This window comes from Nicotiana tomentosiformis, chromosome 6, assembly GCF_000390325.3.
Source record: "Nicotiana tomentosiformis chromosome 6, ASM39032v3, whole genome shotgun sequence".
NCBI lineage: Eukaryota > Viridiplantae > Streptophyta > Magnoliopsida > Solanales > Solanaceae > Nicotiana > Nicotiana tomentosiformis.
The window spans coordinates 143,089,455-143,161,543 of record NC_090817.1 but is presented as its reverse complement, the minus strand read 5'-3'; the positions used below and the strand labels follow the sequence as shown (position 1 = coordinate 143,161,543).

At 39.3% G+C, this 72,089-nt stretch overlaps 2 protein-coding genes and 1 pseudogene across 7 annotated transcripts; 2 read left to right on the top strand and 1 right to left on the bottom strand.

Moving 5' to 3' along the window:
- The first annotated feature begins 14,853 nt into the window (after positions 1 to 14,853).
- Positions 14,854 to 47,917, top strand: LOC104120543 (serine/threonine-protein kinase TOUSLED). 6 transcript variants are annotated; one of them, XM_070177963.1, is made up of 18 exons: positions 19,180 to 19,269; positions 19,303 to 19,351; positions 19,999 to 20,244; positions 26,389 to 26,478; positions 26,680 to 26,877; positions 34,725 to 34,781; positions 34,980 to 35,087; positions 35,400 to 35,444; positions 40,598 to 40,710; positions 43,552 to 43,618; positions 44,234 to 44,300; positions 44,873 to 44,970; positions 45,065 to 45,244; positions 45,400 to 45,610; positions 45,757 to 46,021; positions 46,159 to 46,213; positions 46,433 to 46,594; positions 47,226 to 47,917. In XM_070177963.1, the coding sequence occupies exons 3-18, from the start codon at positions 20,014 to 20,016 to the stop codon at positions 47,319 to 47,321; spliced, it is 2,043 nt and encodes a 680-aa protein (XP_070034064.1). In that variant the 5' UTR covers positions 19,180 to 19,269; positions 19,303 to 19,351; positions 19,999 to 20,013; the 3' UTR covers positions 47,322 to 47,917. The 6 variants fall into 6 exon arrangements, with proteins under 6 accessions (XP_070034065.1, XP_070034064.1, XP_070034066.1 ...); XM_070177965.1 differs by having other exon boundaries at positions 19,183 to 19,269; positions 20,003 to 20,244; XM_070177964.1 differs by lacking the exons at positions 19,180 to 19,269; positions 19,303 to 19,351 and adding an exon at positions 14,854 to 14,886.
- LOC138895023 (U4 spliceosomal RNA) lies at positions 20,878 to 21,004 on the bottom strand (annotated as a pseudogene).
- Positions 47,918 to 54,496: 6,579 nt separating the features above from the next.
- On the top strand, positions 54,497 to 56,655 carry LOC138894876 (uncharacterized). The gene is made up of 4 exons (XM_070179610.1): positions 54,497 to 54,608; positions 55,442 to 56,016; positions 56,089 to 56,259; positions 56,338 to 56,655. Exons 1-4 carry the CDS (start codon positions 54,497 to 54,499, stop codon positions 56,653 to 56,655), a joined length of 1,176 nt encoding a protein of 391 aa, XP_070035711.1.
- The last annotated feature ends 15,434 nt before the right edge of the window (positions 56,656 to 72,089 follow it).

Sequence of the window (72,089 nt, the reverse complement as noted above, 5' to 3'; positions counted from 1 at the left end):
ATAAAAATCTGCTCTTTCTCTGTTCAAAGTTTATTATTTATATTTTTCTTATTTAATTAGTTTAGAATAAAATATTTTTAGATTTAATTCTTGTTTAGATAATTGGGATAGTCTAATTTAGTTAATAGTTAATCATAAGTCCTCGTGGGTTCGACATCCGACTTTTAGTCACTTTATTACTTGACGACCGCGTATACTTGCGTGAGTGTGTTTGGTCGCAACAAGCATCATTCATATATTATTTCGGTTCTTCTTATGTGTTTACCTTTATTGGGAGATTCTATAGTGGTAGCCCGCGTCTATCGTTTTGTTTTATTCATTATTGAGAGCTATAAGACTAGGAATGACTTTCTGTAACCTATTACGGTAGGTTTTGATGTGATTTCTGGGTGGTTGGTTATAATTTGTGAATTATATACGATACCAGTGTAGGAGTTCAACATGTGTTGTGACCTTGCTAGCAGAAATTGAATTAGTGGAAGGTTTCGGTTGGTATGATGTGTAATCTACTTGTGATTCAGAGTTCAGAATGGGATCCTCGCGTTTCCATGAGGTTTGTTATGTTTGGGCCGGGCTGCGTGTCGCGGTGAAGTTATATTAGGATGATATCCTTGTGAGTTATTCGTATACTTTGATTCTCCCTTGTGGAATTAATTCATAGTATGCTACTGATAGGGAGTTGTGCCGGTCGGGCTTGTTTGATAGTTCTTTCATGTGTTCCCTCGTATATTCAGTCATATTCATGTTGTGCTTATTGGGGTTTAGCTTGCGAGGTGTGTGCCCAAGTGGTGTTGGGTGTGACTTGTTTATTTGAGTGAATAATCATGGCATCTTCGTGCTTCTTGCATCCTTGTCGGTGTTATGGAGGTTTGGAACAGGGTTATAGCTGATATGAGGTTTATTGTCGGTGCTGGGTTTGAGTATGGACGACTATTATGATTAGAAATGTTGTTATGGACATATGTGTAGTGTATTAGGTCATTTGTTTGTATCTGGTGAGTGTATACATAGGTTATTGCAGTTGGTTGAGGCTGATACCGTGCGTTGATGTAGGAATCAGGTATTATGGAAATAACCGGATGGTGAGAAATTTGGTTCTAAGGCCTATTTGTATTGGTGGAAGGAAAAACCTTCAGTTGAGGTAGTGTTATCGGGCTTACGTGGATTTGGGGTGATGTGGGGTCACCCGCAGGTGTATGTATGGTTTTTTCACTCAGTGATTGATGACTTCGGAATAATTCTTGGCACGGTCGAGGACGAATGTTCGTTTAAGAGGGGGAGAAGGTAATGATCCGACCGGTCGTTTTGAGAATTAGTGTCCCGTTCGACGGCTTAATGTCTCGAGCAACTTTGTATTATGTATTATGACTAGCGTGTGTGGTGGAGTTCGGATTTTGGATGATTCACGATCAATTTGGAATAAGGATTCTTATTTTGGAAGCTTAAACGGTAAGAGTTCACTGGACTTTGACTTTTGTATAGACGACTCTGAAATGGCATTTTGATGATTTCAATAGCTTCTTATGGTAATTTTGGACTTAGGCGTGCGTCCGGATTTGGATTTGGAGGGCCGTAGAATAATTTGAAGCATTTTGGTAAAAATTGAAAAGTTGAAGTTTTGGAAGGTTAAGAGGTTTGACCGAGAGTTGATTTTGTTGATATGGGGCTCGGATTGCGATTCATAGAGTTCGATTAACTCCATTACGTCATTTGAGACTTGGATGTAAAATTTGACGTCATTCCGGGTTGATTTGATATGTTGCGATTCGTATTTGTGTTATTGTTTGATGTGATTTGAGGCTCAATCTCACCATACAATTAATAGAAACGGCACTGCATCACCCTTTGTAGTTTTACTCTCATATCATGGCACGGCATCACCCTTCGTGCATTAACACTCATAATATGGCACGACATCACCCTTCATGTATTAACACTCACAATATGGCACGGCATCACCCTTCGTGCATTAATTCTCAATCACAGCGTTTCCTTTGGAATTCATCTCCAAACCACTCGTATCTATTCAAAAATGACTCAATAATATCAAATATTTCTAAAGGAATCAATTATATTGCATAAATTAAATTTCCTAAATTTTTCTCCAAAAAGTCAAAAAATCGCCCTCAGGCCCGCTTGGTCAAAACCCGAGGTTCGGACCAAAATCCTTTTACCCATTTATCCCCGAGCCCGAGTATGTAATTAGTTTTGGAATCCGACCTCAAATTGTGGTCTAAATCCCAAAATTTCCGAAATCCCTATTTTCTACCCTAACCCCTAATTCTACCATGAAACTCTAGATTTCTAGGTTGAATTCTAGTGAAATGAAGTAAAATATTGAAAGAAACGAGTTAAGGAACACTTACCTATAAGTTGGGGAAGAAAATGTCTTTGAAAAATCGACCTAGGCCTCCTATCCTTTTGAAAACGAGAAGAAAAAAATGGCTGGAGTCCGAATTAATTGCTCACTGCCCAGCGACCTTCACACCTGCGGTACTTTGGTCGCACCTGCGCATCCGCATGTTCGGACGGGGTGTGCGCTTCTGCGAAAAAGGGCTGGGCCAACTGGGGTCGCACCTGTGGACAGGGTTCCGCTTCTGCGGTCCCGCTCCTGCGGAGAAAAGTCTGTATCTGCGGAAAAACGAAGTTCAGGCCTGGGTCACATCTGCGGGGCTTTCGCTCGCACCTGCGAGCTTGCAACTGCGACCAAAGGCTCACAGGTGTGGGCACACCAGATTTGGTGCACCAGCAGCCTTGTTGAGGTTTGAACTCAACTCGCGCATCGCCCGAATGGCACCCGAGCCCTCGGGGCTCCAAACCAAACATGCACGCAAGTCTAAAAACATCATATGAACCTGCTCGCGTGATCAAATCGTCAAAATAACACCTAGAACTCTAAATTTAGCACCAAATCAAATGAAATTCTCAAGAACACTTTAAAATTTCTATTTTCTTAACTGGACATCCGAATGACGTCAAATCAACTTCGTTTCTCACCAAATTTCACAGACATGTCTTAAATATCATAATAAACCTGTACCAGGCTCCGGAATCAAAATATGGACCCGGTACTAACAATGCCAAACATCAATCAATTCTTAAAAATAATTAATTTTAAGAATTTTAATTTTCATCAAAAATTCATAACTTGAGCTAGGGACCTCCGAATTCGATTCCGGGCATACGCCCAGGTCCCATAATTCGATACGGACCTACTGGGACTATCAAAGCACGGATCCAGGACCGTTTACCAAAAATGTTGACCGAAGTCAACTAAAATTAACTTTTAAGGCAAAAATTCTTATTTTCATCAGTTTTCAACATAAACGCTTTTCGAAAAACTGCCCGGACTGCGCACGCAAATCGAGGAGGGTAAACACGAGATTTTTAAGGTTTAAGAGCGCAGATTCGAGTTCGAAAACGTAAGATGACCTTTTGGGTCATCACATTCTCCACCTCTAAAACAACCGTTCGTCCTCGAACGGACATAGAAAAATACCTAGGCTGGTGAAAAGGTGGGGGATATCTACTCCGCATATTGGACTCCGACTCCCAAGTAGCTACCTCAATAGGCTGACCTCTCCACTACACTTGAACTGAAGGGTAACTCTTTGACCTCAACTGATGAACCTGCCGGTCTAGAATGGCCACTGGCTCCTCCTCGTAAGTCAAATCCTTGTCCAACTGGAAAGAGTTGAAATCTAACACATGGGAAGGGTCACCATGATATTTTCGAAGCATAGACACATGGAATACCGGATGAGCGGTGGATAACCCTGGAGGCAACGTAAGTCTATAAGCTACCTCCCCTACTCTCTCGAGGATCTCAAATGGCCCGATATACCTAGGGCTCAACTTGCACTTCTTCCCAAATCTCATAACACCCTTCATGGGCGATAGCCAAAGCAATATTCTTTCTCCAACCATGAATGCAATATCACGAACTTTACGGTCAGCATAACTCTTTTGCCTGGACTGAGCTGCACGAAGTCGATCCTGTATAATCTTGACCTTGTCCAAGGCCTCCTAAACTAAATCTGTACCTAATAATCGAGCCTCCCCCGGCTCGAACCACCCAACTGGCGACCTGCACCGTCTACCATATAATGCTTCATAGGGAGCCATCTGAATGGTCGACTGGTAGCTGTTATTGTAGGCAAACTCCGCTAACGGCAAAAACTGATCCCAAGAACCTCCAAAGTCAATAACACAGGCGCAGAGCATATCCTACAAGATCTGAATAGTACGCTCGGATTGCCCGTCCGTCTGAGGATGAAATGCTATGCTCAACTTAACCCGCGTGTGCTGACTTGGTCAACCTGTCAACAATGACCCAAACTGCATCAAACTTCCGCAAGGTCCGCGACAACCCAACTACAAAGTCCATAGTGATGCATTCCTATTTCCATTCTGGTATAGTCATCTGCTGATATAGGCCGCCTGGCCTCTGGTGCTCATATTTAACTTGCTGGCAATTTAGACACCCAGCTACATACTCAGCTATGTCCCTTTTCATTCGTCTCCACCAGTAATGTTGCCTCAAATCACGATACACCTTCGTAGCACCTGGATGAATAGAATACCGAGAACTATGTGCCTCCTCTAGGATATTTTTCCTCAGTCCATCCACATTAGGAACACATAAACGATCTTGGAGTCGCAGAACACCATCTGCTCCAATAGTTGTGACGACCCAAAATTTCCCACTGACGAGAACGTGATGGCGCCTAACATTTCACTTACTAGGCAAGCCAACGTTAGAGAATTATTTACAAATTCCTTATTTCCGTTCAGTAATTAGCAATAATTAACTACGATGAAATATAACAAGTGCGGAATATCATAAATCTGTATTAACTACTACCACCCGGATTTGGAGTCACAATTCACGAGCATTCTAGAACTTACTAAAAGTAATAGTCTGAAAGAAATACAACTGTCTGAATGAAAGAAAATAGTAGGACATAAAAATATAAACGGGGACTCCAAGGTCTGTGAATGCCGACACATCTACCTTGAGTCTCCAGACAGCGGACCAATAGTAAATCTCGATCAACCTGAGTCGGTATCAAAATCTGCACAGAAAGTGCAGAGTGCAACATCAGTACAACAGACCCCATGTACTGGTAAGTGTGGAGCCTAACCTCGATGAAGTAGTGACGAGGCTAAGGCAAGGCACCTACAATCAACCTGTACATTTTAACAGTGTATACACAAATAACAGGAATGAAGAACTAAACAGGAAATGTCGGGAGGGGAGACATACTAAGGGGAATACAAGATAAAGAACTACAACAGAATGATCACCGGAGTAGTCAATATACCATGAATCAACAGGAATAGTGAATACAGTAAAGAAGAATGCACGACATCACTCTTCGTGCTTTCTATCTGATATGATGCAACATTTATGCATTTGATGCACAGTGTATTCCAGCCTTATCTTGACTCATTCATCATTGTCTTTATTGACGACATTCTGGTATACTCCCAGAGTCGGGAGTATCATGAAGAGCACCTGAGGACTATGCTTCACACCTTGAGAGAGAAGAAATTATATGCAAAGTTCTCAAAATGTGAGTTCTGGATGGATTCAGTGGCATTTTTGGGTCACGTAGTGTCGAGTGAAGGGATCAAGGTGGATACAAAGAAGGTGGAAGCAGTGCAGAGTTGGCCCAGACCGTCCTCAGCTACAGAGATCCGGAGTTTTCTTGGTTTGGCGGGTTATTACCATCAATTTGTTGATGGATTCTCATCTATTGCAGCACCTATGACCAAGTTGACCCATAAGGGTGCTCCGTTCAGGTAGACAGAGGAATGTGAGTAGAGCTTTCAAAAGCTCAAGACATCTTTGACTACAGCCCCAGTATTGGTATTGCCTACAGGTTCGAGGTCTTATACTGCTTATTGTGATGCGTCGCGAGTTGGCCTCGGGGCGGTGTTGATGCAGGACCGTAGGGTGATTGCCTATGCGTCCAGACAACTGAAGGTGATGAAAAGAACTATCTTGTCCACGACCTTGAGTTAGCGGCTATTGTTCATGCCTTGAAGATTTGGAGGCACTATTTGTACGGTGTCCTTTGTGAGATCTACATTGATCATCGGAGTTTACAATATTTGTTCAAGCAGAAGGATCTTAACTTGTGTCAGCGGAGGTGGTTAGAGTTGCTTAAAGATTATGATATCATTATTCTGTATCATCCCGGGAAGGCCAATGTGGTGGCCGATGCCTTAAGTCGCAGGGCAGAAAGTTTGGGAAGCTTAGCATAGTTGATGCATAGAGGCCATTGGCACTGGATGTTCAGTCCTTAGCCAACCAGTTTGTTAGATTGGATATTTCTGAGCCGAGTCGAGTTTTGGCTTGTGTGGTCTCCCAGTCTTCTCTTTATAATCGTATCAGGGAGCGTCAGTATGATGACCCCCAATCTGCTCGTCCTTAAGGACACAGTTCAGCACGGTGATGCTAAGGAAGTCACTATTGGGGATGATGATACATTGAGGATGCATGACAGGCTATGTGTGCCCAATGTAGACGGATTGTGTGAGTTTATTCTTCAGGAGGCTCACAACTTGCGATATTCCATTCATCCGGGTGCCACGAAGATGTATCAGGACTTGAGACAGCATTATTAGTGGCGAAAAATAAAGAAGGATACCGTGGAATATGTAGCCTGGTGTCTAAATTGTTAGCATGTGAAGTATGAGCATCAGCAGCCGGGTGGATTGCTTCAGAAGTTAGAGATTCTAAAGTGGAAATGGGAGCGGATCACTATGGATTTCGTTGTTGGACTCCCACGGACCCAACGAAAGTTTGATGCAGTTTGGGTGATTGTGGATAGGCTGACCAAGTCAGCTCATTTCATTCATGTGATGACTACCTATTCTTCCGAGCAGCTTGCTCGAGTTTATATCTGCGAGATTGTCAGACTTCATAGCATGCGGGTATCTATCATCTGTGACCGGGGTACGCAGTTTACATTACAGTTCTGGAGGGTCGTACAACATGATCTGGGTACTCGAGTGGAGTTGAGCACAACATTTTACCCTCTGACGGACGGGCAGTCCGAGCGCACTATTCAGGTTTTAGAGTATATGCTCTGTGCGTATGTGATGGAGTTTAGAGGTTCTTGGGATCAGTTCTTGCCCCTTGCATAGTTTTCCTACAACAACAATTATCAATCCAGCATTCACATGGCACCGTATGAGGCTCTGTATGGTAGGCGGTGTCGGTCCCTAGTGGATTGGTTCGAGCCAGGCGATGCTAGATTATTGGGCACAAACTTGGTTCAGGATGCTTTGGAGAAGGTTAAGGTGATTCAGGATAGACTTCGCACAGCCCAGTCTAGGCAGAAGAGTTATACGGATCGGAAGGTTCGCGATGTTGCATTCATGGTTGGAGAGTGGGTCTTACTCCAGGTTTCGCCTATGAAAGGCGTTATGAGGTTCGGGAAGAAAGGCAAGCTGAGCCCAAGGTTCATTGGTCCATTTGAGGTGTTGCGGCGAGTTAGGGAGGTTGCTTATGAGCTTGCCTTGATTCCTAGTCTAGCAGGAGTTCATCCGGTATTCCATGTTTCTATGCTCTGGAAGTATCACGGTAATCCGTCTCACGTGTTGGATTTCAGCTCAGTCCAGTTAGACAAGGATCTATCTTATGTTGAGGAGCCAGTGGCTATCTTGGACAGGCAGGTTCGAAAGCTGAGGTCAAAGAACATTGCTTCGGTAAAGGTTCAGTGGAGGGGTCAACCGGTCGAGGAGGCGACTTGGGATATCGAGCAAGATATGCGCAGCCGTTATCCTTATCTTTTCACCACTTCATGTATGTCTCTATGCTCGCTCGAGGACGAACGGTTATTTTACGAGGAGGAGGATGTAATGACCTGGCCATTTGTTTTGAGAGTTATAGCCCCGATCCCCTATTTACTGCTCCCCCTATCTATTTTCTGCTATTGTGACTTGCCGGGAGGTTTTGTTTTGGTTTTTGGAGTGTTTTGGGACACAGTCCCTAAATGGAGGCTTAAGTCTTAGGATTTGGACTATAGTCGGAACTATGTGAAGACGACTCTGGAATGGAGTTCCGTTGATTCTGTTAGCTCCGTTGGGTGATTTTGGGTTTAGGAGCGTGTCCAGATTGTATTTTGGAGGCTTGTAGCTTAATTAGGCTTGAAATGACGAAAGTCGAATTTTTTGAGATTTGGACCGGTAGTGGACTTTTTGATATAGGGGTCGGAATCTGATTCCGAAAGTTAGAGTAGGTCCGTAATGTTGAATATGACTTGTGTGCAAAATTTGAGGTCAATCGGGCGTGGTTTGATAGGTTTCGGCATCGGTTGTAGAAATTTGAAGTTTCAAGTTCTTTAAGTTTGAATTGGAGGGCGATTCATGATTTTAGCGTTGTTTGATGTGATTTGAGGGCTCGACTAAGTTCGTATGGTATTTTAGTACTTGTTGGTATGTTTGGTTAAGGTCCCGGGGGCCTCGGGTGTGTTTCGGATGCTTAACGGATTGAAATTTGGACTTAGGCAATTGCTCATATTTGGTGGTTTCTGGTATTTTCGCATCTGCGGAGGGGAGCCGCAGGTGCGGACTCGCACGTGTGGGAGATAGAGCGCATGTGCGATTTTGGTCAAGTTGGTCAGAGGGTGCAGGTGCGAGAAGGGAGACGCACCTGCGCAGCTGCAGATGCGGAGGAAGGAACGCTTGAACGAGAATGGGTGGTCTGGGCAGGGTTGCAGATGCGGAAGGATATCCGTAGAAGCGGGCCCGCAGGTGTGGGCCCTGGTGTGCAAAAGCTACTTTTGTGGACTTAAGTTAAGTCCGCACCTGCGATGGATTTTTCTGCTTGGACTTAAGTTTTAGGCTTGGCACTTACTGGGTACCGTTGTGGTATACTCATACCCTTTACTGCATATGTTTTCGTGTGCAGATTCAGGTACTGCTTATCAGCCGCATTATCAGTGAGTCGAGACAACTTGGGAGACTTCAAGGTATATCTGCCGCGTCCGCAGACCTCGGAGTCCCTTTCTACTTTTCCCCATGTCAAACACTTCCTGTATTCCATTTTGTTAGACTCTAGAGTATAGAGATACTATTTTCTTTCTGTAGTTTGTGATTCATGATGTTCCGGGTTTTGGGCATAATACCATCTTTCAGTCATAAGCTCTAGTTTTTCATCCTCGTGTTTATTTTTTCTGCCAAAACATAATCAGATTTCAAAAAGGAATTTCACACACCGTCGCCACAAAAATACCACCTATTCTGCCACCACCTATCCGACTCCTTTTTGTCATTAGATATTCCCTATTCACAAAAATCTTACAAATTTTTAGCTCTTTCCGTATCACGAAACTCTTACCATTTTGTGAGCTATCGAAGAATTTCACTAACCTTAAATCCAACATTATAAAATAGAAAACTCCATTATTTGAAATAAATTCAATTAAAGAAAGGGAAAAAAAGGACAACAAAGAAAAGCAAAAAAAAAAAGAATAAAAACTATAATATTACGAGGCATAATGCATGCAAATCACCACCTAATAAAAATTTAAGTGTAGCTTTTTAAGGGGATATATATTCCGTCTAAAAATAGTTTAAGAGGGTATTAGGACCCTCTTGAAAAATATATATGTAGTTAAAAATATGGTGATAGTTTGAGGGGAGTGTTATGTCTTTTCCCAAATTCTTTTCAACTTTATATTACTTTCCCTTCCTCTCTCCCCTCTCCCGCTTGTAAACTCTTTGTCTTCCCTCAAAATCTTCCCCCCTCCTCCGTAAGCCCCAATTGTAGTAAAGTAGCTTTTTAGATATAACACATGCAAATGCACAAAATTCACCCTAATATAATAAATCTAACAACACATAGGAAACAAAATTGACGTTCCCAAAAATACCCACTCTTCTGATTTCAAAAATCTCCCATTCACCTCCTCTACAACTCTTATATTCCTTCTCGCACTTTAATTCTTTCCATTTCTACAAAACATGAATTTAACCCTAAATCTCCACAGTACCCATTTACTTACTTTCTTGTTGTCAAAAGGGTTGAATTCATTTGAGGGACACTATCGTTTCTTGGTTTTACAACTCTTTTTGACTAAAAGGGAACTCCTAAATTCGCTTTGAATTATAAAAAAGAAACCCAAGTTCATGTGTTTTATGTTTTAGGTCTTGAAAGGCACTTGTGGATGATGTGATATTTTGTTCTTTAAGGTAGCATTTTAAAAATTGTTAGATGATATGATCATTTATTTTGTATCCAATTCTTCAAACCAATCAGACCAGTCTCTGCCCACAAAGATTGCTAAACTTGAGGAAAGAATGGTGGGCAAAGCCTCATCTACATCTATATCCCAGGCTATTTCCTCGTCTGCCCCAGCCAAGTTTGGGCTTGGGCCTGGGTCTGCTAACAATGTTGCGGAGCGTGCTGTCTCTAGTGATTCTGATGATGATGATGATGTAAGTGTTTGTGAAATTTAGCTTTTTCTTTCTTTTAATTAGCGTAGGTATGGAAAAATGTAATTCTTATTGTTGTTTAAGTTTTGGGCATTTACAGTGTAAAAAATATGTGATATCACTTAAAAGGTAATTGTAGGTAATTTTATTCAACAAGCACTTATTAGTATCCTAGAATAGATGGTAAGTAACCTGCTATAACATATCAAATTAGTCTGATAGTACTAAAATTTATTACATTGTCATTATATATAACTTAAATCCTTACAAAACGGGGTTTGCTAAATGCACCAAAATCTTGTAAATGGCATCCTTGTTTGTAATACTGGTGCATTGAAAAGCTTAGAATTATCTATATATATGTCAACTTAATTACTTTCTCTGCTAGTTTATTGGTCTGCGTTCCATGTAGACATGTACCTTTGCAAACATGGATACTTGTGAAACACTAAAGTAGTAAAGAATAATTGTAGAGAATGAGAGATCTATTAGCTTTTGCATAATGAGTATGAGTAGAAGTAATTTGATTTCTTGAACGAGCGCAATAGTATATGGTTGGTGCATTTTGGATTTTTATGAAAAGAAAAAAGGACAACAAGGAAAAACAAAAAAAAAAAGAAAAGAATAAAAACTATAATATTACGTGGCACAGTGCATGCAAATCGCCACCTAATACAAATTTAGGTGTAACTTTTTAAGGGGGTATATATTTTGTCTTAAAATAGTTTAAGGGGGTATTAGGACCCTCTTGAAAAATAAATGTGTAGTTGAAAATATGATGATAGTTTGAGGGGAGTGTTATGCCTTATCCCAAATTATTTTCAACTTTATATTCCTTTCCCTTCCTCTCTCCCCTCTCCCGCTTGTAAACTCTTTGTCTTCCCTCAAAATCTTCCCCTCCCCCGTAAGCCCCCATTATAGTAAAGTGGCTTTTTAGATATAACACATACAAACGCACAAAACTCACCCTAACATAACAAATCTAACAGCACATAGGAAACAAAATTGACCTTCCCAAAAAGACCTCACTCTTCTGATTTCAAAAATCTCCCCCTCACCTCCTTTACAACTCCTTATTCCTTCCCGCCCTTTAATTTTTTCCATTTCCACAAAATACGAATTTAACCCTAGATCTCCATAGTACCATTTACTTTCTTTCTTGTTGTCAAAAGGGTTAAATTCATTTGAGTGACACTGCCGTTTCTTGATTTTACAACTCTTTTTGAGTAAAAGGGATCTCCTATTTGTAACGACCCAGACGGTCGTTTCGAGAGTTATAGCCATGTTTTCTCTATTTCTACTTCTTTTTGTGTTATTCAGCTATATTATGTTATATCGGGTTAGTTGGTTCGGGTCCGGAAGAAACTCGGAGTGAAATGAGACACTTAGTCTCATAATTAAAAAATTAAGTTAGAAAAGTGGACCGGATATGGACCTATGTGTAAACGACCTCAGATTCGAAATCTAATAATTCCAATAGCTCCGTATGGTGATTTTGGGCATAGGAGCGTATCCAAAATATTATTTAGAGGTCCGTAGAGGAATTAGGCTTGAAATGCCGAAAGTTTAATTTTTGAGAAGTTTGACCGGGGGTTGACTTTTTGATATCGGGGTCGGAATCCGATTCTGAAAATTAGAATACCTCTGTTATGTCATTTATGACTTGTGTGCAAAATTTGAGGTCAATCGGATGTGATTTGATAGGTTCCGGAGTCGTTTGTAGAAATTAAGAATTTTAAAGTTCATTAGGCTTGAATTGGGGTGTAATTCATGGTTTTAGCATTGTTTGAGGTGATTTGAGGGTTCGACTAAGTCCGTATGATATTTTAGGACTTGTTGGTATATTTGATTGAGATCACGAGGGGCTCGGGTGAGTTTCGGATTGTTAACGGGTTGGATTATGGACTTTGGAACTCTGCTGGAATTTTTCTGATGAACCATCTGGTTTCCTTCATCGCGTTCGCGAGTGGAGCCTCGCGTTCGCGAAGAGGAACTGAAAGATGCTACGCGTTCACGAAGAAGAGAGAAAGCAGCCAAGGACCCCAGGCAATTGGTCTACGCGTTCGGGTAGGGGGTGTCACATTCGCGTAGTGAGGGGGAACGAAGCATTGCATTCGCGATGGGTTGAACGCGTTCGCGTAGAAGGCATTGAGGCAGAGGCATTTTGTGCTTCGCGAACGCGAGGGTGAAGTCGCGTTCGCGAAGGAGGAATTTGGACGGGAGCTATTTTGTGCTTCGCGAACGCGAGGGTGAAGTCGCGTTCGCGAAGGAGGAATTTGGACGGGAGCTATTTTGTGCTTCGCGAACGCGAGGCACTGACCGCGAACGCGAAGAAGAAAAGCCTGGGCAGTGAGTTTAAGTTCTCAGTTTTTGACGATTTGGAGCTCAGATTGAGGCGAGTTTTGGGTGATTTTCAGAGAAAACAATGGGGTAAGTGTTCTTAACTCAATATTGGTTAAACTACCCGAATCCATGGTTATTTTTATCATTTAATTGGTGAATTGAGTTGGGAAAATTTGAAAACCCTCTTGGTTTAAATTGAAGATTTGAGGATAGAGTTGGGGTCGGATTTTGGTAAAATTGGTATGGTTAGACTCGTGGTTGAATGGGCTTTCGGATTTTGTAACTTTTGTTGAGTTCCGAGATATGGACCCCACGGGTGATTTTTGAGCTAATTTTCGGATTTTTATGGAAAATCATTATTTTCTTGTGGAATTAATTCCAATGAATTTTATTAACTGAAACGAATTATTTATGACCAGATTCGAGGCGTTTGGAGATCAATTCACGAGGAAAGGACATTGCAGAATAAGAATTTCACGGCTTGGAGTAATTAACGATTGTAAATCTAATCCTGAGGGTATGAAACCCCGGATTTCTTATCATTTTATTACTTTGAGGTGACGCACATGCTAGGTGACGGGCGTGTGGGCGTGCACCGTTGGGTATTGATGACCCGGTCCATCCCGTAGCAACTGTAAAGTTGTATATTTTGTTGAAACTATATGATACTTATATGTTTTAGAAAGAGTTTCTGTAAATTGGGCCGAATGCCATGTTTGGGCCTTGTGCCAGTGCTGTTTGGACCCTTAGGGGCCTTTTCTTACTATCCTCTTATTGTTTTCGATTGAAAATCTATACTCGGTCATGTTTATACTTGTTTAACACATAACTCAGTTTTATGACTCTATTTTGATGCATATAAATATTTAGGGCAGAATGCCTTATTTTACTGAAATACCCGAGTGGCTTGAGAGATTTATGACTGAGTGAGGCCGAGGGCCTGATTTGTGAGGATATTTATGGAATCGGGCTGCACGCTGCAGCATGTTTGATATCGGCCGAGGGCCTGATTGTGAGGATGAGTATGGATCGGGGTTGCCCGCCTGCAATATACTTTATTATTATAGCACGTGAGTTGTCCGTGCAGATTATAGCACTTGGGCTGAAGGAGCCCCTCTGGAGTCTATACACACCCCCAGTGAGTGCAGGTACCTACTGAATGCGAGTGCCGAGTGCTGAGTGACTGGGAGGTATGAGTGATTGTGAGGTATGCCCGAGTGGCAAGAGTAATTGTGAGGTATGCCCGAGTGGCACGTATGACTGTGAGGTTTGCCCGATGGGCTGTATATGAGTGATGTTTTGCCCGAGGGGCTGTTTATGATTTCATCATTTTTGCTCACCTTTGCATTTTTTTCTCTGTCTGAAAACTATTGAAAAATATCTTTAAATGATTTTTACTGGAACTGGGTTAAACGAGATGTTTTGATTCAAACCCTGATTTTTTTTTTAAAAAGCATGTGATATTTTACTGAAATTTCCCGATATGAATGTTATATGCTTTATTGCTCGTCACTACTGCTCAGTCTTTATTTATTGTTGTTACTTACTGAGTTGGCGTACTCACGTTACTCCATTTACCTTGTGTGCAGATTCTGGGGTAGCCGGACACGGTAGCAGTTATTGATTGTTCTGGTTGCAGATTTTCTTGGAGATAGCAAGGTAGCTGTTTGGCGATCGCAGTCCCTGCACTTCTCCCTCTTATCTTTTTCTAGTTGTATTTAGTTATTTTTCAGGCAGAGTTAGCCTTGATATTGTTAGACAGTTTGTAGTAGATACTCATGACTAGTGACACCCCAATGTCGGGCTTTTCCTTCCGCATTTTTATTTTGATTGGAACTCCTTTACGAAGGTTTTTATGTTAAATAATATTGTAATTATCTTTGAAATGAAAATATCAGTTTGTTTTGAAAATAAGTCGGCTTGCCTAGTTCCACGATAGGCGCCATCACGACAAGGGTTAATTTGGGTCGTAACAGAATTATAAAAAAGATACCCAAGTTCATTTCTTTTATGTTTTCGGTCTTGAAAGGCACTTGTGAATGATCTGATATTTTGTTCTTTAAAGTAGCATTTTGAAAAATGTCAGATGATATGGTCAATCATTTTGCATTCAATTCGTCAACCCAATTAGACTAGTCTCTACCCACAATGATTTCTAAACTTGAGGCAAGAATGGTGGGCAGAGCCTCATCTACATCTACATGGTTTTCGTAAATCATCAACTGTCGCCAACTCCACTCCGCAAAGGCATAATACTATCTTTCAGTCATAAACTCTAGTTTTTCATCCTCGTGTTTATTTTTCCTCCTAAAACATAATCAGATTTCAAAAAGGAATTTCACCCACCGTCACCACCAAAAGACCACCCATTCCGCCACCACCTCTCTCACTCTTTTTTGTCATTAGATATTCCCTATTCACAAAAATCTTACAAAATTTTCAGCTCTTTCTTTATCACGAAAAGCTTACCATTTTGTCAGCTATCGAAGAATTTCACTAACCCCAAATCCAATATTATAAAATAGAAAACTCCATTATTTGAAAGAAATTCAATTAAAGAAAAGAAAAAAAAAAAGAAAAGGAATTAAAGGAAAAAGGACAACAAGGAAAAGCAAAAAAAGGAAAAGAATAAAAACTATAATATTACGTGGCACAGTGCATGCAAATCACCACCTAATACAAATTTAGATGTACCTTTTTAAAGGGGTATATATTACGTCGTAAAATAGTTTAAGAGGGTATTAGGACCCTCTTGAAAAATAAATATGTAGTTGAAAATATGGTGATAGTTTGAGGGGAGTGTTATGCCTTTTCCCAAATTCTTTTCAACTTTATATTCCTTTCCTTTCCTCTCTCCCCTCTCCCGCTTGTAAACTCTTTATCTTCCCTCAAAATCTTCCCCCTCTCCCCCGTAAGCCCCAATTCTAGTAAAGTAGCTTTTTAGATATAACACATACAAACGCACAAAACTCACCCTAACATAACAAATCTAACAGCGCATAGGAAACAAAATTGACCTTCCCAAAAAGACCCACTCTTATGATTTCAAAAATCTCTCCCTCACCTCCTCTACAACTCCTTATTCCTTCCCGTCTTTAATTTTTTCCATTTCCACAAAATACGAATTTAACCTTAAATCTCCATAGTACCATTTATTTGCTTTCTTGTTGTCAAAAGGGTTGAATTCATTTGAGGGACACTGTCGTTTCTTGGTTTTACAACTCTTTTTGACCAAAAAGGATATCCTAAATTCACTTTGAATTATAAAAAAGAAATCCAAGTTCGTCTTTTTTATGTTTTTGGGTCTTGAAAGGCACTTGTGAATGATCTGGTATTTTGTTCTTTAAGGTATCATTTTGAAAAATATTAGATGATATGATCATTCATTTTGCATCCAATTCTTCAAACCAATCAGACCAGTCTCTGCCCACAAAGATTGCTAAACTTGAGGTAAGAATGGTGGGCAAAGCCTCATCTACATCTACATCCCAGGCTATTTCCTTGTCTGCCCCAGCCAAGTTTGGGCTTGGGCCTGGGCCTGCTAACAATGTTGCGGAGCGTGCTGTCTCTAGTGATTCTGATGATGATGATGATGTAAGTGTTTGTGAAATTCAACTTTTTCTTTCTTTTAATTAGCATAGGTATGGAAAAATACAATTCTTATTGTTGTTTAAGTTTTGGGCACTAACAATGTAAAAAATGTGTGATGTCACTTAAAAGGTAATTATATATAATTTTTTTCAATAAGCACTTATTAGTATCATATAATAGATTGTAAGTAACCTGCTATAACATGTTAAATTAGTCTGATAATGCTAAAATTTAATACATTGTCAGTATATATAACTTAAATCCTTACAAAATGGGGTTTGCTAAATGCAACAAAATCTTGTAAATGGCATCCTTGCCTGTAATGCTGGTACATTGAAAAGCTTAGAATTATCTACATATGTGTCAACTTAATTACTCTCTCTACTAGTTTATTGGTTCGCGTTTCATGTAGACACGTACCTCTGCAAATATGGATACTTGTGCAACACTAAAGTAGTAGAGAATAATTTTAGAGAACGAGGGATCTATTAGCTTTTGCAGAATGAGCATGAGTAGAAGTAATTTGACTTCTTGAACGAGCGCAATAGTATATGGTTGGTGTATCTTGGACTTTTATGAATAACTTGCTATTTATAAATTGTATGTGCTTGTATATTCAGATAGTAGATTGAAATTTTGAATGACTAATATGGGAAATTCGAAAAAGAGAATTGGCAACTTTGTTTGGAAGAAGAGTTGAATAAAGGAAGAAGAATGAAATAAAAGATCAATCATGTTTTTGAAGAAAAAGCTTAGAAAAATTAATCACCAATATTTATTTTCAGCATATTATGCCCTTTAAATAGGCCTTGCAATGAGTAAAATTGATAAGGTTAAGAAAAACTAATCCTAATCTAACTAGAATAAGAATAAGGCTAAGAAAACCTATCCTAATTAAAATAGGAAAAAGAATTCTAGTAGGAATGGGATACCAACTACCAATCCTAGTTTGACTAGAACTACAAATATAATCCTACCAAAATAAAAATTAAATTATTAGGAAACAAGAAATAAGAAATCCCAATCTTTAAGGAAAAGAAATCCTAATCTTGAATGGATTCTTGGACTTATTCAATTTCTTGAAATTCGTGGCCATCTTGATTTTGCGTCATTCTCCCCTAGTTAAAAAAAACTCGTCTTCGAGTCTAACAACGTCCATAAATGGCGCAAGATTTGCTATCATAAAGAATGAGGACCCAATGCTCGCCCGGTTTCAAGTTACACTTTGCTAGCTTATCATAGAGTTTCTTTGTATTGTAAGAAAACTTAGCATGTGGTCTAACAACTTTCTACCAAGTCTTCTCCAAATAATCTTCCTACGTTGACTCTCAAATTTCAACTTACGATATGAAGTTGTTGATGTTAGAACTTCATGGAACTTAACCAATTCCATGTCTAGCTTTAAATTAAGTATGGAGTCCAACCAGTGTTATCAAAGGCAAAAAGCGCAAAAAGCTCTAAGGTCCTTTGGGGCTTTAAGCGCAAAACGCAAATAAATCACGGGCTTTAATGAAAAAAGCGTAACTGGAGAAAAAGTAAAAATATGCATATGTAGTCTAAGAACAATAATTATAAGCATAAATAACAAATATATGGACAAAGAAATTAAAAAATAGATTACGATAAACTAAAATATCAATTATTTAGTGTCGCATTTTGAGGACTACACTCATTGGCAAGTAAAAGTATGCCTTAGAGCCTTGATGCGATACTAAAGCGCCTACAAAGCGAGGTGAAACGCTCAACATATTTTCAGCCTCGCTTCAGGGCTTAAGCGCGCTTTAAGCGCACCTTTGACAACATTGAGTCCAACACTCTTTTTGAGAATACTTCAATTGCAACGCTTCTACACCGATAGTCACTTTGACGATAGCCATATATATTAACGGCGTGATGATATCTTGTTTCTCCAATATATAGACTCAAATTCTCCATTATCCACTCCCTTTTAGGTAATCTTTCCTCTTGTTGATGTATATTTTTATGGACTTTAGGATTAACGCAATATGCTGACTTGTTTGAGATGATTGAGTCAACAATCAATTCAATATTGTGTTGAGCCAGTATTTTGAAAAGCGAGCGCTTCGTCGCTTTAAGCGAGGCGAAGCGAGAAGCGTCGCTTTTTCCTAACTGAGGTGACACGACCAGCAGAAGCGATCACTTTAGCCAAAAAAACGCGAAGCGACACAGAAGCGAGAAGTAGAGAAGCGCTCACTTCTTTTGAGAGGGGTCATTTAAAAAAAAAATTGGGCCTTTATTTTTATTATACAAAACAGACCCAAAGTGAAAAGACCATTCTTTCTCCTTCCCAACGTTAGCAGCATCAACATCCAGCTAGGGTTTTAGCCTTCAGCCTCTAGGTAATTTTTCTTTTCTTCTTCTTCTCCTCCTTCTCTCTTTCTCTTTTTCGGTTTTTCTATTCCAGCCGTCTGTACAGCTAGGGCATGCACTGGTTCCCCCTCCTTTATTCTTCTTATTTATTAATTTTAATATGTATTTTAGTTTATAAAATTAATTATTATTATATATATGTTATATTTTCAGTTTATTTAATTTTTTAATTTTTAATGTATATTTTAGTTTATAAAATTAATTATTATAGATATGTTATATTTTCAGTTTATTTGATTAATTTTATATGTATTTTAGTTTATAAAAAGTTGTTTAAAATGTATTTAAAGTTGAAGTTGAAATAGTGAAATAGTGAAATAGTTTTAATGAACAAATGAGTTATTCTAAAACATTATAGAACAAATTGCTCATAACTCGCACCAAGTTTACTCTCTCTCCGTTACCGTCAACCAACAGCGCGTCGATCTTCCTACTGTTTCTTCATCGCTATGCCGTCAGTTCCGCTTCCTACTTGACTGAATCTGCCGCCATGGAAGGGGATATCTACACATCTAACTGCAGAATTGTTACATAAACACTGATGGGAATGCAGAAGAGATATTCTCAAATATTCAAGGTCCAATTTTCTCTTCCAAAATTCTAAAATAACATAATCTGATCCCTTTTACGTCGTTGATTAAGTTTTTCATGAAGCAGTTCAACTTAGATTTTGCTTTTTTTTCTTCTGCCTCAGATTCTGTATCATTTGTAGTTTAATATGTTTTTGAGTTGCAAACAACTTTTGAGCTAAAGTTGGCATCTTTTTCTCTGTGGATTTTACCCTAAAAGTTCCATTTGTTTCTCAGATGGCAAATTCGTAATTTTGTTGGATTGTTTTAGTTACGCTTATGGCATCTTAAATTGGTCCGTAAGTATTGATACGTGATGTTCTGTTTTCAAAAAGACCCACTCTTCTGATTTCAAAAATCTCCCCCTCAACTCCTCTACAACTCATTATTCTTTCCCGCCCTTTAATTTTTTCCATTTCCACAAAATAGGAATTTAACCCTAAATCTCCACAGTACCCATTTATTTACTTTCTTGTTGTCAAAAGGATTGAATTCATTTGAGGGACACTGCCGTTTCTTGGTTTTACAACTCCTTTTGACTAAAAGGGATCTCCTAAATTCTCTTTGAATTATAAACAAGATACCCAAGTTCATCTCTTTTATGTTTTGGGTCTTGAAAAGTACTTGTGAATAATCTGATTATTTGTTCTTTAAGGTAGCATTTTGAAAAATGTCAGATGATATGGTCATTCATTTTGCATCCAATTCTTCAAACCAATCAGACCAGTCTCTGCCCACAAAGATTGCTAAACTTGAGGCAAGAATGGTGGGCAAAGCCTCATCTACAACTACATCCCGAGCTACTTCCTGGTCTGCCCCAGCCAAGTTTGGGCTTGGGCCTGGGCCTGCTGACAATGTTGCTGAGCTTGCTGTCTCTAGTGATTCTGATGATGATGATGATGTAAGTGTTTGTGAAATTCATCTTTTTCTTTCTTTTAATTAGCGTAGGTATGGAAAAATGCAATTCTTATTGTTGTTTAAGTTTTGGGCATTGACAATGTAAAAAATGTGTGATGTCACTTAAAAGGTAATTATAGGTAATTTTTTTCAATAAGCACTTATTAGTATCATATAATAGATTGTAAGTAACCTGCTATAACATGTTAAATTAGTCTGATAGTGCTAAAATTTAATACATTGTCAGTATATATAACTTAAATCCTTACAAAATGGGGTTTGCTAAATGCAGCAAAATCTTGTAAATGGCATCCTTGTCTGTCATGCTGGTGCATTGAAAAGCTTAGAATTATCTACCTATGTGTCAACTTAATTACTTTCTCTACTAGTTTATTGGTCCGCGTTCCATGTAGACATGTACCTCTGCAAACATGGATACTTGTGCAACACTAAAGTAGTAGAGAATAATTGTAGAGAACGAGAGATCTATTAGCTTTTGCAGAATGAGCATGAGTAGAAGTAATTTGACTTCTTGAACGAGTGCAATAGTATATGGTTGGTGCATCTTGAACTTTTATGAATAGCTTGCTATTTATAACTTGTATGTGCTTGTATATTCAGATGGTAGGTTGAAATTTTGAATGACTAATTTGGGAAATTAGAAAAAGAGAATTGGCAACTTTGTTTGGAATAGTTTTCCACCAGCGATAGACGTGCCTCGGTGAGAACCTCACTAGCTTCAGCATTGCCCCAAGCGCGAGCTAGAATTGACAACTTTGTTAGCTAGTTGTCAAATTGGAAATGGTGACTGTGGGTGTACTATAAATGCTAGTTATGACTAGGTGTATCACTTATCTTACCCAACCTACACTGAGAAGATAATAGAACGTCAATGCTCCTATAATTTTGGCATTGCACTGTCAAGGTATTTCACATTTTCTTTCAGGGGTATGTTGGTCTCCTTATATATATATATATATATATATATATATATATATATATATATATGAATATGAATCCAAATCTGCCGAATCACTCATGTTATGATCTTCTACATCATGGGTCTTTCTGTTCCGTCATCTATGTTCTTCATGTAGAATTCAGACCGAATGACTATGAAGTTACGTGGAAACTTCCATATATTATGGGTAACATATGAGACAACTGATGTACTTTCAATGCTTTGCACCTCTCAAGTACAATAAAAAGAGAGAAAAACAAAAGCACCCCGTTAAAGTTTTTCACAAAACTAGCGAAAACGTTCTTCAAACTCACATTAGAAGAATGTAAGATGGAAAGAAACCTCACCCACACATTTCTCAATCCTGCAAGATTGGAAGAAGAGTTGAATAAAGGAAGAAGAATGAAATAAAAGATCAATCATGTTTTTGAAGAAAAAACTTAGAAAAACTAATCACTAATGTTTATTTTCAGCATATTATGCCCTTTAAATAGGCCTTGCAATGAGTAAAATTGATAAGGTTAAGAAAAACTAATCCTAATCTAACTAGAATAAGAATAAGGCTAAGAAAACCTATCCTAACTAAAATAAGAAAAAGAATTCTAGTAGGAATGGGATACCAACTACCAATCCTAGTTTGACTAGAACTACAAATATAATCCTACCAAAACAAAAATTAAATTACTAGGAAACAAGGAATAAGAAATCCCTATCTTTAAGGAAAAGAAATCCTAATCTTGAAATCCCTATCGTGGCCTTCTTGATTTTGCGTCATTCTCCCTTGGTTGAGAAAGACTCGTCCTCGAGTCTAACAACTTCCATAAATGGCGCAAGATTTGCTATCATAAAGAATGAGGACCCAATGCTCGCCCGGTTTCAAGTTACACTTTGCTAGCTTATCACAGAGCTTCTTCGTGTTGTAAGAAAACTTAGCATGTGGTTGAACAAATCCCACTTTCTAAGTTTCAACTTTCTACCAAGTCTTCTCCATGTAATCTTTCTACGTTGTCTCTCAAATTTCAACTTACGATATGAAGTTATTGATGTTAGAACTTCATGGAACTTAACTAATTCTATGTCTAGCTTTAAATTAAGTATGGAGTCCAACCAGTGTTATCAAAAGCAAAGAGCGCAAAAAAGTTCTAAGGTCCTTTGGGGCTTTAAGCGCAAAACGCAAATAAAGCATGGGCTTTAATGAAAAAAGGCGTAACTGGAGAAAAAGTAAAAATATGCATATGTAGTCTAAGAACAATAATTATAAGCATGAATAACAAATATATGGACAAAGAAATTGAAAAAAAGATTACGATAAAGTGAAATATCAATTGTTTAGTGTCGCCTTTTCAGGATTACACTCATTGGCAAGTAAAAGCATGCCTTAGAGCCTTGATGCGGCACTGAAACACCCACAAAGCGAGGCGAAGCGCTCAACATGTTTTGAGCCTCGCTTCAGGGCTTAAGCGCGCCTTTGACAACACTGAGTCCAACACTCTTTTTGAGAATGCTTCAATTGCAACGCTTCTACACCGACAATCACTTTGACGATAGCCATATATATAAACGACGTGATGATATCTTGTTTCTCCAATATATAGACTCAAACTCTCCATTATCCACTCCCTTTTAGGTAATCTTTCCTCTTGTTCATGCATATTTTTATGGACTTTAGGATTAACACAATATGCTGACTTGTTTGGGATGATTGAGTCAACAATCAAGTCAATATTGTGTTGAGGCATTGAGCATATCTGAAAGGCGAAAAGTCAACGACACACATGGCTGGATAATCTAATGGATCGTCATAAAACTTTGGTGGTAATTCCTCAAGTTTTGGATCCAATGCATGTATCTCATCTCTTTGATATTGGTCTTCATCAGTTTTGTCCTCTTCATTCCCTTGATTATCTAAATATTTATCATATTGGGCATGGTGCATTGGTACTCTTATGCCTTGGTCGGCTTCAACCTCTTCAATTTGCTCAATATATCTTGCTCTATGCGGTTGAATTGGTGGATACCGAAATGGTAGACGTGGCGGTAGCATTGGTATGTTGTGTGGTGATTGAAGCTCCAAACCTTCAACCAATTCAGTCAGATGCATTATTGATTATGTCAAGCTATTTAACTGCAATTTAGTTTCTTCATTGTCTCGCTCAAGGACTGTAGTTCTTAATTTCTGAATTTTTAATTGAAGATCCATTGAAGAGGATCACAAATTTGCTATTTTCTTGTTTGGTGACACGATGAATGAGATAGCAAGTCAAGAATTCGAATCTGGAACCTGTGCTCTGATACCAAATTGATGTATTTTCAAGGTTTTGCACCTCTCAAGTAAAAAGAAGAGAGAAAAACAAAAGCACCCCGCTAAAGTTTTTCACAAAGCTAGCGAAAGCGTGCTTCAAACTCACGTTAGAAGAATGTAAGATGGAAAGAAACCTCACCCACACGTTTCTCAATCCTGCAAGATTGGAAGAAGCGTTGAATAAATGAAGAAGAATGAAATAAAAGATCAATCACGTTTTTGAAGCAAAAGCTTGGAAAAACTAATCACCAATATTTATTTTCAGCATAATAAGTCCTTTAAATAGGCCTTACAATGAGTAAAATTGATAAGGTTAAGAAAAACTAATCCTAATTAAACTAGAATAAGAATAAGACTAAGAAAACTTATCCTGCCTAAAATAGGAAAAAGAATTCTAGTAGGAATGGAATACCAACTAACAATCCTAGTTTGACTAGAACAACAAATATAATCCTACTAAAACAAAAATTAAATTACTAGGAAACAAGAAATAAGAAATCCCAATCTTTAAGGAAAAGAAATCCTAATCTTGAATGGATTCTTGGACTTTTTCAATTTCTTGAAGTTCTTGGTCTTCTTGATTTTGCATCAACAACTCTTTTTTTTTCCTGGGGAATCTTTAGAGTTCCTACCGCTAACTTTCAACTCTGTCTTTGGTTATGATGAATCTACATAGATCATGATCACCAAAAATACTAGTTATCTCCACTTCTTGGAGTTTTGAGTTTTCATATCATGGTTGGAGACACACTTGAAAGCTCATGGCACGTGGGGTTGGATTTGCTGTGTATATTGCCTAAGTTCAGGTGCAATGATTTTATAAAGCAGTATCAGCTTCAAGGATATTATTCATAAACGCGTTATCAATAAAAAATTTGTGTTAAAAGATTCTAGAATAGCGCTTCTCAATTGCAGGAAGAGGTAAAATGTGTACAATTCTAGGGAAAACTAACTGAGAGAAAAGAAAAAGAATGCTTGTTATGAGGATGACAGTAAAAGGTGGGGCAGGAAGCATGATACCAGAAATGATGCATGATCATAATAAAGTGAACCATGGCTAGTACACGAGACATTTTTCTTCAAGGCTTGCTGGCAATTTTTCGTGGATGTCTAGATGCCTTTATCCCTGTGTTAGGTTATATGACCCCTCAATGTAGAGAGAAATAGCTAATTATTATACCAAAAAATGGAAGCTAAATGTACAATTCTTAATGATCCATATATGGAAGGTTACATTTGGTTTTTAGCCGTTCAAAAAGAACGTGCAATTGTTTTGAATCTCCGGCCTAGAGAAGGTAGGCAAGGTGGATTTGGGGGGGCAGCAATCTGCATTGACCACTTTGCTTTTCTTCTGTTGCAAATAAAACCCGATCACATGCTTGGTGCCTTTGGAATAGTTGAAATGGGATTAAAGAATATCCTTCTGGATGGGGTGGTGTCACCATACACTCATCCTTCAGCTTCTATAACTTATATCAGCAGTATTAGGCTGTCATTGCCTTTAACTCTTTCATTCGTACTATTAAGTATTGAAGCTGCTTAAGTAAGAGGTTACCGAAGAAAAAAAAATAAAAATAAAGCCAGAATGAATAATTTTGTTGCTGATTAATTCCAATTTCCAATAGGAAATTAGAATTACTGTTGCACATGAAATTAACAGTACTACACCTTCTTTAAACCCTTTGAAGAACGCGGCTAGATCAATAGCATCATTAGGTCGCATAGAGCCCTGCTTTAGTGGCACAACAAGCGAGTAGGAGGATAGTCCATATGAGTTATGTGATATGTATGATAGAAATAAAGTGACTATAATTCTCTACAAACAGTGAAAGGTTAGCAGAAGATGTTGTACTGTTAATTTCATGTGAAATAGAATTCTCTTTGTACTTTAGAATTAGAATTACTGTTGTGTGTGAAATTAATAGCACTACATGTTCTGCTAACTTTCCCCACTTGTGGGATTTCACTAGGTTTGTTGTTGTTGTATTCTGCTAACTTTCACTTTTTTGTAGAGTATCCTTTTTACTTTATGTCTGCGTCAGGGCTATATGCATATCGCATAATTGGTATGGACTATCATACTCTGCTTATTGTGCCTCTAAATTAGGGCTCTATATGACCTAGTGTTGATACTGATCTAACCTCGTTTTCACATGGTTCTTTCTATGCATTTGAAATATGTGGCCGCATACCTATATTTTCCAATGTAATTGTGTACTAAGTACCATTCTCTTTGTATTTTGTCTATCAGTTACGTATGCACGCCTTGTTTCCATCTCCTCTCTTTTTATTCAAGCTAAATTTCTGCAGGAAAATTCTACAACTCATTCTAGAGAAGTTTAATAGTTTCTGGCATTCTATTGCCAGTAGTTATGTTCAAGAAAAAACTTATCCAGTTGTATTAATGGGAACTGTCTTCCGTAAAAAGCTTTCATACCTTGTAGGTTTCAAACTTCAACCAATTCACATCTACTAAAGTTTCTTCCTTCCAAATTCCGATCCAATAGTTCTGAACAGAAAGTCTTTTTGAGTTATCAGAACCTAGTAGTTTGTGACCTCAGCATCTCGAAAGAAACACAACTCGGAATTGATTATAAGGTGCATTGGATGATTTCCCCTCTGTACTTTTAAATGAGAAATCTGGATCCAAATATCTTCAATCTTGGAACAAATCTAATATCTACTTTAATAAGCCAGATTTTGCTCTGGTATAATAACAAGCATTCCTGGCTATGATCAAGAAGAATTAATTACTCTGTATGAACTGCACAAACTACTGATTGCAAATTTGCATTAGTTTCCAGTGCTGCAAATCGTTCTCCATCTTCTGCTCTTAAAGCAAGATTTTCTTTCTCATTGCTGACATTTCTTCTTCCCTCAACCAGAATGGAAGGGAATTTCTCATACAAGCAAACACTCAGAAGCGGCGCAAACTCGAGGATGACAACAGCTCAACTTCATTTGAACATGTGGAGGTATATCTTATATTTATATGCTATGTTTTATATATAACGTCTTACTCTTCTTGGCAGTTTCTTTAGGTGTGAAGCATTCTAATAACTGAGATACTCTCTTTTACAACTGTTGATTTGCTAGCCATGTTATCTTAGGGTGTTTTTCAGCTTACCCTTCTGGAAGAATGTATATGCTAATGCTGATGGAAATACTTTTTGTAGACAGCAGCTGATACTGTGAAAAAGATAGTAGACAATACAGACACAAGCAAAGTGGGTTCAGATGTGAATAGACGGAAACAAAGCCGTGTCAAGGGACAAACTAATTCTGGTAGAGGACGTGGTTCCCGAGTTAGTGATCAGACCAAGTCACAAGCAGTTTCTGGGTCAAATGGTCAGCTCGAGAACTCTTACCAGAAGGTGAGTTTTTCCTGGCATGATTTTAGGTTTGTTTTAGGATAATATGAGTATTAGTAGTGATTGAGCTTGAAAAGATAAGTGTAAAATATACTGGCAAATGTTTGTCCAACACCATAGACAGTGCATATGGAGAGTTAACAAACAAGACTAGGAAAAAAAAAAAAAAGACTAGAGAAGGTCCTGCTTTATCAATGTCAATTCTGAAATATTTAAGCTTAATATTAATACATATTAGAGTTGCGGCTGACATTCATTTCTTTGTTGTACCTTTACAATGGTTGAAATCTGGACTTATGCTGCTAGTTCTACATTCTATATGCTGAAACAAATTTAGTTTTCATTGTTGTAATGTGTTTCCTTTTTTCTTATGTCTTCCTTTATACCTTAGCTACTCTTGTTTCAGCAGATTACTGGGACCATTTGATAATAGCTATTCAATGTTTAATGGATTATCACTTAAGATGACTACAATTGAACAAATTTGTAACTGGATGAGATATTTTTGGGTGGTATCTTCAATTTACTCTTGTGATTTAGTAAGTTTTGTGAGAAGGCACAGGAGAAAATATATTATTGATATTAGATGTTCAATACAATACAAGAGGTCCTTATTTATAGCTATACTATACAAGGACATACTACTCCTATTCCAATGTGGGACAAGACTACACTATATACATAGCTGTAAACTAACACTCCCCCTCAAGCCGGTGCATACAAATCATATGTACCGAGCTTGTTACATATATAACCAATACGAGGACCAGTGAGAGACTTGGTGAAAATATCTGCAAGTTGATCATTCGATCTCACAAACTTTGTAGCAATCTCTCCTGAAAGTATCTTTTCTCTGACGAAGTGACAATCAATCTCAATGTGTTTAGTTCTCTCATGGAACACCAGATTTGATGCAATATGAAGGGCAACTTGATTATCGCACACAAGTTCCATCCGACTGATTTCACCAAATTTCAACTCCTTGAGCAATTGTTTGGTCCAGACTAGCTCACATGTTGCCATAGCCATTGCTCGATATTCTGCTTCTGCACTAGACTGAGCAACTACATTATGTTTCTTGCTCTTCCTGGACATCAAATTGCCTCATACTAAAACACAATATCCAGACGTAGAACGTCTATCAGAAGGTGATGCTGCCCAATCAACATCTGAGTATCCAACGATCTGCTCATGACCTCGATCCTCAAACAGTAACCCTTTGCCTGGAGCCGATTTTATATACCGAATAATGCGGACAACTGTATCTCAATGACTATCACAGGGAGAATTCATAAACTGACTTACAACACTCACAGGATAAGAAATGTCGGGTCTAGTCACTGTGAGATAATTTAATTTTCCAACCAGACGCCTATAACTTGCAGGATCGCTAAGCGACTCCCCCTGTCCTGGCAGAAGTTTAGAATTCGGATCCATCGGAGTGTCAACAGGTCTGCAACCTATCATCCTTGTCTCCTCAAGAATGTCTAAAGCATATTTTCTTTGAGAAATAACAATACCTGATCTAGACTGGGCAACCTCAATACCTAGAAAGTACTTCAATTTGCCTAGATCCTTAATTTGGAAGTGCTGGAAAAGATGTTGCTTCAGATTGGTAATACCATCCTGATCATTGCCAGTAATAACAATATCATCAACATAGACTACCAGATAAATACAGAGACTTGAAGCAGAGTGCCGATAAAACACAGAGTGATCAGCTTCACTACGAGTCATGCCAAACTCCTGGATAACCGTGCTGAACTTACCAAACCAAGCTCGAGGAGACTGCTTTAGACCATAAAGTGATCGACGCAAGCGACATACAAGGCCACGAGACTCCCCCTAAGCAACAAAACCAGGTGGTTGCTCCATATAAACCTCATCCTCAAGATCACCGTGAAGAAAGGCAATCTTAATATCCAGCTGATAGAGGGGCCAATGATGAACCGCAACCATGGATAGAAAAAGGCGGACTGAAGCCACTTTAGCCACGGGAGAGAAGGTATCACTGTAATCGAGCCCAAATATCTGAGTATATCCTTTGGCAACAAGACGGGCCTTAAGTCGATCAATCTGGCCATCGGGACCAACTTTGACTGCATAAACCCAATGACAACCAACAGTAGATTTACCTGAGGGAAGAGGAACAAGCTCCCAAGTACTACTTGTATGTAAAGCAGACATCTCGTCACTCATAGCTTGTCGCCATCTTGGATGAGACAACGCTTCACCTGTAGACTTAGGGATGTAAACCGAGAACAAAGAAGATATAAAAGCATAATGGGGAGATGACAGACGATGATAACTCAAACCGACATAATGCGGATTAGGGTTAAGTGTGGTCCGTATACCTTTCCGAAGTGCAATCGGTGTACTAGGAGCAGGGTCAGGTGCAGGACGAGAACCAGTTGGGCCTGATGTAGGGCGCGAACGACGATGATAAGTCAAGAGTGGTGTTCCTGTGGCCGGGGAACTAGGAGGAACAACACTAAACTCCTCAACGGTTGGTATGAATGAAACGTCTGTGGTCGAAGGTGGAGGAGGAGCTATAGTAAACTCCTCAAAGGTCGGTATAGGTAAGACCTCAGATATATCATGGTGGTCAGCAGATGTACAGAAAGGTTTAGACTAAAAAAATGTGACGTCAGCTGACATAAGGTACCTACGAAGATCTGGAGAATAACAACGATATCCCTTCTGAACACGAGAATAACCAAGGAAGACACACTTGAGAGCACGAGGATCTAACTTATCTTTCCCAGGGGCTAAGTTATGAACAAAACACGTGCTCCCAAAAATACGGGGTGGAAGAGAGTATAAGGGTGACTGGGGAAACAATACTGAATGCGGAATCTGATCCTTGATGGGAGATGAAGGCATCCGATTAATCAAATAACAAGTTGTGAGAACTGCATTGCCCCAAAAACGCAACAGAACACGAGATTCAATTAGAAGTGTGCGAGCAGTCTCAATAAAGTGCCTATTCTTTCTCTCAGCAACCCCATTTTGCTGAGGGGTATAAAGGACAAGATGTCTGGTGAATAATTCCTTGAGAAATTATAAACTGCTAAAACTGAGAAGATAAATATTCTAAGGCATTATCATTGCGAAAAATGCGAATAGAAATACCAAATTGGTTATTGATTTCAACACAGAAACTCTGGAATATAGAAAATAACTCAGAACGATATTTCATTAAGAAAAGCCAAGTACATCTTGAATAATCATCAATGAAACTAACAAAATAACGAAATCCCAAGGTTGAACTGACTCTACTAGGACCCCATATATCAGAATGAACTAAGGAGAAGACAGACTTTGCATGACTCTCAACACTACGCGAAAAGGAGGCTCGGGTATGTTTCCCAAGTTGACACGACTCACAATCTAATGTAGACAAACTAGATAAACTAGGCACCATCTTCTGAAGTTTGGATAAACTCGGATGTCCTAAACGTCTGTGGATTATATCCGGAGGATCTGTAACTAGACATGTTGTGGAATGACTGAGTGAGTTAAGGTAGTAAAGGCCTTCTGATTCACGTCCTGTACCAATTGTCTGTCCCGTACTGCGGTCCTGCATAATAAAAGAATCGTCAATAAAATATATACCACAATGGAGGGCACTAGTCAAACGACTAACAAATGCAAGACTAAAATGACAGCCAGGGACATAAAGAACAGAATCTAGGGTGATAGAAGACAAGGGATTAGCTTGTCCAACTCCTTTTGCCTTAGTTTGACATCCATTGGCTAAAGTAACAGTGGGAAGAGACTGTGAATATATAATATTTGACAAAAGTGATATATTACCGGAGATGTGATCAGAAGCGCCTGAGTCCATGACCCATGGGCCAAGAGTGCTAGATTGGGAAACACAAGCAAAAGAATTACCAGTAACAGAAGTATCAGTCTGAGCAACTGAGGCTACTTGTGGAGATGTCTGCTTACTTGCTCGATACTGAAGGAGCTCATTATATTCTTCTTTAGATAAAGAAATCCCTGGTTACCTGTAGTCTCGGTCTTAGCAATGTAAGCATTTTTGGGTGGACGACCATGTAAGGAATAGCACATTTCACGAGTGTGTCCAAGTTTGCGACAATAAGAACACTTGGGTCTAGATCTTCCAAAACGACCTCCTCCTCGTCTATGCTCCATAGTTTGAGATGCCCGAACATCCACTGTCTGGGATGCAAGAACAGAGGAATCAAGTATCTGTGATGAGATCATTGGGTGACTTGGTGCTGCAGCAAGGCGGAGTAATCGAGAGAATAATTCATCAATTGTCGGGACAGTCGGACTAGCCAAAATCTGGTCGCGTACTGAATCAAGATCATTAGGAAGTCCAGCGAGGGTAAGAACGAGAAACATCTTCTGTCGCTACTCTTGTTGTTTTTCAACACTAGCAGAAACTAGCACCAACTTCTCAAATTCCTCCATGACTGCCTATACTTGACCCAAGTAAGTAGACATATCTAATTCCTATGCCTATACTTGACCCAAGTAAGTAGACATATCTAATTCCTACTTCTTTAAGTTTGTCATCCGCGATATCACATCATAGAAGCGAGATATGTCATTAGTGTATAAGGTGCGTGTCTTTGCCCAAACCAAATAACATGTCTGGAATGGACGAAACAAGGGCATCAACTTGGAATCAATAGATCGCTACAAGATGCTACATAACTGAGCATCGATTTTTGCCCAAAGTGCTATTGCCTTTTCATCTCCTTCGCTAGACTGTTTGATTAGATGATCTTGAACACCTTGGCCTCTATACCACAGCTCGACAGATGAAGCCCAAGCTAAGTAGTTTGAACCTCCCATTAAAGGTTCCGAGGTAATAATAGCACTAGAGCTTCCAGAACTCATGTTTCTAGACCCAAAAGCATCAAATCCCAAAGACATTGTTGCAAATTATTACCAAATAAGAGAAAGAATCAGCTATAATCCACTGAAACAGAATAAGGAAACACAGAAACAGAATAATGAAATACTGTAGCTGCCGGAATCTTATTGTACCTGTCGGAATAGTACTGTAGCTGCCGGAAAAAAACTCAAAGTGGTCGGAATGAAATGAAAACAGTAGGGGTAGGATCGGAATTACCAGGCGACCCAACTGTTCTGAAGGAAGTTTTTCAAAAAATGGCCGGAAGTGGTCGTACGCGCAGGCGCGTGAGCTCACCTGTGTGAGCTTCTGGTGGCGCGTGGAGGCATATGAGGAGGCTGCTGCCGGAGATTTTCACTGGGGTTTGGTCGCCGGACAGTGACGACTCTTGCGTTAGTGTTGTATTTTGCACAACACTGACGGAGACGAAGCAGACGCAAAACAACCTTAAAAAAGAGTCACCGGAAAAAGACTTCCGCTGACTGATTTCTCTTCCCGGAATCGCTGGAATTTATGCACAGCGATAAATCTCTCACAATTGCTCTGATACCATGTGAGAAGGCACGGGAGAAACTATGTTATTAATATTAGATGTTCAATATAATACAAGAGGTCCTTATTTATAGCTATACTATACAAGGACATACTACTCCTATTCCAATGTGGGACAAGACTACACTATATACATAGCTGTAAACTAACAAGTTTAAAGATGAGTTGGTTTATCCTGCTTATTAGTTAGCATTTCTCCGTCATAGTATTACCGGCTAAAATCATGATTTTAAACATTGAGTAGACCAGGTTCGCATCGGCCTAACAAGCACATTGCCCATCCTTCTTTTTTTTCTTGTGGGGAGACGAGTTGGGAAACCTATTGTACTGGGTTAAGCGTAAATATCCTTTTACCCCTTTCCCTTACCACTGATCATTCCCCAACATGAGCACTAACTCTTCACCATGCCTGCTCACGTATCGCCGCTCGCACCCCTACACCGCCCTGCCATCACGCCTAATTTTTGTACTATTCTTTTTTAGCTGTAATTATACAAAATTTGGTATGATAATTAAATGAGTGTAATTTCTTCTTTTTGCTCTTATAGCCTCTTAGGTGTGCTTATCATAATCGGGAAATGTTGTATTTCATCTTTATACCTTCCATGACTCAAAAAGCCCAGTTCCCCTATTGACAATGATGACTAAAGCAGCAGAACTTCTTCAATCATGGAGAAGAGGGTTCTGGAAAATGAGGGGACTACTCTTTGACATGGTTATGGATATGCAAAGTCTTTATCTGATTTGTGAGTTCGATGAAATGAAAAAAACAATCTAGGACAGTGCTTTAGAGGATGTGATAATATTTGTGGAAGAACACTCCTTGCTCGTAAGAGATAGAAACACTAATATGATGTAAGGAGAGGTGTCAAGTGGGCAGACTAAGTCAAATTCGGTTGCTTGATCAGGGTAGAACCAGTGTAAGTATGCACGGGTCTAACAGCCCCTTGTAGAGGTTGGGTTTCTTATTCGAGAAAGGATAGGCAGGTCACTATTGCTTATGGAAAACTTCAAGTCAGACCCAATCCACCCAATGTTTGCTTGGCCACTATTGGGTTGGGTCAACAATGGGTTTAGGTAGGTGATAAACTAACCTGCCCAAAAGATCTTCTGGACTAGCCTCAATATATCAATATGAACAACAACAACAACAACAAACTCAGTGGAGTCCCACTATTGGGGCAAATATATCAATATGAACAAACTAATTAGAAAAGAGATTTATATCTATTGCACTTTTTGCAATCATATCTGCGAAAGGGTTGACACTCTGCCGTTATTGCATCCCAAAATTTTTTTTAGAAACATTAGACATGGGCTATTTTGGGCAGGTTAGAAAGTGATCTGTGAACAGAATATGACTAGGGACTAGGGTCACTATGGGTTGGGCTAAAGGTGACCCAAAGTGAAAAGCATCACTCACCAAACTCATAAGTGCTTGGGCAGGTTGCTGGTTACTAATTTCTGTGTTGATCTTGTCACTTCTATGTTATACGAGATGTGAGACTTTGTATGACATAATAGTTAAAGGTTTTGGTCTTTGGGGAAATACTGGGTCAGAACATTTGGTAGAAAATGAGGAGAAAACAAGAGAGATACTGCAATTGAAAGAGGAAATAAATAAGAAAGAAGGAAGGAGAACAAGCTAGCACCAGAACTTTAGAGATCGGAAACACACACCAACTATGAGTTTACCTATTCTTTTTTGTTCTTCTTCTCCTTTTTGGCATTTATCGAGCATTAAATTCTGGTTGAATTGACTAGCTAAGATCTTCTGAAAAAGATATTCTGCGTGATTAGTTATCCTTGTATACCTTTTCCTGCTGTGTAGTTATATAGGACACTAGCAATGACTTGTGAGTTTCTGGACAGTGTTTTGTCATTTAGTAGATTCCTTTGATTGTGCTTCTTCAACTTGTAGCTATCTTAATCACAGTGAAGCAATTGAGCTTGCTTATGTAGGTTTACCTAGTTGTCATGTGTTGCTTAATTGTTAAGAATGCTTCGTTGCCGTGGAGGGTCACTCCAGGTATATTTGTTTTGTTTTGTATTCTTCTCTGTTGATGTCCATGAGCTTCTTTATAGGGTCTGTTAAAGATATATTACGAGATTGTTCTGTGTTTATGCATTTCTGAGAAGCAGTGGGAAGTAGCCATCTACCAAATGTGTGAGCACTTAATACGCAATATAAATCCTCTGCAACCCCAACCCCTTATGATATTTAATAGTAAACATCAGTTTGTTTTGGAAAGTATCAAATGCAAATAGATTGTAACTTTACTCTATGTGAAGTTGATTACAAAAGGTAACAGATGCCAATTTTGAAACTTTACAATGGAAAGGATGATAGATTGCAGAGTAGGCAGTTCATCAGTGGATTAACACATTATCGTTTTGCTTGGTGTAGTTGCAGGATGGTTTGCCAAAAGAGCAAATTGGGCACGATCGACAGACTGTATTCGAAGTATGGGTTTAGTTACAGTTTTCAGATTTCTTCCGTTCCTTTTTACTGGCAAAAAGTGCATTCTGACCTGCAATTTCTATGCGATGAAATTTATCCCATAAAAAGTGTTGCAGCTCATCAATTTTTTGCAGTCACTGTTTGCTACTGTTTTATAACCTCTAATTTATTAAAATGATGTGGAATGCCCTTGGAAATTAGGAGGAGATCACTTCTTTACGGGCAAAAGTTGTGGCTTTGGAGGAAGAGCTTAAGAAATCCCGTCAAGAGGCATCAGATTATCAACATCAGTGTCAACAGCTGGAAAAGGTACAACTTCTTTCCTAGACATAGCGGTTGTTTGGTTACCCGCATTACTGGAAGTGATCTCGACATTAATAGATCCAGGGTATTATTAGAAACAAATGTTTTAAATTTTATGTACAAACTTTTAAATGGTTAACCAACACTTCGATAACGAATGCAAGTAATTCAGAAATTATTATTCGTTGAATTAGCATCCCTAATATTATAATCTGTATATAACTTGTCCGTATGCAGACGAACCATTAGTTGCTTTCGCTTTCAATAATAATTTCAGTTGCAACTGATTATTCGTCATTGCATGATTCAATTATACAGGAATTGAAGGATCTTAAAGATTATGAGCAGCAGACAAAGCCAAAGGTGTGCTTCATCAGTTGCTTTACTTCTTTTGGTTGGTGAAGTTCTGTTTCTGCCCTAGAAATAATAAGTATTGTTTGTGCAAGGAATTATTTAGTTTGTGCGGTTGCCTCTCTAAACCTCAAGACCAAAGAAATATATGGGACACTATTATTAGGCTATTAGCTGTATCAGTGTGCTTGTCGCCAAATCAAATTTTTGCCGAGTCTGATTGGCACTATGTTTTCTTAAAGTTGTATTCCTTTGGAGATATCATATTAGTCTGAATATGCTGTTAAAGAATGTATCTATTCATATGATTTTCCTTTGGAGGAAACATACTGTCACGACCCAATTTCCCCTCCGTATGATGTCGTGACGGCGCCTAGTCTCTACGACTAGGTAAGCCTAACATTTGCGGAATAATGAAATGAAAACATAAATTTAACAACTAACTGTAGCAGTAACAACATAACTGGGTACCATGCCGCCTGACATGTACAATAACCAACAACAACAACAACAACAACAACAACCCAGTATAATCCCACTAGTGGGGTATGGGGAGGGTAGTGTGTACGCTGACCTTACCCCTACCCTGGGGTAGAGAGGTTGTTTCCGATAGACCCTCGGCTCCCTCCTTCCAAGAACTCCCCACCTTGCTCTTGGGGTGACTCGAACTCACAACCTCTTGGTTGGAAGTGGAGGGTGCTTACCACTAGAGCAACTCACTCTTGTCATGTACAATAATCAATTATTCAAAATACACAGAAATCCCAAAATCCGGAACATCGTGAATCACAAACTACAGAAGGAAAGTCTAGTGTCTCTATACATCAGAGTCTAACAAAGGAAAAATACAGAAGATAATGGACATGGGAAAGAGTAGAAGGGGACTCCGAGGTCTGCGGACGCGGCAGATGTACCTTGAAGTCTCCAAAGCTGTCCCGGCTCACTAATAGTGTGGCTGATAAGGAGCACCTGGATCTGCACACGAAAAACATGTGCAGAGAGTAGCATGAGTACATAGAGATAACAACAGGGGATCTCCCGAGATACCGTCTCGTAGTCCCAAACGTAAATGTGTAGTACAGGGGGATCTCCCGAAATACCGTTCCGTAGTCCCAAAGTAAATATGCAGTACATGGGGATCTCTCGGAATACCGTTCCGTAGTCCCAAAGTAAATATGCAGTACAGGGGATCTCCCGGAATACCGTTCCGTAGTCCCAAAGTAAATATGCAGTACAGAGGAATCTCCCGGAATACCGTTCCGTAGTCCCAAAAGTAAATATGCAGCTCAAACAATAGAATCAACAGCTACAACACGAAGTTCTACAATTTAGACAAAGTACAAGTCAAGGAAAAGCAGGAATTTCACTAAACATGCTGCACGGAGTTCAGATAAGCAATTAAGGCAGGTAGACATGCTATTCTAAGCTAACATGATACTACACATGCTGATGTAACTCAAATAAGAAGGAAACATGTTATTACTTAGCAGAAATCGGGTTTTTACAACAATTAGCCCGTGTACGTACTCGTCACCTCACGTACACGGCGCTCACATATTAAAGCAGTACCAAATCCTAAGGGGATTTCCCCCACACAAGGTTAGGCAAGCCACTTAGCTCGAACCAAGCTCAATCAATCGCTCACAATGCCTTTCCCACGAATATCCGGCTCCAAATGGCCCAAATCTAGCCAAAAGCAATTACATATCATAAATACAACCATAATAGACTCATCTAATTAATGAAATCAATACTTTAACAAAAATTCCGAAATTCTCCCTAAAAAGTCGACCCGGGCCCACGTCTCGGAATCGGGCAAAAATTACAAAATCCGAAAGCCCATTCACTCACGAGTCCAACCATACCAAATTTATCAAAATTCGACCTCAAATGACCACTCAAAAGCCCAAATCAAACTCTTCAAATCCCTAGCCTCCAACTCCCAATTTTCACCTTAAATACACACTAACTAGGTGGGGAAATAAATGGGGAAGCAAGATTATTGATCAAAAATAAGCACAAGGGACTTACCTCAAGAAACACCTCAAAATGCTCCCAAGAAATCGCCAAACCCGAGTTCAAAATGTTGAAAATGAGCAAAAATCGCGAACCTTTGCATTTAAGTGTTCTGTCGAGAAATCTCGCACCTGCGGACTCTCTGTCGCATCTATGACGCCGCGCCTGCGAAAATGCCATCGCAGGTGCGGATTCCACTTAGAATCCCAGGTTCCGCTCTTGCGGCTATGCGACCGCATCTGCGACTATCGCACGTGTGGAAATGCATCGCACCTGCGGTTCTTGCCCAGCTCCTTCTTGGCCGTATCTGCGACTCCTCCTTCGCACATGCGATCCCGCACCTGCGGTCTCCCCTCTGCAGGTGCGAAAACACCAGAAACTAGAAAATCTTCCGCAACTAGCCTAAGTCCAAATTCAATCCGTTAAGCATCTGAAATACACCCGAGGCCCCCGGGACCTCAACCAAACATACCAACAAGTCCTAAAACACCATACAAACTTAGTCGAGCCCTCAAATCACATCAAACAACGCTAAAAACACGAATCACCCTCCGATTCAAACTTAATGAATTTGAAACTTTAAACTTCTACAACCGATATCTAAACCTATCAAATCACGTCCGATTGACCCCAAATTTTGCACACAAGTCGTATTCAACATTACAGACCTACTCCAACTTCTGGAATCGGAATCCGACCCCGGTATCAAAAAGTACACTATCGGTCAAAATCTCCAAAAATTTGACTTTCGCCATTTCAAGCCTAAATGAGCTACAGACCTCCAAAACACAATCCGGACACGCCCCTAAGTACAAAATCACCCAACGGAGCTAACAGAACCGACGAAACTCCATTCCAGAGTCGTCTTCACACAGTTCCGACTACGGTCAAAATCCTAAGACTTAAGCTTCCGTTTTAGGGACTAAGTGTCCCAAAACACTCCGAAACCAAAAACAAAACCTCCCGGCAAGTCACATAAGCAGAAAAAGATACGGGGGAAATAATAAATAGGGAATCAGGGCTATTACTCTCAAAACGACCGGCCGGGTCGTTACACATACAGAAATCGTAAGAGGTGTGTATTCAGCTTGACCATTTCAGTAGAACATATAGTTATTCAAATTAAAAAACAGAGTTTTCTACCTTGTGTAGAATAGAGGAATATCAAATACCCTGTACTACTGAAGTTCTTTACATATGTATGGTATGTATTACATGCAATTTGTGCACAGCCATTGCCATTCAGCTTGTCTATCAAAATATTGTTGTGGAATCTGGCTTTATTGAATCTAAAATGCTTCCTTTTGCTATGGTCCATCTGTGGACATATTTATCATCTCATGCAAGTTGTTCACGAACATCACTATTTAGCTTCCTCTCAAATATTGCTGTCTAATCCTGATTTGTTAAACTTTAAAATGTTCCTCTTATCTGTGTTCCATTTGTGTCTGCAATGATCTCATGTCGACAAGAAGGTTAAAATACCTATATGAAAGGGGTTGTGGTGGGTTTTTTTGGGGGGGGGGGGGGGAATAGGGGGTGGAGAACTAAAGATGTCAACATGCCTTATGGTTGTGGGCTATGGAGGAACATTATGACAGGATGGACAGAATTTAGTGGCAATATATCATTCAAGGTAGGAGAGGGGAGGAGAGTTAGTTTTTGGAGACATAGGTGGTGTGGAGATAACATGTTGAAGGATGATTTACCGAACATGTACCGAGTATCATGCCAAAAGGAGTTGATAGTCCAACAAATTCGGAGGATAGAAGGTGAAGAGATTTTTGGGATTTGAGATTTGGGAAGAGTTTCCATGATTAGGAGGTGATTGAGATCCAAAGATCGATAGACTTGCTCCATAAACAATGTACGTCACCAGATGGCCATGATGCATGGAGGTGGGGGTTGGGGAATACAGAGTATTATTAAGTCTTTCTATGAAAAGCTTTTAATTAGGGAGCAAATTGTTTTTCCATATAGCTCGATTTGGATCCCGAAGGTGCCGGGGAAAGTATGCTTCAAGATTGATCGACTTGCTCCATAAATAATGTACGTCACCAGATGGCCATGATGCATGGAGGTGGGGGTTGGGGAATACAGAGTATTATTAAGCCTTTCTATGAAAAGCTTTTAATTAGGGAGGAGATTGTTTTTCCATATAGCTCGATTTGGATCCCGAAGGTGTCGGGGAAAGTATGCTTTACTTGGTTAGCAGCTAGAGGGGTGATCTTGATGGCCGAGAACCTTAGGAAGCGGAAGGTCATTTGTGTCAATTGCTGCTTCTTGTGCAAGGAGGCGGGTGAAGATGCGGATCATCTCCTTGTACATTGTCGTGTTGGCTCAAAGTTATGGGGGGAAATACTTACTTGGTTTGGTATTTCATGGGTGATGCCAAGTACTCTTAAAGAATTAATGATCAATTAGAATTGTGGGAGGAGGAGGAAAAGGCACATGGCATGGACTGCTGTTCCATTAGCACTCATGTGGTTTATAATAAAAATGGACCTCGGGCCTAACTCAACCTCAAAAGTTAGCTCAAAGGGTGAGGATTGCCAAGCCATATAAAGAGTCCAAGGAACTCATCCATCTCCGATGCGGGATTCCATCACCCCGCCGCACGCCCAGGCTGGCCAACTGGAGCGTGAACAATCTATCTTGGGGGCCCAACAATGGGGGCCTGGCTCTAATACCTTGATAAGAATGGACCTTGGGCCTAAATCAACCCCAAAAGCTAGCTCAAATTGTGAGGATTGCCCAAGCCATATAAAGAGTCCAAGAATCCATCCATCTCTGATGTGGGATTCCATCAGTTTATTTGGAGGGAAAGAAACATATGAGCTTTTGAAGGGGTAGAGATGAGTTTTGTTCAGTTGAGGAGTAGCCTCCTATCCCTTATTTTCTTTTGGTGCACCCATGAAGTTCGTTGTTGTATAGAATATTGGGTGTCCTTCGTAGAGAACCTTATTTTTTGGTAGGTTTTTTTACTTTTTGGTATACGTCTCGTATACGGGCACTTTTCTTTTGGCCCTATCATTAATGAGAATTTTATTTACTTGATAAAAAAAAAATCTGAAGAAATATGGTTGATGTATTCCTGTTTATTTGTATTTCCTCATGGCAGTGGTTCATACGTATATTTTATTCTGCAGAGAACGAAAATAATATCTGAATTGTTAATATCTGTTTCAAAAGCTGAGAGGCAAGAGGCACGAATGAAAGTGCGACAGGAATCTTTGAGACTGGGCAACGTGGGAGTAATCAGGTACCTCATCCTTATCACGTGTTACTTAGAGCAAGCAATTTGCTGCTTGGTCTAGTGTATATAATAAGTTCAACAGATGACTTCAACTAAGCTGTCCATAGGAAGCCGCCAGCAATTATATTTCCTCATCAAACCTACTTAAAGAAAGTTTGTTTACCCATCAACAGAAAATCTATTTATAGAGTGCCCAGTGTTATATAAGCGTCACATTTTGATCTAATGGTAGAATTTTGCTAAAGTATCAAAGTGTTCACTCATCTCCAACGATGCTGTCCTTTGTTTATCTGTTGTGTTCATTTTATATTTGATATGAGGGAAAATGCTTTATAATATTTCGACGCTTTGGAAGCGAAGGGTACTTAATCTAATATGCAAAATATAGCCTGTATTTCTGCTTCTTATCTGGAAATGTACTCTGTTTTGTCTCTAGGGATTTTGAATTGTTTAGCACTATGGTATCGATTGAAGGTCACATGCTTCAAAAATTCCCCAACTGTTGTTCTGACCATGCTTTAAGAGATTTCCATGATTTCTTTCAGAAGCTTGCATAGCAAGTTATTGCTCAAAAAGCACATTCACTTTTGGAATATAGTGATGAATGTTGAAGGTGCTTTACAATGGACGTGGTCATGGTTTAACCATAGGATGCCAGCTGGAGATTGTAGGTGAAACTGGAGCTTTTGTCTTATGTAAGATGCTAGTCAAGTTAATTCTGAAAAAGAAATGGAAGCAAAACGAAATATCTTGAAAGAAAGAATGGCTTTACGGTTTATGTGGATTGATATCCGTAGTTCACTGGACATGTATACCAGATGACTGTGCTATCATTATCAATCCAAGGAGTAAGAAGTAGATTCTCTAGACTATGCACTATGTGTACTGCGCTACCTCTATTTTGCTTACCTTGCCAGGGCAAACTTAGAACCAAAATATTCAAGTATCTTGTTAGTTTCTGGTAAGGAAATTTGGAGTCTTGATCCTTTCACTTAACAATTTACTAGGGGTACCATTTAGGCCCAGAAAGGGCTGGTGATATCTTCATAGACGTTTGGAAGTGGCTTTGAAGCAGTTGTAGTAGTATGGCGAACCAAGGTATTCAATGACATATTTAAGAATGAAAAATGCCAAATTAGTAAGAAAGTATATCTGAAATGAGAACCTGTTTGATTTTATGCTTAATAGATCTGCAATAGTGGTTATATTTTTTATAAGAAGATGGATGATATTCTATAGGAAGAGACAGGAAGATCTGCATCTGATATTCATTGGCCTAACTAAAGCAGATGATAGAGCACTAAGAAATATCTTTTAGTTTGAAAAAAATTCATATCACTCATACAAGTTCCATAAAGGATATTTGTGAAGGAGCATTCACAAGTGTAAGAAGTGAGAGAAGGTAAAGAGGAGTTCCTATAATTGTGTTTACGCGAAGGATCTCTCTTGAGTCGGTACTTGTTTACCTTAGTTATAGATGAGCTAACAGTCATTTACTTATAATCAACCCCAATTAGTTTGGGATTGAGGTTCTTGTTACAATCGTATAATGATGGATTCCATGGTGCATGTTATTTTCGTAGGGCATTAGGTTAAATGACTAAACCAGTAAGAGAGTGAATCAAAGTTTGAAACTATGGATAAGCACTCTAGATAATGAGGTTTTAGGATAAGTAGAAGAAAGACATAATATATGCACCAAGTTTAGCTACCACAACAAAAATAAAAAATAAAGGTGAAGTGGGATTTGACGGGATTGTGATGTCTAAACACAAATATCGAGATACCTAAGCTTAGTCCTGCAGGAGAAGGCATAATAGATGCAAATGTAATAGATAGAACCACTCTTCTCAAAAAATGCAATAGATAGAACCACAGTAGGATGACTTTTTAGAAAGAAAAAAAGAATTAAAATTGCATGTCTGAAATAGAGGTATGCTACAGGAGTGATATTCAAAAAGGAAGATACATAACAAAAAGAAATGTAATTTCTGTATAAAGGTTGAGAGACCAACAATGTTATATGGGAGTAAATGTTGGGCATCTAAGGTCTACCATATCCCTAGATGAAATTGTAAAAATGTGAATTTTAAGATGGATGTACAAGATTGGACAAAATTAGAGTGATCATATCCACTTTGCAAGTAGCACATATAGAAGATTAAACAAAACAGAGTTTCATCTGGCCATATCTTTATGTAAACTTGCATATCACCAGCCCGTTGGTGCAACACTATAATGGGCGAAGGTAACATAATAAAACAATGAGATAACCTAAAATGACATGGAAAGAAGTTGACTTAGAACACCTACAATCTTTCAGATGCGGACACATATAAAACATAGAATACTATGGAAGCAGAAAATCCGTATGATTAATAACAACTAATTTGGAGTAAGGTTTAATTGTTATTATTAGCTTACTTTAGGTGTGTTGTTTACGAGTAATTTTTTATTTTAGTTAGAGACTTCTTGTTGTTGTTGTTGTTGTACTTGTAGGTCTGCCTAGGAATAAGTTTGAGGCTTAGAAAAACTCTAGCTTGAGAGAACTTCTATTATGTCTTAAAGGACAAATATTCTAGTGTTGAAAATGAATGATCTGAATAGAGCAAAGTAGACATAGAGGATTCATATTATCCAATCACAACTATGGATTGAGGTGTAGTTAATTGATTGATTGTAGTTGTGATTTTGTAGATGTATACATATGAAACAGGTGTACCATTAGAACTCCATAATATCAGTATCCTGTATGCCAAACTCCTCTTAGTATCATTTTAATCTAACCTCTTCATTTTTGTGACTGCTGATTGTTTTCTGTTCTTTATGTTCTTTGGTTAATTGCAGAGCTGGAACCATTATTTCTGAGGCCTGGGAAGATGGGCAAGCACTAAAGGACCTCAATGCTCAGCTTGTACGTTCCTTAATTTGGTGTTCTCGCAAGAGAGTGCTTGTTTTTCATTATAGGGATATATTAAGGTGTCTATACTGACGATTAACATAGTTACTACACTTCTGTTTAGCTTATACAGTACAATAGAGCTTCAACTTATGTCTTAACAACCATGTCCACAAAAGAAGGGGAGACTTAAATTAGGAAAAGTTAGTATACTGAAATCTAAGAGTTCAAGTAAAAAATTTAAATAACAGTTTAAAATTTGATGAAGGGCTATAATTAGTTGAAAACACACCACACAACACCACTAATAAGATGGACGAACTGGCACTAGTTTATTCTGCCTGGATCCTAGAACGCACAAGAGTTGTCCATCAGGGAAGGAGGTCAGTAAAATTGATGGATAAAAAGGAAAGCAGGCCAAGTAACTTTGGACATTTTCCAGTTTAGTTCTATTTCGAAGAAACTTCTGTTAGATTTCTTGCAAGCTGAACTCACCGATAAGCCCAATACACACTTATCCTGTGTGCTATTTAGTTTTTGCTGTTTAATATTAGTTACACTGCTAATCATTGCTTATCATATGCCTAGATTCAATAGGTATTATTGTTAATGGATTTTTTTTTTCTTTAGAGAAACTTATTAGAAACTAAAGAAGCTATTGAACGGCAGCGTAAATTGCTCAAGAAACGACAACCAGGTAAAGTTTTCCCTTTGAATCATATGTACTTTCTCATTTTTCCTTCTTTTGCTAGAAATGGTGTTATTTTGGTGCATGAATGTGATTTCCTCCTGAAAATGTCCCTAACCTGTATGCTTTTTAGTAATGGTACTAGACCTCTAAAACTTCTTTTACTATATTTTCTGGACTTGAATCTGCTTTGTGTTAAGTGGTTGCATGGCATTCCAAAGGTCAAGACATGTTGGGGTGATTTTCAATTTCATTCCTGTCTTGTCAGCTGGCATTAGAATAAAGCTGGAGCTTTAAGCACAACATATTTTATTTATTGTCATCTTTTGCTTGAGTGTGGTTTCAGCAACATTTGCTGGAGGTCCTGTCTTATTATAATTTATAGTTGCTTATGTCTTGTCAGCTTGGAAGTACTCTCTGATTAAAATGACTTCCACGTTGGGCTTCTTGTTCATGACAGTTTTGTCAAAATTTCAGCAGGAATAGCTGTTCATTTGATTTTTCAATTTCCTGGACTGTCTCAACTATGTTTCTTGAGGTATAAAAGGTTACTAGCAATAATGCTTACCCTACCATTGCAGATAAAAGTGATGGAGGAGATGTGGAGGGAGGTTTGCAGGAAGAAGATTCTCTCATTCAGGATGAGATCTACAAATCTCGTTTAGCCAGCATCAAACGTGTAACTGTTCTCTCTTTTTTTTCTTTTTTTTTGAATATTTGTCCACATGTCAGTTCTTTGTCCATGCTTCACACCACATTTTCTTTTTAATTAGGAGGAAGATGTGATAATGCGTGAGAGGGACCGATATGAACTAGAGAAAGGAAGGCTAATTCGTGAAATGAAACGCATACGTGATGAAGATGGTTCTCATTTTAACAATTTTCAGATTTTGAACCACCGATATGCCCTCTTAAACCTTCTTGGAAAAGGAGGATTTAGTGAGGTGTACAAGGTAGGAATTTTAAAGTGACTGCTCGTCTTATTACCAGTCAAAAAAAACCAATAGAATGATCAGTCACCAAAATTGCACTGTAGACCTCTTTTATTTGGTAAATAGGTTGAGACAAAATATCGTTCCATTCACTTCAAATTGCAAAATTCTGGCAGGCTTTCGACTTGGTAGACCATAGATATGTTGCATGTAAGCTACATGGACTAAACGCTCAGTGGAGTGAAGAGAAGAAGCAAAGTTATATACGGCATGCAATCAGGGAGTACAACATCCACAAGACTTTGGTGCACCATCACATTGTGCGGCTTTGGGACATTTTTGAGATAGACCAAAACACCTTTTGCACTATCTTGGAGTACTGTAGTGGTTTGTTACTCTCTTTATTGCATAATCAATATAGTACAGTTGAAAAATAAAAAAAAATTATATGGTACAATTGTTATTATGCTCAGTGGAATGAAGTATTTTAGGATTCCCTCTCTCATATTGGTCATAAATGTTCTTGTCTGTAGGAAAGGACCTTGATGCAGTTCTCAAAGCAACACCTGTGTTGCCAGAAAGAGAAGCAAGAATCATCATTGTGCAGATTTTTCAAGGCCTTGTCTACTTGAATAAGAAGTCACAGAAGATCATCCATTATGATTTGAAGCCAGGCAATGTTTTATTTGATGAGTTTGGCATTGCTAAGGTCACTGATTTTGGCCTTAGCAAGATAGTGGAGGATGATGTTGGATCCCAGGGGATGGAGCTAACATCCCAGGGAGCTGGAACGTACTGGTGAGTGGTAAATTTTTGAATGTCACACTTAGCATTATTTTTACCAGGTGTATTAGTTCGAAACTTACTTTTGCTTTCATCTCTTGCCTCCGTAAAGTATTAATAAGGTCCACTATTTCTGTCAATTGATTTTTCAGGTATCTACCTCCTGAATGCTTTGAGCTAAGCAAGACACCTCTTATATCCTCAAAGGTGAGTGCTCCTGCTTTACTTTCACTTGTCGATAAAGTTAAATAGGTATCCACTGAAATCCAGGAGAAAGGTCCTCAACATTTTCTTTAGTTCTTATTTCTAATGATCTTGGACTAATGCAGCGTCTGCATCTTAATTGATGCATTTATCCTAAAAGTCCAACGAATGAACAGTTATTTGTTTATGAAATAAACTTGTGATTTTTATTTATGCAACTAGGTTGATGTCTGGTCAGCTGGTATTTTGTTGTACCAAATGCTGTTTGGCAAACGTCCCTTTGGGCATGACCAGTCACAAGAAAGAATACTAAGGGAGGACACAATTATTAAAGCAAGAAAGGTTGAATTCCCTACACGACCAGCTGTCTCTAATGAGGCAAAGGTGCGTTTTTTTCTATCCTTATCTGACAAAGATATGATTAATTGTCCCTTTTTTTTGTGAATCATTATCAAGAGCAACTGGTGGCCCTCAAACTCAGTTGATATTGTTATTGTTACCAATGTGCAGTAGATATACCCGATTATATGATAAAATGAGTCAACCGACCAATGGTTTGCCTTCTCTTCTAGGGTCATTTGATGCCCCGAATGTGGTTAAAGTTGCAAAATAGCTATATTGTATTTTTAGTGATACAGAATAGATATGGTTTCAATTCGAGTACATCCTCCGATGCTCAAATTGACTCCATGCTCTTATCTCAGTCCACATCGACTACTTTATATTGCCAGTATGAGAGTTGTCCAAACATACCAAGACCAAAGACTTCTAGTATATATCAAGATTTGGGATCAGGGTTCAGAACTTATGTCTAGTATCCCATATGACTACTTTAGGCCATAACACTTGGCATACTAGCTGTTTGATGAAACAAAATTCAATTAAGCTATGTACAAGATAAGTTACATTCCAACAGAAAACAGTATTTACTAGGACAAAATGGAATTATGTTTTATTTCTTCCTGCCACTTATTCTTGGATAGTTGATTCACTCTTTTCTATGGATTTTGAGCAGGAGTTCATTCGTCGTTGTTTAACATATAATCAAGCAGATAGGCCAGATGTTTTAAGTATTGCTCAAGACCCTTACTTGACATACTCAAAGAAATGATAGGAGGATGTTAATCCCAACTACTTGGACAGAGGGTATTGGGACGAGGATTGGTGCTCAAAGGAATTTTGTATAGTTGTAAAGCCATGTAATTTTTTGTCCCTGTACCTTCGACTAGAGTGGGGCGGCTCAAGGGGAGCTTTGCTTTAGGCCCCAAAATTTTGGGGGCATTTGTATCTATACCCAGTTTTTGGGTTAACTTTTAACTTATATCCGCATTGCAAAAAAAATTGCAAGCATACCTACTTTTCGGGTAACTTCAGACATTCGGGTCTGAAGTAGCAAAAATTTATGTCTGAAGTTTGAACTTCAGAATGTTTTGCCTGAAGTGTAGTAAAACTTCAGATATTTTTGCCTGAAGTTTGGCCTGACTTGCAAAGTCAATCACGCAAACTTCAGTTCATAGTGCAATGGCAAACTTCAGCTCAATAAAATTACAGCATGTTTTGGCTGAAGTTTTTGTTTTGTAATTGTTGAACTTCAGCATTTTAGGAATTGAAGTTTGTTTTGTAATTGCTGAACTTTAGCATTCTAGGGGTGAAGTTTGTTTTGTATTTGCTGAACTTCAGCATTCTAGGAGTTGAAATTTTTGTTTATATTTGCTGAACTTCAGCATTCTTAGAGCTGAAGTTCTAAGTCTGCACACGGAAATGAGGAAGATAATCCTTCAAAAAAAGAATTCAACAAAAGAACATATTGTTCATAAACGAAATAGTACTAAACAACAATGAATTTAATAGATCATGATTAGCATCGATTGATGTTCATTTCAAAGATTAAAAAATGAAAAATATTTTTGACATGAAAACAAGTTACTACAGATAAATTAGAACCAAAAATCAATGTGTCTTTAAAGCTAAAATATCTAAGAGGTTAAATTATTGTGAATAAGATCAAACTGAACATAATGGCACAAACAGATATATATGAATCATCAGGCTAGAACGCATAACAATATCTCAAGCTTCAGCATTCAGAAAACGAAAGAGGAGGAGAAAGAGGTTTAAAGTTGTTTAAAAAGTGGGTACAAGTTAAAACTTTTTTAAAAAGTGGGTATAGGTTAAATGGGGGCGACCAATGCAAGTTTTACAAAATTTTGAGGCCCAAAAACTTTTAATAGTACATTTTATGATTTTATATTATTCTAGACAACATTAAAGTTTGTGGAAAAAAATATAAATATTTTATTTAAAAAAAAAAGGGAAGATGACTCCGTACTTTGTAATTGATGGTGACTGAAAACAACTTCAACTGAAAGGAGCCGTGAGAATTTGAAAAAAATTTTTACATCAACCTTGAATGTCTCTAAAAACGTAATAACCAATTTGATAATAACGGTTAAATTTACTATAAAATTAAGTGTTCAAGAGGAACTGTACAAGTAGAAGATAATGGAGTAGCACTTTAATGGGAAAAGGGCCAAAAAATGTCTCTGAACTATAGAAAATAAAATAAATTTGTTCTCCATTTGAATTTGGTCCAAATATTGTCCTTAGCTAGCGTTTGGATATAGATTTGGTTGAAACTTGAAAAAATAAGTTTTTGAAAGTTGAAATTGTGTTGAATCAAGACCGATCAAGTTACATAAGTTCAAAATATTAGGGTGAATATTATGGATTTACCCTATGTTCACACATAATTATTCAGTGAAAAATTTACCCCTTATAGTAAAATTATCCTTTAAATGCAGATAATTATAGAAAAAGATTCTTATAGCTAGTATCACGCCATACCGTTTGTTGAAGATTTTACATGATTATGTTAAATCTTTTATGCCCATAATCAAATGCCAAAAATTTGTGTCTGTCCTCTTTGAGTGTTGTGTCTGCATCAATTTGGTCAAATTTCCTATCTTTAGTAACTAATAATATTATACACATAATGTGAAAACATCCTTTTAATGCAAATAATTATCAAAAATACTCTTGTTACATAGTAAAATGCTAGAAATTGTGTCTGTCCTCTTTCAGTATTGAGCCTGCGTATCAATTGGTTATTTTCCTTGTTTAGATTTGCCAAACATGTTAGCTAGACACGTAGAATTGTAAATTTGTAACCATCCACATGCAATATAAGTATTTTTCTCAGTTTTAAGTAACGTTACGTCGATGTTTAAGATTGAAAAAATTGGACTTTTTTTAATTAATGAAATTCCAACATATTGCATCAATTTATATCCTCAATTCTATCAAATTGAAGTTTGTGAAACGCAATACACGATATAGAACAGTTCATTGAACAGCTGGACCTATTATTATATTTTTTTCCGATAATTGGTGATGTCTCTTCCTTAATTAGTGCCTCAGGAAAGCTTGTGTAATATCTTCTGTGGCCTATGATCCTATCAAATTTAAGGATTTAAGTTATACTAGTATATGATAGTGTAAAAATAAATTATTAAGTAATATTAACTCGTTATCTAAGTCAGTTACATCTTTTATTAAATTGCCAATTAATATTTATCAAGAGATTTATCTATAATTATTTAATAATACTATAATAATTTTTTTACTCCACTAATGCATAAATTTTAAACTCAATTTGTAAACCTTTCAGGTAGGGGTGTACAAACCGAACCGAAAAATCGCACCAAACCGAAAAGTCAAACCAAACCGATTAAAAATCCGACTAGGTTTGGTTTGGTTTGGTTTGGTATTGAGTAAAAAAAATCTGAACCAAACCGACATAAATATATAGTAATTTTTATATACTTTTAAGATTTTACATAGAATTTTTTTTTAAAAATGTCTAGAAATATTTGGGATTCTCTTGCGGAATATAATATTTAATAGTATATGAAGTGCTCCATATTTATTAACCTTAAATAATGGGTTGTATGATCACTTTCCCATCAAGTGTTACTGAAATGCGTCAATCCCTTTCTTCTTCCATATTCATATCATATGTTAAGATCTATTAAATTCTTATATCTTTTTTGAATGTGAAGTGATTATTATTATTTAGGTATCATATTGATTTTTTTATTTAATTACTAAATTCGGTTAACCTTGAAAGTGTACATCAACGAAAAATTATTGTCAGGCGACTAAAAAAATAACTATTATGCATTACTAAGAATATTTTAATAGATAATATATTTGTCATTTTTTTAATATTTTTACTAAACATATATTTACTTATCAAAAATTTAACAAAGTAAGATTGAAATAATATTTAAGTATTAAAAAACCCGAAAAAATCGAAAACCCGACAAAATCGAACTAATCTAAACCTATATAGTTGGTTTGATTTGGTTTTAATAAAAAACGAACTAATCCGGTCCATGTACACTCCTACTTTCAGGCTTTCACTGCAATCTCTCGTAGTCCCACCTCCCCACACCCCCACCAAAAAAAAAGTAATGATTCGTACTCCACGAGCCTAATTTTATGAGGAAACTCCGTTATATAGAGTCCATTACTCAAATGGTCACTCAACTATCCCAAATTATCTGTTAAAACCACTTTTCATTCGTTTGTAACAACAAAGTCATTTAACTATGCCTATAGCACTCAGAAAATCATTCAACTAGATTTTTTAAATTTTTTATTGTCAAATACCTATTCTACCCTCTAAATTATCAATTTTTTTAAATATTTTTAAATATTATAATTTTTTTATCTTTTTAATCTACATTGTGGACTACCTATAGAATAAATATATTTTATTTATAAAATAAAAAATAAAAAATTAGTTTTCAGCTCATATAATGGCGGAATAATAATATAATTATGTATACTTTTCAAGAATATATAATGTATATTATAAAAATATTTTTATTTAAATAATTATTTTTATATTACATGCATGGATATACATTTTATGAACAAATTATTCTAATTAAAATTTTGAATTTTTGTTGTTAATACTAAAATTATTATTACGAACAAATTATTCTAATAAATATTTTTACTATGCTCACTATTTTGTTATTCCAGCATTATATATGCTTAAATACTTTTTATTTTTTAAATTTATAAATAAAATTTATTTATTCTATAGGTAAGTCCATAATATAAATTAAAAAGGAAAAAATCATAATATTAAAAAGTTAAAAAAATAAAAAGAAGATAATATTTATAATTTAGAGGGTAAAATAGGTATTTGGCAACCTAAAATTTGAAAAATCTAGTTGGGTGACCTTTTAAGTGCTATAAGCATAGTTAAGTGACTTTGTTGTTACAAACGAAAGAAAAGTGACTTTAACAAATAATTTGGGATAGTTAAATGACCATTTGAGTAATGGACTCCCATTATATACAACAGAGACGTGTCTGAAGAAGGCTCAGTCTCAATTAGCATGTATTTGCTATGCTAACAGCATTAACCATCATTTAGTGACTTTATGTCATTCCAACTTCAATCCATTGTCACTTTCAGAACTCAGAAGACCCTTTCCACCTACTTTAATGGTCCTTTTGTAAGCTAATGTTGTCAAAGATCTTTTTTTACGATATTATCTTCCCTCCATTTTTTAATTAAAAGTACTTTTCTTGTTCCAATTGATAGAACCGTGTTTAATTAAACCAATATTTTATTATCCCCAAAGGTCTATTTCTTTTTACTTTCACAAGATAAGGATAAAATATACTTACACATTAACCTTCTCAGACCCACTTATAAGATTACACTGAATTTGCTGTTATTTAATTAAACAAATATAAAATCAGATTCATATATTGGAATACTGGTGATAGTTGGAAAAATGTTAAAGTAATAGTTGCAAAGTTAGTTTGGTAAACATTATATAAAATTATATTAGTATTTGTCGTGCCTCATTTTTTCGAAGATAATGAGTTTTTCCAATTAAAGTGACATTATTTGAAATGAGATTGATTTTGTATATTTTTTCAAAGTCGCCACTCGAAATTATTTAATTAACGATGTATCGAGTCACCAATTATTTTTGAATCCCAAATCAAGAAAAGTTTGACTCCACCAAATTAAGGAAAGTTTGACTCTGTATAAGTCTACGAAACACATAAGACCTCGTTAAAGAATCATGTTAACCCAGGAGAAGGGGCACTTCCGAGTTTCTTAGTTTTAGCACGGTCGTTTTACAATTATACATGGCTTAATCATCCGATTATTACATGTGTTAGACATATGTGCATTTTTTTTTACCTTTTACCGCTTTTATTAAAATTAATTTACTCCATTTTAGGCGTTTATGAAATTAATTTGAGACGAATCGCAATGTCATACACTCTTGTTTATGCACATCGCAAATCGCGCCACGTGAAATGCACCCGCAATCTATAGCATGTTTATTTTTATTGTTACTATGAAATTGAAGTCAAATCACGCGAACGTGCACTTGAATTTGGAATTATGTATCACGAGTATGCCACGGGAACCGTTCCCATAGCCACGATAATTCATTATTAAGCATGCTTAAAGCAAACTATGATGTTCAAAGATTATTTCCTAACCTAGTGATTATTGTAAGGACAATAGTTTATAGATGTGGAGTTATTGGAGGTCAAAAATATTTTAGCTATTTGGAGTATTGGCAAGTTATTCACCTTTAGAAATATTTGCAACTATTCCATCTTTTGAGTTATTTTAATATCTACTAATTTGTGACATATAGACTAGCTTTATTAAATAAAAATTAAAAGCAGTGAAATATTATAGAGTAAATTGTTTCTTTTTGTATTTCTGCTTGTATGTATTAGAAGGTGTATGTCCTACTTATATGCAAACTAGGAAATGTAAAATGACAAAAACATATAACTGTCTCTGTACAAAGACAAATTTTCTGTATATGAGGACAAGAATTAAAACCCTGATTTGTTGTTACTCATCATCTTCTAGAGAGTTCCTCAGCAAAAATGCCATAAGCTGTCTAAACCCAAACATATCTAGGCCCAAAATAATGAATAAGAGGAAAAAGTTGGCTCCAAACTTGCTGAGGCCCAACGTCCCTTATGCAGCCCATCATAAGTAATTAGTTAGCTCTTGGTCTGTAGGGTATGACTTGAGAGTCATTTGGTACTTCCCTTCTCTTTGTACCACCAGAAGCTTCGACTTCAACAAAAATTGGCCCAATGACCCAATCATTTGAAGGAGTAGAAATATGAAGGCTCAGTTGGCTAAATCCCAGATTTATGCATTGTCCATACTAATCGGCAATTATAGAGTTTAACCATATAAAATCCTAATTGTTTACCGAAAAAATCGGATAACGTTAGATTTGTGTATGGTTCTAAGGATATGCGATACAATTCGATATAAATCGTGTAGAAAAATAGAGATATGTGTATTTTTGACTATGAGAATGCAAATAGTGAGCAACAAGAATGAATAAGATAAAGTAAAACAAGCACAAATGGATATCTTTCAATATGAAAAGTGATTTTTTGTTACAGTATGTTTTTCTTTCTTCCCCTCATAGCTTATAAGGATTCCCCCTTTTATAGTAGAGGGTCATTACAAAAAATAATAAAATAAATCATATAGTGGAAGGCCCATGATGACTTGTCTCTTCCTCGATTTCCGCCAAGATTCTCTCTCTTGGTGCGGTTGCAACGGCTCTTGTCTGTGAGCTCAATACTGGCTCGAACTCGTTACTGGATGGGGCCCTTCGGTCTTGGCTCGAGTTCGACCTTCGAGATGGGCGTCGCGCATTTTCGACCTCGAAGCAGTGCCTTGCGGATCGGTTCGGTCACAGGCTCGATAAGGTTACTGAGCCGACTCCTCGAGCGACCTTCGGACTCGAGGCTCGTTAGTACTGACTTCGGAGCTCACTCCCAAAATCTCATTCCGACTTTTTAACACTTGAACTCGATCGAACGTAGGAAGGCCGAAATCTATTTCGACCGTATACAGATAGTCCCCTCGTTTCTCACGAAGGATGCGGTGAGAATCAGTGAGATTTTTGGTGGTTCGATCGGGTCATAAGCCGACGTTTTCACAGGGATCGATTATGACATATGTGATAGCTGTCCCATCGATTCAGCCTTTCAAGGTATTTAATGCTTGTCAGATGGCGGTCGGCCACCTTTGATATTGAACCGTCATGATGCGAGCCTATAAATAGCTCTTCCATCTATCATTTACTACTTTCACGCATTCACTCCCCCAAATTTTCTCATCTTTTCTTCCTTTCTTGTTACTAGAGTTTTGATGTCGTCAATTTTTCACTTTCCTTTGTCTTTCTTCCTCCCATATCAATGGCCAAGACATCGAAAACTGTGCCTCAGAAGGAGAAAGCTTCTTCTTCACGGCCGTCCGGCGACAAGGCGCCGGTGGAGCCGTCCACCTATGACTACATTCCCAGCCCGTGTACTCTAAAGATCGATTTTAAGATTGAAAATCCTTCACCCGTCCCCGGTCGATGCGAGCACGTGTCGATGTATATGTGCTCTATAACGGAGGGTCATCTCGAGGCCGTTAGAAAAGACTGCAACTGGGGTTCCGAGGTTGTATTGCAAATTTCATCCCCCGAAGAGAGCGTCGTCACCCATGTGGAGGGTTTTTTAAGTGTTTACACTTATCCCTTCACACTGGGTCCGATTGACCCGGTGATCATTGATTTTTGCAAGAAATATCAGGTCACCCTCGGTCAAATTCATCCCTCTCTATGGCGTATAGTAATCCTACTTCGCTTCTTCTCCATCAAAGCTAGGGGGATGGATTTTTCCCTGAATCACCTCATACGGTTGTATCGACCTCAAATCTTTCGAGGATTAATCAGACTTCATTGTCGGGCATCGAAGGCTTTGATGTCGAGCATCGACGAAGACAATGTTCGGGGTTGGATGGGGCGTTACATTCGGGTGAGGACCCGTGACCTTATTCCGGGAGAGAAGATGCCGTTCCCCGAGGAATGGAATTTCGACCGTAAGTTGTTCTCATAAGACGTTGCTTTTTGTATCCTTTCCCAATTTTTTCTGATGTCTCTTCCCGATATACAGCTGCCCCTTGGATGCCACAAGCGGTGCCCGACCTCGAGGATTGGGTTCGGAAGTTAGTCTCGACTTTCTCTTATGCCGAACGCGCTTGGCGTGATTTGGCAAAATGCAAATGGGAATCCAAGAACCATGGTAAGGTTTTACTTCTCGTTTCCTTCGAAGTGTTCTTTGTGCTCCATTCGTTACCAATTTTCTTTCACGCAGGCGTAACCAAGGATGCCGCTTTGAGGCCTTCGAGTGGTGAAGAAGGAACCAAGTCCCCGGTCCCGAAATCGAGGAAAGACAAGAAGCGAAAAGCTGCCTCTCGGTCAGAGGGCCCCAAGCCCAAAACTCAAAGGGTGAGGAGGAAGGCAATTGCCCTTTCGATTGACTCGGTCCAACGACTGAGAGAAGAAGAAGACGAAAAAGAAGACGAAGAAGAAGAAGAGGAAGAAGGAGGTTCCTCGACTTTGGTGACCCGATCTACGAGAGCTATCGAGGTCACCGAAGCTCCTGAGCCGATGGCAGCTGTACCGGTCGAGGTTGACCCCAGGATCCCGAGTCTTGATCGGAACGCCCCGAGTGATTCGCTTGGGACTATGACAGTGGGTTATTCGCCTTCTCTTCCTACCTTTTCTGAGGAGGCGTTAAAGGAAGCTCGAGAATTGAAAACCCCTGATATAGGCGGAGGCTCTAGTGTAGGGGATTCCTTTCGGGATTGCTTTACCGGAGTCGATGATGGTTCCGATATTGGGGATGCTTCTCTTCTACTAGAAGAGGCCCAACGTTTCATTACTCGAGTAATGATTTTACTATACTTGGTTTCTTTGTTCTTTTTCGAATTTGACTCGTGTTCTTTCCTTACTGTGCAGGCTATTAGTAGATTTCGAGTCGACCTTATCCAGTGTGAGGTCGAGCTTCAGAAGGTCTCGGGGGAGAGAGACGCCTTGCGGCTTCTTTGCAGCCAAAAGGACCAGGCTATAAAGGACCTCCAAGTGGATTTGCCTAAGGCTCGTGAAGAAGAGGCCGAACTTGACAAGCAGGTGAGCCTTGTTCTATTAAAGTATGGGTTTGACTCGACTGTGGAAGTTAACCCTTCGTTGTCTCTGCTGTAACAAAAGGTTGAAAAGATCAGGTCACTTCGGGAAGAAGTCGATCAAATCAAAGCTGAATGTAATCGGTGGAAGGAGACTATCGATCGCCTGGCTGTGGAAAAAGAGACCATTTTGACCAACTTATTATCGGCCGATGTTCAGCTTCGAAACGTTAAGCAAAAGGGTTCGTCTCAAGCTAAGAGGATCGAGGAGCTTGGAGCCCAGCTTGCTGAAGCCAAGGCAGAGGTTGAGTCGTCGAAAATCTTGGCAGATAAGTCATTGCCGTGTATCGGGCTGATGCCGAGGCTGCTCAGATGGAGGCACGAGAGGCGGCGAACACTCTGACACTCGAGCACATTGGATTTCCGAACTTGCTAAATGTAGGTCTCGGAGGGAGACCCTCGAGGAGATACATTCTCGGGGTTTCGACCTTACTGAAGAAATAAAAAAGGCTAAAGAGCTCGAAGTTGAAGCTGAAGCCTTGGCTTCTGATGGCGATGATGATGATGATGATGATGACTATAGCAAGAGCGGATCCGAGGATGGGGGAGAGCCTAACAGAGAAGCAAACGCCCCTGAAGATGATCAGGAAGCTTAGTTTATAATTTTTTTTTGTGTGTGTTTGTAATCAATAATGTAATTTTTTTTGTATATAGATAACTTTGGCCGATTTGTGAAGACTTTATGCGTGCCTTACAAATGTTTTCACAAGGATCGTAACAATTCAATCAAATTTGGACTTCGTAGTCTCTATGATTGATTGTTCGAAGTGACGTAGCCCCTGGGCTTACTAGTTGAGTTAATGATTCGAACTTGAAGAAATATAATCCGTGGGCGTAATCATCGAGTGAGTGCTTGCTCGAACTCGAAATAAAAGTAGCCCGTAGGCTTAAGTCATCGAGTGAATGATTCGAACTCAATGCAATGCAGCCCGTTAGGTGTAATGGTCGAAGTATCCCGTAGGCTTAGTGGTCGAGTGAATGCTTGCTCGAACTCAAAATAAAAAGTAGCCCGTAGGCTTATCAGTCGAGTGAATGACTCGAACTCGATGCAATGTAGCCCGTAGGCATAATGGTCGAAGTAGCCTGTAGGCTTAGTGGTCGAGTGAGTGCTTGCTCGAACTCGAAAATAAAAATTTTACCGTAGGCTTATCAGTTGAGTGAATGACTCGAACTCGATGCAATGTAGCCCGTAGGCATAATGGTCGAAGTAGCCCGTAGGCTTAGTAGTCGAGTGAGTGCTTGCTCGAACTCGAAAATAAAAGGTAGCCCGTAGCCTTATCAGTCGAGTGAATGATTCGAACTCGATGCAATGTAGCCCGTAGGCTTAGTGGTCGAGTGAGTGTTTGCTCGAACTCGAAAATAAAAGGTAGCCCGTAGGCATAACGGTCAAATTTAACTTAATTCTGTTTGCATAATAAATCTCCAAATAGAGGAATTTTCCTTGGATATAAGATGTCGATAAAGAAGAGAACTTTCTTCACATGTCATTACACATGTGTTCATGTTTCGTGCCTGGGTTCGGGCCAATCTACATGAACATGGTTCGTTTTGACCATTTGGCTCTTACAATTTTTCCTATTGGAACCCTGTTGTTGTGAAATAACTCTCTTGCATCTGAACTCGATGTATTTGAGGGCCTAATGCCCCCTCCGTATTCGAGTTCGATTGTAAATAGACCTCGGATATTGTTGTAAGTGCAGCACGATCAATGGTTGCCTCATTAAAAACCTTGCCGAAAAACCCATTTGGGATAAAACCGGTCTAAGGGTAAAAGAGTGCAACGCGTGCTTTCAATCGAAAGATCCATCTTAGCCCTTGTTCGGACTTCTGCAGGGGACAATTTTGAAATGTAAACGAATATGGAAAGGTCGTACCTTAGCAGTAGTACCGTTTAAGATGTGATACATTCCAGTTGCTGTTTGCCGTTTATAATGACGAGCCTATACGATCCCTTTCCGATGTTCTCGAGCACCTGATATGGTCCTTCCCAATTCGGTCCTAGTTTTCCTTCGTTCAGATTTCGGGTATTGATGGTGAATTTTCTTAACACTAAGTCCCCGGGCTTGAAATGGCGGAGCTTGGCCCTTCGATTATAATATCTTTCGATTCACTGCTTTGGGCGGCCAATTGGACGAGAGCAGCTTCTCGTCTTTCGTCCGATAATTCGAGGCTGGTATTCATAGCTTCGTTATTTGATTCTTCCATCGCGAATCAAAATCTGGTACTGGGTTCACCAACTTCGACTGGTATTAATGCTTCGAACCCATATACTAAGGAGAATGGGATCGCCCCCGTACTGGATTTTGACGTCGTCTGATATGCCCAAAGGACTTCGGGCAGGATTTCTCTCCATTTTCCTTTAGCGTCGTTCAACCTCTTCTTTAGGTTTTGAATGACAGTTTTGTTCGTTGATTCGGCCTGTCCATTCCCACTGGGGTGGTATGGCGTCGATAGTATCCTTCTTATTTTGTGATCTTCGAGGAATCTTGTTACTTTACTGCCAACGAATTATTTTCCATTGTCACATACTATTTCGGCGGGTATCCCGAATCGGCATATGATATGATCCCAAATAAAGTCTATAACTTCTTTCTCTCTTATTTTCTCGAACGCCTGCGCTTCAACCCATTTAGAAAAATAGTCAGTCATAAATAAAATGAATTTGGCTTTACCTGGGGTCGATGGCAGAGGGCTGACGATATCCATTCCCCATTTCATGAATGGCCATGGGGATAGGACTGAGTGAAGTTTCTCTCCAGGTTGATGGATCATTGATGCAAACCTTTGATATTTGTCACATTTACGAACAAATTCCTTCGCATCTTTGCCCATATCGATCCAATAATACCCTGCTCTGATTATTTTTCAAACTAATGTGTCGGCACCGGAGTGATTCCCGCAAGTGCCCTCGTGCACTTCTCGTAGGATGTAATCGGTATCTCCCGGACCCAAGCATACGGCCAACGGTCCATCGAATGTCCTTCGGTATAGTGTTCCGTCCGAAGCCAACGTGAATCGAGAAGCTTTAGTCCGTAGGGTCCTAGAATCTTTAGGGTCCGATGGGAGCTTTCCGCTCTTTAAGTATTCAATATAATTGTTTCTCCAATCCCAGGTTAAGCTTGTAGAATTTATCTCGGTGTGACCTTCTTCGATTACCGATCTCGAAAGTTGAACAACATTCCCCGAGCCTAAGTTATCTACCTCGACCGACGATCCCAAATTCGCAAGCTCATCGGCCTTATTATTCTGTTCTCGTGGAATATGCCGTAAAGTCCATTGTTTGAAATGGTGTAAAGTAACAAGCAGTTTGTCTAAATTTTATTGTCCCGATTTGACACCATGAAGCCGAGGAACTTGCCCGAACTGACCCCGAAAGCATATTTTTTGGAGTTGAGCTTCATGTTGTATTTCCTCAAAATTTTGAACGTTTCCTGCAAATGGGTCAAATGTTCCTCTGCACGCAGGGATTTAACTAGCATGTCATCAATATAAACTTCCATTGATTTTCCTATTTGTTCTTCGAATATTTTATTTACTAGGCGTTGGTAAGTAGCCCCTGCATTTTTTAGCCCGAAGGGCATCACATTATAACAATACGTTCCATATTTGGTGACAAATGAAGTCTTTTCCTGGTCCTCTGGGTTCATCTGGATTTGATTATACCCGGAATAGGCATCGAGAAAAGAGAGGATCTCGTGGCCGGCCGTGGCATCGATCATGCGATCGATGTTGGGCAGCGGAAAGGAATCTTTGGGGCATGCTTTGTTCAAATCCTTATAGTCCACACACATTCTAAGTTTGTTCCCTTTTTTAGGCACTACAACTACGTTGGCTAACCATTCAGGATATTTTACCTCCCGAATGGACCCTATCTTGAGAAGCTTGATTACCTCGTCCTTTATGAATGCGTGCTTTCCCTTGGACTAGGGTCTTCTCTTTTGTTTTACCGGTCTGAACCTAGGGTCCAAGCTTAGCCGATGCGTTGTTATGTTCGGCGAGATCCCTGTTATATCTAAATGGGACCAGGCAAAACAATCGATGTTATTGTTAGGAAATTGAACAAGTTTCTTCCTGAGTTCGGGGCTCAACCCCGTTCCCAAGTATACCTTTCGCTCGAGCTAGTGCTCGATTAATGTGACTTGCTCTAGTTCCTCGACTGTTGATTTGGTGGCGTCGGAGTCATCGGGAATCATGAAAGATCGAGGGACCCTTTGATCATCATCCTCTTCGATCTTCTGGTTATCTGGCTGGGTCGAAGCCGATGTCTGTGATTGCTATTTGGTGTCCCGTTCTCCTTCTGAGCCCGATCCCTTTATCGGCGAAGGCGAGGACATTGGTTTAGCTTCCTCGGCGGCAAACATTTCCTTTGTGGTTGGTTGTTCTCCGTACACCATTTTGACACCTCTCGATGTCAGGAATTTGAGGGCCTGGTGTAGGGTCGAAGGTACAACTCTCATGTTGTGGATCCATGGCCTTCCGAAAAGGGCGTTGTATCTCATATCGCCTTCGATCACATGAAACTTTGTTTCCTGGATGGTTCCGGCCACGTTTATTGGTAGGATTATCTCGCCTTTGGTGGTTTCACATGCCATATTGAACCCGTTTAGAACCGGAGTTGCGGGTACGATCTGGTCCTGCAGGCCGAGCTGTTCTACGACCTTCAATCTGATGATGTTGGCCGAGCTACCTGGATCGATTAACACACTCTAAATTTTAGTTTTATTCATGAGTACAGATATTATCAGTGCGTCGTTATGAGGTTGGATGACCCCTTATGCATCTTCATCATCGAAGGACAAAGTCCCCATAGGTGCGTAATCTTGAGTCCGAGATTGCTTTTCCCTCACAATCGATGTTTTAGTGCGTTTAAGCACTGGTCCCTGAGGGGTATCGATGCTGCCGATGATCATGTGAATGACGTGCTATGGTTCTTCTTGCTCGTTTTGCTTGCCGAAATCCCTGTTTTTAAAATGGTCCTTCGCCCTATCACTTAGAAATTCCCGAAGGTGCCCTTTGTTAAATAAGCGAGCTATTTTCTTTCTTAGTTGCCTGTAATCTTCCGTTCTGTGGCCATGGGTGCCATGATATTCACACATTTGATTGGGATTTCTTTGGGTAGGATCAGTCTGCATGGGTCGAGGCCATTTAGTGTCTTTGATGCATCCGATAGCCGACACGATAGCGAATGCACCAACGCTGAGGTTATATTCTGATAATCGAGGTGCTTCTACATGATCGACATATTTATCAAAGCTGCTCTTACTCATAAGTCCTCGAGAATTTTTCCCTCGATCAATCCTTTGATTGTTCCGAACTGTATTGCGTGCTGAACCGTTGTTCACCCGATCTACGACGTACGGTTGATATCGATCTCTATTCGACCTTTGTTCTCTGTCGATCTCCTTCTGGTTTTTAGTAGCTGTCCTGTTCTGATGCACGGGTCCATACGGAGCTCCCAACTGATCATCCTCGACCCTAATTTTCGATTGGTATCAGTTGTGTGCATCTGCCCAAGTTATTGCTGGATACTCGATCAAATTTTGTTTCAGCCGATGTGATGCTGTCGAACTTAGCTCGTTCAACCCTTGGGTGAAAGCTTGTACGACCCAATCGTCTGTGACCGGTGGCAATTCCATGCGTTCCATTTGAAATCGGGATACAAACTCCCTCAGCATTTCATTATCCCTTTGTTTTACTTTGAAGAGGTCTGATTTTCTTGTTGCAACCTTTATGGCACCAGCATGTGCCTTTACGAACGAATCTGCTAACATGGCAAAAGAATCGATGGAATTTGGTGGTAAATTATGATACCAGATCATCGCTCCCTTCGAGAGGGTCTCCCTGAACTTTTTCAACAACACAGATTCGATCTCATCGTCCTCCAAATCGCTACCTTTGATGGCATATGTGTAAGAGGTGACATGTTCGTTAGGATCGGTCGTACCGTTATATTTGGGAATTTCGGGCATACGGAATGTTTTGGGGATTGGTTTCGGTGCCGCACTCGAGGGAAAAGGCTTTTGTATGATTTTTTTCGAATCAAGCCCTTTTATCATTGGTGGAGCCCCCGGGATTTGATCGACCCTGAAATTGTATGCTTCCACTCTCTTGTCGCTGGCTTCGACTCATTTTGTGAGTTCCTCGAGCAATTTAGTAATTCTGGGAGTGGTCCCCGATTCTTGCTCATTTGATTTCACTATAGCGGGCTCCGTTCTGGGGGTGATTTCTCGAAGTGGATTGGAGTCCGGCCTGCTTTGTACGCGAGTTTGGCTCTGTAACTGAGCTATCGCTACTTGTTGGGCTTGTAGCTTCTCGAAGATCATACGTAAGCTGGCCCCGATTTCCCCCGCGTTATGGGTATCTCGGGCTACGGATCGAGTACCACCATGAATGCTTTTTTTCGGTTCGGAACGTTGATTCGCCTCCAAAGCTATTTGTGAATTGACATCCAATGGTACTTCGGCTCGAACTTCGGGTACTTCGATTCGAGCCTCGGTGCAATCATTAAGTGGCCTTCCAGCCTCGGGTGCCAAGTTGTTGGTTTCATCTTGAAGGCCGGCTTCGTGGTCGATAGGTAAAGACATTGCTGATTTGAAGTTGCAAGCTGGCGTGTACTTTAGATTTATATCAAACGATCACTGTTACCCTTGGCCCCACGGTGGGCGCCAAACTATTTACCAAAAAATTGGATAATGTTAGATTTGTGTATGGTTCTAAGGATATGCGATACAATTCGATATAAATCGTGTAGAGAAATAAAGATATGTTTATTCTTGACTATGAGAATGCAAATAGTGAGCAACAAGAATGAATAAGATAAAGTAAAACAAGCACAAAGGGATATCTTTCAATATGAGAAGTGATTTTTTGTTACAGTGTGTTTTTCTTTCTTCCCCTCATAGCTTATAAGGATTCCCCCTTTTATAGTAGAGGGTCATTACAAATAATAATAAATTAAAGCATATAGTGGAAGGCCCATGATGACTTGTCTCTTCCTCGATTCCCGCCAAGATTCTCTCTCTTGGTGCGGTTGCAACAACTCTTGTCTGTGAGCTCGATACTGGCTCGAACTCGTTACTGGGTCGGGCCCTTCGGTCTTGGCTCGAGTTTGACCTTAGAGATGGGCGTCGTGTATTTCCGACCTCGAAGCAGTGCCTTGCGGATCGATTCGGTCACGGGCTCGATAAGGTTACCGAGCCGACTCCTCGAGCGACCTTCGGACTCGTGGCTCGTTAGTACTGACTTCGGAACTCACTCCCAAAATCTCATTCCGACTTTTTAACACTTGAACTCGATCGAACGTAGGAAGGCCGAAATCTATTTTGACCATATACACTAATCAATTCAAAATTAAGCATGTAATCAATGATATCAAATAGTACACAATTTACATAAAATTTTACCAACAAAACACCCATCATAGCACGATTAATACTTAGCTTAAAGGAATCAAAACAACGGCTCTATATTCTTATAGCTCAAGGGAATCAAAATAGCAAACAATTTCAGTAGAAAAAAAGCAATAAGATGACATTCAAAATTAATGAAGTAGCAATAGGCGAAGATGGGACCTTCATTGTTGAAAATTTTCCAACGGGTACAGTGCAAAAGAATCTCCAAAGAAAAATCAATCCTCAAGCGAGCTATGGACTATGAATTCGAACTGGAATCGCAACCTCGAACAGACCCAGCTTGACCGACTGATTTTCACATTGGTTTGGGATGGTTTTTCGGTTGTCTAAGGCTGATTTTGAGGGCTGAAATTGATAATTTTAGGTGGAGAAAAATGGTGTTCTATGGTGTTTTAGAGCTGGAGCAGTGAGGTTTATGGTTGAGGAAGAAGGCTGTTTTTGGACTGATTTGTTGGGTTTTTAAGCTTAAATATAGCTTAAAAGAGGGTGAATGGAAAATGGAGGGAAATTAAAAATATTTGAGTTTCCCTCCTTGACAAAGGGACATTGTCCCATGTTGGAAGAGGAAAAGGTTTTGATGGGTATATATACAATTGTACTTCTTCTAGCTCTTAAAGAGTTAAAAAGAAGGCAAGCTTCACGCCGCCGCCGTCGTCGCTCGCTCGGCTACGGCTATGACTACGGCTACGGCTTCGGCTCGGCTTCAGCTTCGGATTTGGTTTTGGTTTTGGTTTGTTAATATTAAATGTTATTAAATATCCGATTTTTTATAAACGAAATATTAATATTAAATCCAACGGAATAGTATATGCCCTTTCGCTTTTGGTAAAAGATATTTACAATATGGACGAAACAGTTTGCACTTCTTCGGATTTGAAGAAACAGTTTGCACCTCTTTAGATTTGAAAAAACAGTTTGCACCTCTTCGGATTTGAAGAGTTGCACCTCTTAAGTTTTGAAGAGTTGCACCTCTTCAGTTTGAGCTCAACATTGGCTATAAATACCAGTCCATTCTCTCAAATTTTTCATACGAATTTCTGACTTCTCCTCCTTTCTTCTGCATTGTTTTAACTACAAACAAAGCAACAGTAAGTGTGATTTGCTACCGATCTTTGTGTTCGCTGAAACACTGGGGTTTGAAATATCACTACACCAGTGTGTAATTCGTTCTATCCTGGGAGGAAATAATCCACAACCTTGGGTACTAGAATGGGATTAAATTCCTTAAGGATACACTGTGAATTCAGTGGGCTCGGATTAAATTCTGTTTCTTTTACATTTCTATTTATATGCTATTTTATCTTCTCCAGAATTGTTTTACAAATACAATTTAATAACATGATTTTCACGGGGGGGATTCAAGTTGTTTTCATGGGGTTTTAAGAGAAATCCATGGCTGAAATTTAAGCTAATCCCATCCCCTCTTTATCCCTCTGCTTCGTTCCTTTCTTCTTAGAGAAGAAGATCTTTTCTTCTTCTTCTATGTTCTTCCTCGTTCTCTGTTTCCTCTCTTTTTCTTCCTCTCTGTTTTTACCCCCTCTCTGCTTTCTATTCTTTTTCCAGATGCACGTTTGTATGTGTTTATATCACCGAGTGTGGGACGTAGCTTGTAGAATAAGCTGTGCAAATCCGTTGGATAAGAATTATTCTCGTGAGGGTCATGCCAAAAGTGAGCTACGAGAGTGACCAAGAATCCTATGTGGAGGTGCAAAGTTTGTTATTAAAAAGAATCTTTGCAACTTGGTCATTTCTAATTGGCTCTTGTTTTTTTATTTCATTTTCAAATTCTTTTCTTTTTAAGACAAATAAAAAAAAATACAAGGATTATTATAAAATAAAGACTATAAAAGAAATAAACTGAAGACAAGTATAAAGGGAGATTGATATTTTATTCAACTTTCAAACTGATATATATATAATGAACTGAAAACTCCTCTATTTATAGAAGAAAGGAAGCAACTGCGAGGCTTTTCTTCAACTGCTTGTAGAATCAGATAATGCTGAATTCTTTGAAAATATATACCCGTATAAAAAGAAATGTGAGTCGATTGGTGAAGGATCTAAACGATCTCGGAAAGAAACAAAAGAAAGTATATTTCATCAGGAGGATCCAAGACGTAGTAAACGTCAAAAAAGGTATGTAGACTTGTTAATCCCCTTTACGGACTAAAACAAGCACCAAACAATGGCATGCAAAATTTGACCAAACAATATTGTCAAATGGTTTTAAGATAAATGAATGTGATAAATATGTGTACATTAAAAATGTTCCAAATCACATAGTCATTATTTGCTTATATGTGGATGATAAGCTGATAATGAGTAATAACATTGCCAACATAAATGCGACTAAGCGTATTCTAATTAGCAAGTTTGATATGAAGGACTTGGGAGTTGCTGATTTAATTCTGGGAATTAAGATGAATAAGACTCCTCAAGGTCTGGCATTGTCACAATCTCATTATATTAAGACAGTACTTGGAAAATTCAAGCACTTGGGGTTTAAAGTTGCAAAGACTCCAATTGACGTAAATCTTACATTAGCAAAGAACAAAGGCCAAAGCATATCATAATTGGATTATGCTCGTGTGTTGGGATGCTTAATGTATATCATGAATTGTACACGACCAGATATAGCTTGTGCTATAAGTAAATTGAGTCGATACACGAGCAATCCAGGTCAATCTCATTGGATGGCAATGAAACGAGGTTTGGGATATTTAGAACATACCTAGGACTTTGCTTTGCACTACAGTAAATATCATGCGGTGATTGAGGGATACTGTGATGCAAATTTGATCACCGGTTCAACTGATTCTAAGTCCACATGTGGATATGTAATGACCCGACCGGTCGTTTTGAGAATTAGAGCCCCGATCCCCTAATATTTGCTTTCCCCATATTTGTTTATGCTTTGGGACTTGTTGGAGTGATTTGTTATGGAATTCAGAGAGTTTTGGGACACTTAGTCTCTAGTTGTGAGTTTAAGCCTTAGAGTTTGGACCGTAATCGGAACTGTGTGAAGACGGATCCGAAATGGAATTCTGTCGACTCCGTTAGCTCCGTTGAGTGATTTTGGGGTTAGGAGCATGTCCGGAATGTGTTTTGGAGGCCTGTAGTAGATTTAAGCTTGAATTGGCGAAAGTTAGTTTTTCAGCGATTTCAGCTGATAGTGGAAATTTTGATATCGAGCTCGGAATGGAATTCAGAAAGTGGCTGTAGGTTTGTAGTATCATTTGTGACCTTTGTGTAAAATTTAAGGTCATTCAGACTAGATTTGATGTGGTTCGGTGTCGTTTGTAGAATTTGGAAAATTTTAAATTCTTAGGCTTGAATCTGTGCTTAATTCATGATTTTGGTGTTGTTCGATGTGGTTTGAAGGCTCGACTAAGTTCGTATGGTGTTTTAGGATTGGTTGGTATATTTGGTTGAGGTCCCGGGGGCCTCGGGTGTGTTTCGGGTGCTTAACAGGTGAAAGTTTGGACTTAGAGGAATTTTTGAGTTGCTGGTTCTACTGTTTTCGCACCTGCGGTGGGGAGTCCGCAGGTGCGGCCCCGTAGAAGCGAGGCCGGTATCACGGGTGCGCTTTTAGGTCGGGGAGTCAGTGGTCGCAGATGTGACGAGTGAGCCGCAGGAACGGAGCCGCATCTGCGAAAGGGCAGTCGCAGATGCGGAGGTGAGAAGGGCCCAAGGTTCCGCAAAAGCGGACGATTGAGCGCAGAAGCGCATCTGCAGGTGCAGACTCAAGCGCGCAGGTGCGAACCCAGCCCGGATAAGTGATGTTCGCACCTGCGATGATTTTTCCGTAGGTGCGTGACCGGAGATGCGGCCCCATGAGCGCAGGTGCGGACATCGCTGGGTTGAAGAGGCAGCTTCGAGGGTTCATCCCTCATATTTTCACCAATTCGATTTAAAGCTCGGTGGGAGATGATTTCTCGAGGGATTTTGAAGGAGAACTATTGGGTAACTAATTCCAACTCTATTTTAATCATAATACATTAATCTATTGTTGTTTTTCTCGTCTAATTAAGGAAATTGAGGGTAGAAGTTTGGAAATGGGGGAAAAGGTTCCCCAATTGAAAATCTGATATTTGAATGGGAATTTGAAGTCGGAGTTAGATGATTTTTATTCAAGTGAACTCGTGAGTGAATGGGTGTTCATAATTTATAATTTTTATCCGATTCCGAGACGTGGGCCCGGGGAGACTTTTTGGGCATTTTTCCTAATTTCACGCTTTAGCTTCGAATCAATTAGCTAAATTAGTTACTTGTAGTTATATTTACATTATGCAATTAATTTGAATAGATTCGGGCCATTTGGAGTCGGATACTCGTGGCAAGAACGTGATATCGAGTTAATTTGAGCGGTTCGAGGTAAGTGGCTTGCCTAATCTTGTGTTAGGGACTTTTACTTAGGATGTTTGATATTAATTGACGTGTAGGCGCCGTGTATGTGAGATGACGAGTACGTACACAGGCTATTATTACAAAAATCCCGTTTTTCCTTCCTAAATCATAAACTGTTTTTTTCCTTATTAAATTGCACTAATACATTTAATTGTTAAACTTAGACTAGAGAAGCATGCTTACGTGTTTTAACTGCCTATTTGACATTCTGTGCGCCATGCTTAGTTAAGTCCCTACTTTCCTTATATGTGTTCAGTATAAATTGTATAACTCAATGTCATACCTGTCATTTCATCTTACGTTGCATATTTAAATTGGGACTACGGACGTATTCCGGGAGATCCCCCTGTTTCGCATATTTATTTTGGGACTACAGATGTATTCCGGGAGATCCCCCAGCACTGCATATTTACTTTGGGACTACGGACGTATTCCGGGAGATCTCCCAGCACTGCATATTTACTTTGGGACTACAGACGTATTTCGGGAGATCTCCCTGTACTGCATATTCATTTGGAACTACGGGACGGTATCCCGGTAGATTTCCCACTGTGTTTACCTTGTTCTGAGCCGAGGGCTCCCTTAACTGTTAAATTTTTGAGAATTTCTTAAACTGTGTTACCGTAAATTTTACTTATATCTTTTACTGTTTAATTTATTATATTTACTCCGGTAGGGCCTTGACCTGACCTCGTCACTACTCGACCGAGGTTAGGCTTGGTACTTACTGGGTACTATTGTGGTGTACTCATGCCCTTCCCTGCACATGTTTTCGTGTGCAGATCTAGGTGCGAGCTATCAGCCTCGGCATTAGTGCGTGCTGCTGATTCTAGGAGACTTCAAGGTACTACTGCTTGCGTCCGCAGATCTTCGGAGTCCCCTTCTACTCCCTCGCCTAGAGATTTTTTTTATCTTCAAACTTTTGTATAGGGCTACGTAGATTATAGCAGCTTGTGACTTAGTGATATTCCGGGTCTTGGAAAATTATTTTGTATATGCCGAGTGGTACTACTCCTGGCTATTCACAATATGCTGTTGATCTTTAAAAATGTTGTGTTTTCTTTATATTTCTTGTAATATTAGGCTTACCTAGTCGTAAGGACTAGGTGCCATCACGATACCTTACGGAGGGTTAATTTGGGTCGTGATAAGTTGGTATCAAAGAACTAGGTTCATATAAGTCGCGAGTCACAAACTGGTTTATTAGAGTCTCGCGGGTCGGTGCGGAGACGTCCGTACTTATCTTCGGGAGGCTATGTAACTGTTAAGAACAATCATATTTCTTTGATTTCCTTGTCGAGTGATTGCCTACGCGTCTAGACAGTTGAAGATGCATGAGAAGAATTATCCGGTTCATGATCTCGAGTTAGCAGCTATTGTTCATGCCCTGAAGATCTGGCGTCATTATTTGTACAGTGTTCCTTGTGAGATTTACACTGATCACCGGAGTTTGCAGCACTTGTTTAGGAAGAAGGACCTTAATTTGCGTCAGCGGAGGTGGTTGGAGCTACTTAAAGACTATGATATCACTATATTATACCACCCGGGGAAGGCCAATGTAGTGGCCGACGCCTTGAGTCGCCGGGCAGAGAGTTTGGGGAGTTTGGCATATCTTCCGGCAGCTTAGAGACCCTTAGCCTTGGATGTTCAAGCCTTAGCCAGTCAGTTCGTGAGGTTGGATATTTCAGAGCCTAGCCAGGTATTAGTTTGTGTGGTTTCTCGGTCTTCTCTTTATGACCGTATCAGGGAGCGCCAGTATGATGATCCTCATCTTCTAGTTCTTTAGGACAGGGTTCGGCGAGGTGATGCCAGAGATGTGACTATTGGTGATGAGGATGTGATGAGGATGCAGGTCCGGATCTATGTGCCCAATGTAGATAGTCTTTGGGAGTTGATTCTCGGGGAGGCCCACAGCTCGCGGTACTCCATTCATCCCGGTGCCGCGAAGATGTACCACGATTTGAGACAACACTACTGGTGGAGGAGGATGAAGAAGGATATAGTTGGGTTTGTGGCCAAGTTTCTCAACTGTTAGCAGGTCAAATATGAGCACCAGAGGCCGGGTGGATTACTTTAGAGGTTAGAGATCCCAGAGTGGAAGTGGGAGTGGATCACCATGGACTTTGTAGTTGGACTTCCACGGACTTTGAGAAGGTTCGATGCTATTTGGGTGATCGTGGATCGGCTGACCAAGTCAGCTCATTTTATTCCAGTGTTGACCACTTATTCTTCTGAGAGGTTGGCTGAGATTTATATCAGAGAGATTGTCCGCCTTCATGGTATTCCAATATCCATCATTTCAGACATAGGTACACAGTTCACATCACGGTTTTGGAGAGCCGTACAGGAGGAGTTGGGTACTAGGGTGGAGTTGAGCACAACCTTTCACCCTCAGACGGACGGGAGCGCATGATTTAGATTCTTGAGGATATGCTTTGTGCATGTGTGATGGAGTTCAGAGGGTCATAGGACCAATACTTGCCACTTGCAGAGTTCGCTTACAACAACAATTACCAATCCAACATTCAGATGGCACCGTATGAGGCTTTGTATGGTAGGCGGTGCCGGTCCAGTGGGATGGTTTGTGCTGGGCGAGGCCCGATTGTTGGGTACAGATTTGGTCCAGGATGCCCTGGATAAGGTGAAAGTGATTCAGGAGAGACTTCGCACAGTCCAGTCCAGGCAGAAGAGTTATGCGAACCAGAAGGTTCGTGACTTGGAATTTATGGTTGGTAAGCGAGTCTTGCTTCGGGTATCGCCTATGAAGGGCTTCATGAGGTTCGGGAAGAAGGGCAAGCTGAGCCCGAGGTTCATTGGTCCTTTTGAGAAATTGCGTCGAGTTGGGGAGGTTGCTTATGAGCTTGCCTTGCCTCCCAGCCTAGCAGGAGTTCACCCGGTATTCCACGTGTCTATGCTCCTGAAGTATCATGGTGATTCGACTCATGTATTGGATTTCAGCTCAGTCTAGTTGGACAAAGATCTATCTTATGTTGAGGAGCCAGTAGCCATTTTGGACAGGCAGGTCAGAAAGCTCAAGTCAAAGAATATTGCTTCAGTAAAGGTCCAGTGGAGGGGTCAGCCGGTCGAGGAGGCGACTTGGGAGACCGAGCAGGATATGCGCAGCCAGTACCCTCATCTTTTCGCAGTTTCAAGTATGTCTTTATTCTCGTTCGAGGACGAACGATTGTTTTAAGATAGGGAGAATGTAACGACCCGGCCGGTCGTTTTGAGAATTAGAGCTCTGATCCCCTAATATCTGCTTTCCCCATATTTTTTTCTGCTTTGGGACTTGCCAGAGTGATTGGTTATGGAATTCAGAGAGTTTTGGGACACTTAGTCCCTAGTTGTGAGTTTAAGCCTTATAGTTTGAACAGTAGTCAGAACTGTATAAAGATGGATCTGGAATGGAATTCCGTCAACTCCGTTAGCTCTGTTGAGTTATTTTGGGGTTAGGAGCATGTCCGGAATGTGTTTGGGAGGCCTGTAGTAGATTTAGGCTTGAATTGGCGAAAGTTAGTTTTTCGGCGATTTCGGCCGATAGTGGAAATTTTGATATCGAGCTCGGAATGGAATTCCGAAAGTGGCTGTAGGTTCGTAGTGTCATTTGTAACCTGTGTGTAAAATATGAGGTCATTCGGACTAGATTTGATGTGGTTTGGCATCGTTTGTAGAATTTGGAAAATTTTAAATTCTTAGGCTTGAATCCGTGCTTAATTCATGATTTTGGTGTTGTTAGATGTAGTTTGAAGGCTCGAATAAGTTTGTATGGTGTTTTAGGATTGGTTGGTATGTTTGGTTGAGGTCCCGGGGGCCTCGGGTGTGTTTCGGGTGCTTAACGGGTGAAAGTTTGGACTTAGAGGAATTTTTGAGTTGCTGGTTCTGCTGTTTTCGCACCTGCGGTGGGGAGTCCGCAGGTGCGGCCCCATAGAAGCGAGGCTGGTATCGCAGGTGCGCTTTT

What these genes read in the sequence shown, in the direction of transcription:
- LOC104120543 (XM_070177964.1), top strand. Translation starts at nt 20,014, where the DNA reads ATGTCAGATGATATGGTCATTCATTTTGCATCCAATTCTTCAAACCAA. An exon ending in ATTCTGATGATGATGATGAT is followed by an intron (nt 20,245 to 26,388) that starts GTAAGTGTTTGT and finishes TCCCTCAACCAG; the next exon opens with AATGGAAGGGAATTTCTCAT. An exon ending in CAGGGAGCTGGAACGTACTG is followed by an intron (nt 46,022 to 46,158) that starts GTGAGTGGTAAA and finishes TTGATTTTTCAG; the next exon opens with GTATCTACCTCCTGAATGCT.
- LOC138894876 (XM_070179610.1), top strand. Translation starts at nt 54,497, where the DNA reads ATGGCCAAGACATCGAAAACTGTGCCTCAGAAGGAGAAAGCTTCTTCT. An exon ending in CCCAACGTTTCATTACTCGA is followed by an intron (nt 56,017 to 56,088) that starts GTAATGATTTTA and finishes CTTACTGTGCAG; the next exon opens with GCTATTAGTAGATTTCGAGT. An exon ending in AGGCCGAACTTGACAAGCAG is followed by an intron (nt 56,260 to 56,337) that starts GTGAGCCTTGTT and finishes CTGTAACAAAAG; the next exon opens with GTTGAAAAGATCAGGTCACT.